General features: G+C 37.7%; 1 protein-coding gene across 2 annotated transcripts; it reads left to right on the forward strand.

Annotated features, from left to right (window-relative positions):
* The first annotated feature begins 21,704 nt into the window (after nucleotides 1-21,704).
* Nucleotides 21,705-46,900, forward strand: LOC127436484 (leucine-rich repeat neuronal protein 3-like). 2 transcript variants are annotated; one of them, XM_051690676.1, is made up of 3 exons: nucleotides 21,705-22,001; nucleotides 23,065-23,186; nucleotides 43,802-46,900. In XM_051690676.1, exon 3 carries the CDS (start codon nucleotides 44,123-44,125, stop codon nucleotides 46,241-46,243), a length of 2,121 nt encoding a protein of 706 aa, XP_051546636.1. In that variant the 5' UTR covers nucleotides 21,705-22,001; nucleotides 23,065-23,186; nucleotides 43,802-44,122; the 3' UTR covers nucleotides 46,244-46,900. The 2 variants fall into 2 exon arrangements, with proteins under 2 accessions (XP_051546636.1, XP_051546635.1); XM_051690675.1 differs by lacking the exon at nucleotides 23,065-23,186.
* The last annotated feature ends 25,189 nt before the right edge of the window (nucleotides 46,901-72,089 follow it).

Genomic DNA, 72,089 nt, shown 5'->3' on the forward strand with positions numbered 1-72,089 from the left:
GATGCTACTCTTTACAACCAAACAGGTTGTCAATCAAAAAACTTAAAGGGGTTTCTTACCAGAAGTGCAACTTTTAGATGGCAGCGTGGAGCCTGTAGTTGAACGATTTCCTGGCAATATCAACATCATGCTAAGTTATGCGTCACGTGATAGCGATGCGCCAGAAGTGTAACCCTTCACACATTTGACGTAGGGTCGTACGAGGTCAATTAGCTAGAAGCAATGATACTACTGTCTTAACTACATTTTCAGTAGTGTTAGTTGCAGTATTTAGCTTTTAATAAAGCAAGCTAATATAAGACCAGTTTTAGTTTTAATGCACAACTAATTTTAATGCAAACATTACATTGTATAATATTTGTCAAATAAAGTGCTTCCATACAGATCCTCACAGCACAATCCAAAACACAGCATTGGTGTTATTTTTCACCATATAAAGTGCTGTACAAAGAGCATGGAAACTTCCCCAACACGGTGAACTCAACAGCCAATGATCGGTTAGATGTGCAGTGTTAGCACAGCAGCAGAGAAGAGTCAGAGCTAAATAAAGAGGGCACAAGCCAATTTCAAGAGGTTCCAATTTAGTGTCAGCGTAGCTGCTCCTTGTATTGACCTGCATTATGGCAGTTTGCACACAGTAAGACCAGGAGACAAACTGACTCTTACAGACTACATCTTCAAAGAAAGATCCGTGCGCTGGCCCCAAGTTAACCCAGTCATAGCCGTTTGGCTCGCAGTTTCCAGTTTCTGGCTGGCTTGTTCTAACTTTCTGGCTGGTTTGTGCCCATGAACACCCCTTACCCATGGTAAAATCATTGTAACCAACCTAAATATCAGGATTTTAAATAAAGCAATAAACTCAACTCAAATGAATAGATTTCAGAGAAAAATCAATTAAGCAGGCAGGAAAAACAGATAGCAACATGTCATTTTAAGAATGGCTTTTTATTGATTAGTTTGATTGGAGAGGATATGGGCTGAATATGTCAATACATAAAAGGGACCCCATACTGCTTCCAATACACTAAAACTGTAACTGCAGCAAAGCTGTGAGCATTTCTTTCTTGTAGCGTCTCAATGGAAGAGCGAGACAGGTTTTTTTCTCCAAAGCCTATCCACAACTGTGATAATTACCCATGTTTCTTTCCTATGCCCCATTTGCATAATCAGCACCAGTCATTCACTGTGATGGCACAAAAGAATATAATGAGACAAAAGTGTAACAAGAGAGATTTCAGATGCCTGCACAATGCTGCCACATCTCTGTATTCATTTGTTCTTACAGTTCCAACATCATAAAGATTTCCACAAATTCACAATGCCATTCATGCAAGACTTTGGGATGTTCAACATTTCTATTATTTTTTATTTTTTATTTTTTTATTGTAAGTTAGAATGGTTTTTCATCATAAATGGCAGTTGGAGTGGCATCTTTCCAGCACAATCCAAACTGAAGTGTTATAAACAAATCGGCTTTCAGAGTTTTCACCCATCAAAAAAAAAATATAGTTACTGTTTCCACCACATCAAATGGAATGGAGAGATCTGTGATCAACAGGCATTCAACATCTGTCCTAAGTGTCATACACAATATATGCCCGCACTCTTATGTGTCTGTTGAGTGAACTGACATACAGGTTTGAAGCAGCAGAGGTGAGAAAATTTTTTTTAATTTTTTTTTTATAAAAGTTCTGCACTGAATGCTACACTCATGGCATCAAAAAGCACCAATGGGCTTAATAACAACACACAGCAACATTCAGTGAAATAAAATCTGTTGCCTATTATCTAGTCAAATTTTTATGTTAAAGGAATAGTTCACCCAAAATTCTTTCATAATTTACTCACCCTCATGCAGTCTCAAACTCCTATGACTTTCTTCTACAGAACACAAACAAAGATATAGCATTAAACTGATGTGTGGTCACAGGTGAGCATATATTGGTTATGGCCTTGAACGCGGCTCATCCAATCAAATTTGCAATGTATTTCTGTTTTAAACTACAGTGTTATGTGAAGCTGCTGTTTTCGCACTTTTGACACTGCCGAACACAACATTCTCATAGACAGACTGGAAAACTGGGTATGGCTCTCTGGGATGGTCCTCAGCTGGTTCAGTTCATATCTAGAAGGGAGGGGTTACTATGTGAACATAGGTAACTATGAATCTGAGTGGACATCCATGACGTGTGGAGTCCCACAAGGCTCCATTCTTTAACTGCTCCTGTTCAACCTGTATATGCTCCCACAAGGCCAAATTATGAAAAAGAACCAAATTGCGTACCATTGCTATGCAGACGACACCCAGATTTACCTAGCCCTATCACCAAATGACTACAACCCCATAGAATCTCTGTATCAGTGCATTGACAAAATAAACAGTTGGATATGCTGAAACTTCCTTCAGTTAAACAAAGACAAGACAGAGGTAATTGTATTTGGCAACAAAGGTGCATTCCAAAGGTGAACACATACCTTGGCTCCAGGGAATGCTGCTGCCAGGATTCTTACCCAAACAAAATAAATCTGAGCATATTACTCCAGTCCTCAGGTCCTCACATTGGCTTCCAATTCCATTTGGAATTTATTTTAAGGTACTATTACTCGTATATAAATCAGCCGATGGCCTAGGACCTAAATACATTGCAGATATGCTGATTGACATTTCTACATGTTGAAACAAATAAGATATAGTATATTGTAAAGGATGTAATTCCCTATATTGACTAAATCTATGAAATAATGACTAGACTGACATTTCTACATGTTGAATATAAACCTAACAGATCTCTCATATCATTAGAATCAAGTCAGTTAGAAATACAGAGGGTTCAATCAAAACAAGGTGAGACAGCATTTAGCTATTATGTCACCTGCAGCTGGAACCAGCTTCCAAAAGAGGTCAGATGTGCTGCAACAGTAGCCATATTCAAGTCCAGATTGAAAACACATCTGTTCAGCTGTGCATGTCTTCACTGAGCACTGTGCTATACTCACTGATTGCACTGCATAATTTTATTTTTTCTGTTTTATTCATTTTGTAATTATTTTTACTTTTATAAATGTATTTTATTTCTTTTTATTCTTATTTCTTGTTCTTAACTGTTTAAATTTTTTTTTATACATCTTGTATTTTCTTTATCCTTTTTATGTAAAGCACTTTGAATTGCCATTGTGTATGAAATGTGCTAAAGCCTATAAATAAATTTGCCTTGCCTTGATGCCAGACTTATCTTTCATCAATTTTAAAACAAAACAGAATAAGAAACAAATAAGATATAGTATATTGTAAAGGATGTAATTCCCTATATTGACTAAATCTATCAAATAATGACTAGATTGACATTTCTACATGGTTATTTAATATATACAACATTCTTGGGTTAAATTCCCAAAAGCAAAAATAACTACATTTGGATATACAGTATAATATTGGGATATCACATTCTTCATAAAGTGATCATACCACACACTCCTAGTTAACACTAATCAATTATTCAATGTATTACAAATTGGTTAGATAATTGTCCCAGATTCGTTTTGGTGTTGGATATCAAAAAATTCCAAAACTCTTTGTTTCTAGCCATCCCACACATACAAAAAAGTTTTCAACAGTGGAAGCCTAAAGTCTATTGCTGAGCTATTGGAGTTTGTGTATAAAATGAGATCTGAGACCAAGGCAGAGCAAACTAGAGCTCTAATACTCTGGATCAGTCCCCAAACTCTTCAATTTCCACTAACCCAGGATGCCACCACTTTCAGTGCAGTGGCTTCTCACTTTCTTTCATTCTCTTAGGTATATCAGTTTCTTTTCAAAATATAAGTCACATTTCACTGCCACGAAAACTCCAGAGCGGGCTGCCCCTTTTTCCTGGAGTGTGGCCCCATGATGGGCTTAGAAGAGAGAGGGTAGCCCCAGCACTTTTACTAAGAACTCAGTCAAGACAACCAGCGGGAACTGAGACGACAACAGAACTCCTCTGAGAGGCCCTTTAACATCCTCTGTATAAAATCCGCAGTATTGCTCCTCTTTTTTGCACAGAACAAAAAAGAAATCTATCCTTTTATCCAGTCAACTTTTGTAGCACTTAGAGCAAAGCTTGAGGAGATGTTGTTACACAGGTGCTAAGAAGCATACTAGTAATATTTGTATTAAGCACTGGAAAGCTGGATGTATGTAAGGGGTGCCTTTCAGGACGCTTGCACTTTTAACAAGGACTTTTAAAGAGCATTGAATGTCCGACTGGAGATGCATAAACTGCAGGGCTAGCCAGTGTGCTGACACAAGCTTTCGCTGTTTTTTTTTTCATTGCATTTTAATAACCGTCTAATAAATGTCCCCTTTCTAACTCTTTTACAAATTATGCAGTCTTTAATAGGTGAAATAAGCACAATGCACCTGAGCACATGACTAGCTTTTAAGATGGATGGATGGATGGAGGGAGGGATGGATGGACAAACGTCATAGTTATTTTCGTAACCTCCGTTCCCTGATGGAGGGAATGAGACGTTGTGTCGATGTAGTGACACTAGGGGTCACTCATGGGAGCCCCAAACACCTCTGATCTTTTGAAAAAAGGCCAGTGGGAATTGGCGAGTGGAATTTGCATGCCACTCCCCCGGACATACGGGTATAAAAGGAGCTGGTATGTAACCATTCATTCAGATTTTGTGCTGAGGAGCCGAGACCAGGTCCCGGCCATTTGAGTGGGTAGTTCAACATTGTGGCAAGAGGGACATAATGTCTCGTTCCCTCCATCAGGGAACAGAGGTTACGAAAGTAAACATGATGCTCCCTATCTGTCACTCACTCGACGTTGTGTTGATGTAATGACACTAGGGGTCCCTATACAAAACGCCACAACTACCTGAACTGTGTTACGTGGACTGGCAGTGCAAGACGGGCAGACCGCTGTGTGCCTCATAGCCAGTGCACCAGGCTGTCACGTAACCTCCCCCATTTTGAGTGGACATACGTCACATGGTCTCACCGAGTCTTGTCAGAAGTACAGTATGTCATGTGGAGAGGTCCCATGGTAGGTCCTACCTGAAGGAGGAGGAGTTTCTACAAAGCATGGTGACCAAGGGCGGAGGGGCCTCTGCCCAAGGAAGATGCAGTTTACCTAGAGGGAAAAAAACAATTTTGCGGAAGATATCACATGGGGTTGCCTTCGGGGAACCAGCACATGTGGAGCAAACTCAACTGCCACAGGGCTAAGGAGGAAAGTCATCCAGTGATCACAGTCTGTGTACACGACTGGGAGTCAAGAGTGTACGTCTTCACCTCAAAGGAGGGGAAAGGCGCTATGCGCAAGCAGTACACCTGGCCAGCTGTCCCGGAACTTACCTGCGCATGCCTGCCAATACACGGGATGAAGACCGGCTCAACCCAGAGATTGTAGAACCTCGCAAAGGTGTTGGGTGCTGTCCAGCCCGCTGCTCTGCAGATGTCTGCCAAAGAGGCGCCACTGACCAGGGCCCAGGAGGCCGCCACACTCCTGGTAGAGTAGGTTCGAAACCCTGCAGGGGGTGGCACGTCCTGAGCCTGATATGCCATTGCGATGGCGTCAATGACCCAGTGGGTGATCCTCTGTTTGGAGACAGCGCTTCCTTTCCGCTGTCCACCAAAGCAGACAAAGAGCTGCTCGGAGCTTCTAAAGCTCTGCGTGTGATCCAAATAAATGCATAAAGCTCGCACCGGACACGGCAACGCCAAGGCTGGGTCTGCCTCCTCCTGGGGCAATGCTTGCAGGTTCACCACCTGATCCCTAAAAGGGGTTGTGGGAACCTTGGGCACATAGCCAGGTCGGGGTCTCAGGATCACATGAGAGTAACCTGGACCGAACTCCAGGCACGATTCGCTGACAGAGAATGCCTGCAGGACCCTACCCTCTTGATGGAAGTGAGCGCAGTCTTCAAAGAGAGTGCCTTACTCCAAGGGCTCAAAGGGTGCTCCCCATAGACCTCGAAGGACTACAGAGAGGTCCCACGAGGGGACAAGGCGCGGTCTGGAGTGGTTCAACCTCCTAGCACCTCTCAGGAAGCTGATGATCAAGTCGTGCTTCCCCAAGTACTTACCATCTACTGCATCGCGATGAGCTGAAATAGCGGCTACATACACCTTCAAGGTGGAGGGGGACAGCCGCCCCTCCAGCCTCTCCTGCAGGAAGGAAAGCACCAATCCGACTGCGCATCTCTGGGGGTCTTTGCATCGGGCCACTTAGGTCTTCCACATCCCGTCCAAGGGCCAGACGTGGAGATTCCAGAGGCCTGGTCGTGGGTGCCAGATGGTGCCCCGTCCCTGAGAAAGAAGGTCCTTCCTCAAGGGAATTCACTGGGGGGGGGGCTGTCGCGAGGAGCATGAGATCCGAGAACCATGTCTGGGTGGGCCAGTAGGGTGCTACTAGGACGACCTGCTCCTCGTCCTCCCTGACCTTGCACTACTGTGCAAGTAGGCTCACTGGGGGAAATGCATACTTGCGTAGTCCAGGGGGCCAGCTGTGTGCCAGCGCATCTATACCGAGGGGTGCCTTGGTCAGGCATACCAAAGCAGGCAGTGGGAGGATTCCCGGGAAGCAAATAGGTCTACCTTTGCTCGACCGAATCGACTCCAAATCAGCTGGACCACCTGGGGGTGGAGTCTCCACTCTCCTCTGAGCGTAACCTGTCATGACAGTAAATCTGCCGCGGTGTTGAGGTCACCTGGGATGTGAGTGGCTCGCAGTGACTTGAGGCACTGCTGACTCCAGAGGAGGAGATGGCGGGCGAGTTGTGACATGCAACGGGAGCGCAGACCGCTTTGATGGTTGATGTACGCTACCGTCACTTTGTTGTCCGTCCGGACCAACACGTGCTTGCCCTGGATCAACGGCCGGAACCTCCACAGCGAGCAGTACTGCAAACAACTCTAGGCAGTTGATGTGCCAATGCAGCCGCGGGCCAGTCCAGGAGCCGGCGGCTGTGTGCCCGTTGCATACGGTGCCCCAGCCCATCTTGGAGGCATCTGTTGTAACCACGACATGCCTGGAGACCTGCTCTAGGGGAACCCCTGCCTGTAGAAATGCAAGGTCGGTCCAAGGTCTGAAGAGGCGGTGACAGATCGGCGTGATGGCCACGCGATGTGTCCCGTGGCACCATGCCTATCTCGGGACACAAGTCTGAAGCCAGTGCTGAAGTGGTCTCATATGCATCAACCCAAGCGGTGTGATGAAATAATCCAAATGAGACTTTTTTTACATTGTAAAATTTTTAAACACCCCCAAGTGCGCCACGTGCTGTTTTCTAAAGGAACTTACTGACGCTGACTGAGTGACACTGGACGAGTGAATACTGATTTTCAAATAAAGTGGAGGGAGCTCCTAGCAGCATTTCTTTTGAACTGAAACTTTAAATATTTAAAAAATAATGAACTAAACAGCTCATAACAAAATGTTATTAGGGCTGGGTGGTATATTGATATATTTTCAAATGAGATACAGGATGAGACAATACCATTTATATCGTTATAGTTTGATGTTGCCCCCATTCTCCCTCTGTGTCTGCGAGCAAACCCGGCCCCACTCGCTCACAAGTTCTCCTGCAACATGGAGGGAGACACAGCGTCGGTCCACACTGCTGAAGAAGACCTGGTTAGTAAAAAGAAAAACAATGGTTCAATTATTTTGAGATGGTTCGGATTTAAAAGATCAGATGAGCAGCAAAATCATGTCATCTGTAGAGAATGCCATAAACAGGTTGCATCCAAAAGTGGAAGCACTTCAAATCTCTTCCACCATTTACAACAGCGCAATAAACTGCAGTACGAAGGGTGTGTTAAACTTCGTGCTGCTGCTGCAACCCCGGCCCTGAAGCCTTCGCAGCCCGAAAAGTCTTCTGTCCAGAAACAAAGCATGTTGCAAGATACATTTACCCGTGGTGTGCCTTATGAAAAGAAAAGTGCACAATATAACTAAGGCGGTGGCCTACCACATTGCTAAAGATATGGTCCCTGTTGCAACAGAGGAACAAGAAGGCTTTAAAAAGCTGTTAAAAACCATTGACCTTAGATACCAGTTGCTGAGTCGCAGCTACTTTGCAAGAGAAGCACTGCCAGAAATGTACACTGAGGTCAGACAGAACCTTACCGACCAGCTCACAAAAGTGACTCATTTCACGCTGACAACCGATATGTGGTCAAGCAGGACATGCAAGCCATATATGAGTTTGACAGTACATTTCATTGAAGACAGAGAAATGAAAACTGCAAACTATTTTCCCCAAAATCACACCGGAGAGCATATAGCTGAAGCCCTGCAGTATGCCCTTACAAACTGGAAGCTCATCGAAAAGGGACTGGTTGCTATAACAACTGACAATGGGAGCAACGTTGTCAAAGGGGTGGAACTGAAAAAGTGGCCGAGGATGCAGTGCTTTGGTCACCGACTTCATCTGGCCATTGGTGAGTGCAATGTTTAAGGAATTGATTCCGGGGAAAAAAAAATAGATGCCAGGCCTATCATGTAGTGTTGGGTTGGGTTCGAGTCCATCTTAGTCGAGTCCGAGTCCAAAAGGGGCCAAGTCGGACTCAAGACCGAGTCCATAACAGACCGAGTCTGAGTTGAGTCCGAGTCTGAATGAATCTATTCATGAATCTGAATTAAAATTGTAACCGTTAACTAAACATCAATATTTTAAGCTTATTTGAACCTTCACAACTAAGAAAATCAATTTGTCAATATAAATAAATAAAAAAACTAATGATTAGTTATCCTGCTGAACACATTTCAAAGTTGTTTGAGAATGAAAGCATATGGTGTAGGTGTATGAAGACAAAACTGTCCTTCAACACACTTTTTACTGTGTTCTGCTGACTGTTCTGTGATTTGTTGCTTTTCCCCTCCACTCAAACATACACCAAAGAAAGTGAAAGCTGCGTTAGTCATTACAACCAGAGTTATTATTGTTTTGAATTTTTATTTAGTTTTTATTTCTACTTCATTTTCAATTTGTCCATTCAGTTTAGATTAGTTTTATCTAAAGAGTGAAGTACATTTAATGTAATTATTTAAATACATTTAATGTGTTTAATACATTTAATAAACGATAATATTAAAAAGTTTAATAATGCCCATAAAATTAAATACAACAACATAAAATAAAAACAGAAAAGATCAGATACCATTAAAAAAATATTTATATACTATAGTAATACACATCACACTTTTCAGTCCTCCTGCTGTGTCCAGGTATAGCCTACTTCCCTAAAGTCAAGATCAATCTCACCTTGGACTGGACGTTTCATTCTTTTCACATTATATTTAGTATGGATAATAGGTGAATAGAGACTTCTCCAATCACTTGTGTTCTTCGTTGTATTTTCTGACTTTTTTGCCATTGAAACACTAGTGCCAGGTTTAGAGGTAACACACAGAGGTTGCGCTACAAATACATGAAGGACAGAGCTGTACAATTTCCATCATGTTCCTTTCATCCATCATATTAGTTTAAATGTCCCCGATACATAGTAAATTTGATTTTGTCTCGATATAGTCGATATTTTCAGTTAGAAATGACTTTGCGTAGTAAGCGCGAGTCTGGTAAAACGTGTTCCATTTAATAATTTGCAGAGTTGGGGAACATACTTTTTAAAGTGTACTTACGTTATTGATATTTCTGGATGAGAGTGGCAGAGCATGTCTGGCGAATGGCAATCTCTTTCCCGCACACACATACAGCACGGGCGCGTGGGTGAGAGAGTTAAAAAAGTACTTTGAAAGAGTGTGCACTGCTGCTCTAAGCCAGAATAATCACACGTAAGGACAAATACGCGTGAAAACTGATGCACAGTATCAAATACACAGAATGTATGATAGTACTAACTGTAGAGAGCACATCATTATGAAGACAAAGCCAAATCCCGGACATTTAGAGGCAATTCTGATCCTGGCAGGACGCTTTTTTCAGGTCTGAAAAAGAAGACATGTCTGAGAAAAAGAGGATGTATGGTCACCCTATGTTACGTAATTTTTTTTGTTTTGTTTGTTTGTTTGTTTATTTTTTATTCCATCACAAATGCTATGGACTCGGCCGGACTCAGAAAAAAAATCCCAAGTCCAAAAGGCTCGAGTCCGAGTCAAGTCAGAGTAAAAATGCATCCGAGTCCATTAAAATTGGACTCGAGTCCAAACTAGAGTACCCCAACTCTACTATCATGCTCAGCAAAACAATTGTTTGCAGTAAGAACCACTTACAGTATAATACCTAATGACCATAAGAAAATCTATTTGAAATGTTAAGGCTAAATGGAGAAGCATCAGTAATACAGTACAGCTACCGCTACTGAAATTGACAGTATTTCCATAAACTCACAGTGCAAAAATATCATAGAAGATTCCAGGGATGCGTTCAAGTGCAGCAGCATTTGAGAATGCACACATTTAAATATACAGCTGTTTTCACACATTTGACTGGTGATTTTACCAAAATAGTTTAACCGAATAGTATTTTCTGAGTCAACTAGCAGGTGCAGCAATGTTTAAATGTGTAGTCGTTTAATCACACACATCCCTATTAAACACAGGTGATCTGCCTCTTTAAATAAAAAATAAATAAAATGAAAAAGATTTGAAAGATATTTTTCAGTTTTGTATTACAGACAGACAGATAGACAGACTATATTCTCTCACATATCTCTGATGTGCACTACCTCTTGTTAAATCAGATGTGCAATATAAATGTACAATTGTAAATACATATACAACTGCTGTATACTGGTTATAAATTATTCAGCCATAACACTCACACATATGTGACATACCTTGTTGTGCATATATACTTACCTCCAGTATTCTATTTAAAATTCCTATTTATTTCTTTTGTTTTTCTTTTTTGTTGCCTTTCTCTTTTGTTTTTGAGTGAAACACAGTATGTAAGTATTAGAAGCTACTGAGTCAAATTCCTTGTATGCATAAGCACACTTGGCCAAAAAGTTGATTCTGATTTTGATAGGACATGGCATGGATGACAACCGCATCACCCGGACCATTTCTCTGTGTAAGAGAATTGTCAGCAGCTTCTCCTACAGCTAGAGGAAAAGAAGAGAGCTGGCTGAAGTCCAGAGGCAGCCACAAGCTGGGGATCAAGGCAGCAAATGATCGAGAGGTTCCTGGAGCAGGAGGGAGCGCTCACAAAAGTCCTGTCTGCTGACAAAAAGTCCAGGCATCTTGTACCTTACATGGCAGGACAGAGGTCCTGGAGGCAGTCCAGAAGGCTCTGAAACTCCTTCAGGACTTCACCGATGCTCTGTCAGGTGAGGAGTATGTCACCCTCTCATATGTCAGACCTGTGCTACACCTTTTCAAGACAGTCTCCTGGCACATGAAGAGGGCGATAGTGAGCTGTGCAATTCGATCAAGACTTGCACTGTGGATTACCTCAATGCCAAGTATGCTGACAGCCACTAGTGACCTGTTGGACATGGCCTCACCTGTGGATCCACAATTCAGGGCCAAATACATCCCAAGTGAAAAGATCGATGCATTGAAACACAAAGCTGTCTTGGAGGCGGAGTCTCTGCTGGCTGATCAGGGCAGCTGTCAGCCTGACCCAGCTGTGCCCACTGTGCCCGAGCCTGCAGACCAAGAAGCAGCAGTGCCACCAAAAGCTAAGAAGAAGTTGTCACTGGCAAGCTTCTTCAAGCAGAGCACAGCAACCAGCACCGCACTGACACAGAGGGAGGCAACTGAAAATGAACTTTTAAGCTACTTGCAGTCAGTTAATGTAGAGAGTGATACAGATCCTCTCAAATAGTGGAAGGAACATGAAATTACACTGAGCCATCTGGCAAAGAAGTATCTTTTGGTACTAGCCACCAGTTCCCCTTCCGAAAGGGTTTTCAGTTGCAGTGGTAACATGGTAACCTGTCACAGGGCATCCCTGAAGCCTGAGGCTGTAGGCTAGTTTTCTTTGCACAAAACCTTTAAGAGATGTACAGGACTACATAGGAGGAAATACTTTGTCTGGTAAAGACTTTGTCTTCCTCAGTAGAAAACGTAACTACTTGCTGTTCTGTTTACATTTTTATTGTTATTTGCACAGCTGTGTATTCTGTTAAGCAGGAGAGGAAAACTTGTAATCGTCCTCTATTTTAATCAGTCTGTTATTGTTGTTAAAAAACAACTGAAGGAGCATTCTCAGAGATAGGCCTATTTTTATTTAATAGAAGCTATTTTTTTATTTTTATTTTTTTATTTACGTGTTTTGCAGCTGTATATTTTCAAACAGGGGAGGAAACCCTGTATTTGCATTTTATTTTGATCACAGTCTGTTTTATTAGAAGTGCTTGTGACATCTCACATGTGGCTTTGACTTACAACTGAACATTTAGCCCACTTCATAGAAAATACTGAGATGTACTGTATATTGTGTATTGCCATTCAGCCTAAAAATACAGAGATATGATTTTTGGTCCATATCACCCAGCCCTAAATGTTATGTATTAATATGTGATAACAGACGAGAATCAACGTTATTGGAGTTGACACTCTTCATGTAGCCTGATGGCTAGCCCATTTAGTCAAGTGCAAAAAGGGCAACAGGATTTTATTCACAATGGAGGTGAAAGATTTAATGCTATCAAAGTTCACGTTACTAGCTACCACTATCAATGCCATCATCAGCTATAACATGTAAAAACACCAACTCATACGAGTGAGTACTCTGTTAAATCTAGAGATGGGGACTCGAGTTAGAGACTCGGACTCGAGTCGCACTCGAGTTGCATTTTTATAGACTTAAGACCGAAAATGACTTCAGACTTGACTCGACACTAAGAGTCCCATGAAAAATGACGGCACTTGCCATGCTATTTGTGCTCACATTTCGTTGTGCCCTCAGAAGCAGAAACTTTAGGAAGAACACAATCTCAAAGGTTAGTTACATTAACACACAAAGCTAGCTAATATTGTACTGTCGCAAACATTGGGCAGTGTAGCTACATGGCTAATTATGATCGCCAACAAGAGGTTGCGTCAATTTAAACCTAGCGCATCGTTTTATCAATGTTTTCGTAGTATATATGCCACCTCTCCTCTCTCTCTCTCTGTGTGGTGTGTGTGTGTGTGTGTGTGTGTGTGTGTGTGTGTGAGAGAGAGAGAGAGAGAGAGAGAGAGAGAGAGAGAGAGAGAGAGAGAGAGAGAGATTTGTCCCATATTTTAGCGTCTTGCAATCAGTACACGTACAGCTTTTTGTGGACTTAAAGCAGCTGGCAAGTTTTGTCAAAATTATACCTAATGATACCGCATTACATCGCATTGCATATGATATGTCATTTTGCATTGCTTGTGTGTGCATTCTGAGCCTTGCTGAACTGACCGTGAGAAACACTGTGGCACAAAACACGTTATTACAAAAAACAGTATAGGATAAGTTAATTAAGTCTGTGAAATCATAAAATAAAAAGAAATAAATAAAATACATTTTTACAAGTTCAGGTAGAATCCTATTAGTATCCCAGATTTTTCAAAGATCATACATTAATCATTTTTGAGTATTTAAATAAATAAATAAATAAAAAATGTATAAGATTTTATGGCACTTTTCCACTGCACGTTACGGTTCGACTCGACTCGACTCTGCTCGCTTTACTTTTCTGAGCTTGCTTTTCCACTGCAGTTTAGTGCCACCTCAACATGGGTGGGATTATAGGCTGATCGTCATAGTTGCGCTGCCTCTACTAGTGTGACATCATCTTAAATGCGACACAAACATTACTGACCATAAACAATAACACAACCGCTAGCTGTTAGCTACTAGCTCAATGTGCTGCATAAAGTGTAACATTTAAATTGGCCTGGTTGTTTTAGAAGCAAGCTTTCAAGTAGCTGGTCAACTAAATAAAGTGAAGCTTTCAAGCAGAATATAGAGTTAACGTAACAAAACGTACCATCCACCATCGTGGACTCCAACAACGCCGTGGCCAAGTCCAGGGCACTCTCCCTCCCATTGGTCGCTGGTCTTTTGCCATAGATAGCGTCCATTTGGTCGAACCACTTCCACTTTCTTCTGTTTGAACCACTCCGGCTGTTGTGGTCCTTGATGGTTCTGTAGTCACTTTTAAGTTTTTTTAACTTTTCCCTACACTGTTGGTAGGTCCAGTGGTAGCCGTGTGCGGCCAACAGCTAAGACACTTCCTGAAAGTCTTTTTCGTTTCACGTCATTTCGTTCGTCGCTAACGAGAGGAATGTCTGCACCTCGTTTATTGACCACGGCTTGGTTTTGCGCCCAACCATTTCTTTTTACAATTCGAAAGTCACGTGAACAAATGATATTGCTGTCGCTGTTGCTAACTTTAAAACTAGTGGGTTAATGTCCCGTGTCGCAAATCCAGTGACACTTGTAGTGACGATTCTATCTGACCAATAAGTGATCTGCAGGGTTTTGACGTCACATTTAGTATTGGCTCGGCTCACTTGGAACCTCGACCGAGGTGGTACTAAAAAAAGTATCAGGTACCAGGTACTATCCACAGTGGAAAACCCCCAAAAATTGAGCAGAGTCAAGTCGAGTTTAGCTGTACTGTGCAGTGGAAAAGCCCCATTAGTGACTTGAGACTCGACTCCGACTCATGACGAAAGATTCGAGACTTGACTCAGACTTCAGTGTTAAAGACTCCAGACTTGATTCAGCCTCCAGCTTCAAGACTTCAGACTTGACTCGGACTTCAGATGAAAGACTCGTGAACATTTCTGGTTAAATCAGTCCTGATCTCTGCTGCCCATCTATATTGCTCACTTTATTTCTCCACTAAGGTCTACTGTCGTTGAAATAAACACGTCTGCAGCTCTACTATGCGGGCGCCTCCTGTGGCGGGGCCGGGGGAGAGAGGCAACACGTGTGGAGCTCAAAAGGGCATTAATGATGCGTTTTAGGTACTAGAGATGACAGAGGGTGAAAGATGAAAGATCAGTGCAATCTATGCCCTGGAGTGCTTGCTGTGTCCACAGCTCCGTTGTTTTGTCGCGCTGCTAACCTAAAGTGTAGAAACGGTGAGATGGGGCAACCGTTGTCATGATGTCTCGCAGTCCGCTAACTGGTGACTGCTGGCATAGAGTATTGTGATGTTTATTGCAACTTCAGTATATGTATTCTTACCTTTGAAAACAGCTTATCCTCTCATTCATCTTTCTCTCGCTGCTTTGCACTTTCCCCCCTCCCCCACGAATACGGAGTACAGTGTTGATTGGCTATTTACTTGTGACATATAACCAATCCAATAATACTGTGGGGGGGGACATTGAGCCAGACTTCAAGCAATAACCTTTCAGAGAGATGTGGTGGCATCAGAGCCAATGGAGTGCATTTAAAAATTTGTGGGCATAATTAGAAAAATTATGAATATCAGGTCCGACCCCTAATTTTTGGTGGGGATTCCCGAATTTCCTGTAGTGATTATTGGGGAGTCGTGAATGCGTCTGATGTAATTATTTTGTTCAAACGGAAAAGACCATCCCATGCTTGAAAGAAAGAAAGAAAGAAGAAGAAGAAGAAGAAGAAGAAGAAGAAGAAGAAGAAAAGACAGTCCCATCACATGGGGGGAGGGGTGTGGGACTGAGACCCAAGAGGGGCAAAACATCATTGAACTTAGACTCAATTCGAACACTGATTCCAGTTACAAGTTTATTAGCATTTGCAGCATAATGTTTATTATAATAAATGTATTTTACTGCTCGTCCCTCCTTTTCTTAAAATAAAAGAAGCAAAAATCAAGGTTACAGTGAGGCACTTACAATGGAAGTAAAAGGGGGCGGGGTGTTAAGGCAGAAATGCGAGCTTATAAACGTGTGTATAAACTGTGCGGTTTAAACTGCGTTTTTACCGTAATTGTAGGGTTTACAGAGTTACGTCGTCATGGCAACGAAGTTGAAAAATTGGATACAAATTTTTACAGAAAAGCTTAGTTTGCGATTTTATATAACTAAAATCATGTTAGCACTCACATCTTGTTGCTACACATTTGAAACAGTGTGTATTTTAACCTTTACAGATTGGCCCCATTCCATTGTAAATGCCTCACTATAATCTCGATTTTTTCCAAAGAAAATTCAAGAAAGGCCCTGGGAAGTCTAAATTAATTTTGCAGTAATCAACTTTATACCGCAAATGCTGTCAGTTGAGCTTAACTTGTATTGAACCTGGAATATTCCTGAATGAGTGGTCACAGCTTTGTTTATCTTCATTTTACATGGGCTTCGATCATGGCTCATCCAGTCAGAAATTAGGGTCGGAACTATATGCAATTATACATTTTTACTGCTCAAAAATGTGTGACTGCAACTACTGGTCAAACTGTGCCATACTCAGCCCTTTATGATGTCAATATGGTGCTTGAAGTACCAATTAGCAGAGGTGGAAAGTAACGAATTGCAACTACTCTCGTTACAATACTTGAGTACATTTTTTCAATTTTTCGACTTTTTTAAGAATAAATAAATAATAGTACTTTTACTTGAGCTCTAGCTTCTCATGCCCTGTGCTGCTGTTTATCTGTCTGAAAAGCCTCACCCGCTAGAGGCCAAAAGTGCAAAAGGGATGGATGTTATATAAAGAAGGTATAAGAAATCACAAAACATGATGTAAACTAATTTTACAATTTGCTTAATAATAATACCTCAATATTATAAATAACCATAATGTTAATTAAGCCTTTATTATTACAACTGTAATATAATAATTCATATAAAAAACAGCCACTTTTAGTGTTTGAATCAATCATATCTCTCACTAAACACTGTGTGAAATGTTTATTTTTACCTTATTTATTCAGTTGGTATGTAGGAGTTGATAACAGTTTGCTTAATAATCTCATTCCATATCTGAATAATTGCTGCAATATCATAGAGGATACATTTTCTCCTATATGATATTGCATTATATTAGTTTTGTACAGGTTAACTTAATAACCACAATACTTGGACATAGGTGAGACTAAACCTGAAATAGGAATGTGTTTCATTCACAGTGCACATTATGTAGTTTAGAGACGATTTAGAGATATTTTGAATGTTACAAATGGCTATAATTTTCTATTTAAATAAATGTTATATTCTTAAAATACAACTGTTTGTCCAAGAGTCCTCTTGCAGCAATGCAGGTCTTTGGCATTTAGAAGCTGCTAGTTTAGGACCTGTGAGGAGTCTGTTTCTCAAACTAGAAACTGTGATTTATGTGTCTTTTTGTTGCGCATTTGGCCATCCACATCCCTCTCTATCCTGAGATTTATTTATTTATTTATTTATTTTTTTTTTCAAAACAGTAATGCATAGTATAGCCTTCATCTCTCTAAAACAATAGACTTTAGAAGAAAATAGAATGTCAGGAGAAATTTGTTTCTTTTTACCTATTTTTAAAACCAAAAATTGATTTGCAAGTGTAAAGCAGCTTGTAAGATCTCAATACCTCAACAAATGGAGAAATAAACCCACTGTGTTGTGATTTCCGCACGGTAGTGCAATCATTTTCAATTGTTCTAATAATAAGAAAAATGTTCTTGAGTACGAAATTAGCAGTTTAAAATGCTTTTGTAAGGAATAGGTGACACAGTATATGTTTGCCATCACGGGTAATGAAAAATGGAATAAATACCACTTAAAACAATTATTTCAAACCGTAATAATATTTTAATGATTTTGAGAGTATTTCTGATCAATTTAATGCATCCTTGGTGAAAGTAAGCATCAATTCCTTTAAAGAACAAAATTGTCTTTGTGTTTTAAAAATGGAAGCGTATAAAATAAATTTTCATATAGTAACTTGTAACATAATTACTTGAGTAGTTTTTCAGCAAACTACTTATTTACTCTGTCATAATATTTCTCAGTACTTCTACTTGTACTCAAGTGAATTATTTCTTTAGTAGCAATACTTTTACTTAGGAATAAAAAATAAAAAATCAGTACTCTATCCACCACTGCCAATTAGCATGTAGCTTTAAACTCTTTAGAAGCCTTTACAGATTATAAATGTCCTGTCACAGTCTAGAGGAGCATCTTCTTGTGAAAATATTTATAACTGTGGAACTACAGTCAATAAATTGCATTGCCCTCTAAGGCCTTGTCTGTCACAAAACAGATGCCATGAAATGCCACCCTGAAATCAGCCAACAACAAATCAGAATATTCTTCAAAGTTTGTCATAAATGGAGGCATGGCTGATGATAAACCCAGCACCTGCTGACATCAACTAAAACCCAGATTTATGCTTTTATAGTCAATGTGCATTTTTCTTGGTAGCGCAGTCTCCTAATGCCATATGCAATAATGTGGACCAGTGCCCGAACCTGTTGGGAGTTTTATCCTTGTTTTCTCAAGGTGTGTGCAATCCCAGGGGTGAATCTGTGAAGGGCCTGTGCATAGGCTGTAAATGCACAGGCCTGTTTGAGGAAAGCACCATCACAGTGAATTCATCCCTGAAAACAGGGTCAGCTCTCAAAGCCAAGAGGATGAACTTCAGAAAGAGTACCTTTGTGCAAGATCCAATTGGATTAGATGTAGGGGAAATATGGCTTTTGCTACCTGATTATTGACTCCCTAATACACACTAGGTTGTGTGACTTGGGTTGAGTAGTTCTTGTACGTAAGTATACTATACCTCATCTGAACTGTTACAAAAAAATTAACCCTTACAAAATCTAACCATGGTAACATTAGTTTCCACCAACTTTTCAACAGCTATTGTAAGTACTGTACTGTAAAGTACTGTAAATTCATAATTTATTAATATGGGATATATTTTGAAGGCTGATACCAAGTTACCACAGTTTTGTTGTGGAAACAGTAACTGTATTATCCATTGTATTATGAGGGAACATTTTTATTATATATATGTTTATTATATATTATATATTGTAAAAAAAAAAAAAAAAAATGTAGATGTAAAAAGTATGATTTTCCCCTATAATTAACGGTAAAATGTTATATTATGTTTAACAAGAGAGTACATATACTTTTTACTGTATAATATTGTTAAAAGTACAGTAAAAACCAATAATCTAATTTCCATTGTGACCCATAACATTTCATTATATTTTATGGGAATAGTTATGTTTCTTCTTATTTTTAATATCAGTTATGTACTTTGGGGTGTTCTGTGTTATATTTGTTAATGTTTATTGCATTATTTAAATTTCACATGTGTTACCCTGATGGTGTTCATTGTTCATTTTGTTTGTGTGAGTGACACTGAACACTGTCTCTACATGTTTATTGGTCATTGCTCCTGGAAGGGCCACTATTGATGAACTTCATGTCATCATGTGGCCTTCTGTTATTACTACAGTGATTAACAATACATTATTATTTTTACAGTTTCAGAAGGTTAATATATCAAGTTTATCATTTAATAATTTAAACAACGGTAATGCACTGTAAAATATACAGGCATCAAAATTACATCCAGTAAAGCCTGAAACGTGGTTACTGTATTTTTTATGGTGAATTTCTGGCAACCACTGTATTCCACTACAGTTACAATTTAAATAATTGGTAATTAGAATACAGTTACATTCAGAAAGTATTTAGATTACTGAACAGATTACTTTGCATTTTATTTTCATTTGTTTCATTTAATATTTAGTCCTTTCAGATGGAAAACATTTATACATATAAATGATGTGATCCAAAGTGCATTTGAACAGCAGTGAAACACTTTCTTATGATGTGTTACATTCATACGAGCAGACAGAGAAGTAAGTTTGAAGTAAGTTTGGCAGCTTTATGTTTAGCTAAAATGCTATTTCTAGCCATTTTACATGCACATTACCACGCACAATCATATTTTTTTATCAAGAAAATTCACGTTGAATCATAATTTCTTTTTTTCTAGTAAGACCTTTGATATTAGGGCAAAAATCATATTCTTGATAATAATTTATGTATTGTTTTCCAGTAAAAATATCTAAAAAAAATCCTTCAAACAAGATCAATTTGATTGATCTTGTTTTAGAAACAACACTGCATAAGATATTTAGGTTTTTCAGAGAATGTAATTTTAACATGTGTATTTTGTCTTACTGTACTGGCAGAGTTTTTATAGTCAAAACAAGTGAAAAAATCTACCAGTGCTGAAGAATTAATCCAAAGTATTTAGAATACGTTACTGACCTTGAGTAATCTAATGGAATATGTTACAAATTACATTTTACAGCATGTATTCTGTAATCTGTAGTGGAATACATTTCAAAAGTATCCCTCAAAATTACAGATTTTGCTGTTTCGGAAGGAAATTGGTACTTTAATTCACCAAAGTGGCATTCAACTGATCACAAAGTATGGTCAGGACATTACTGATGTAAAAAACAGCACCATCACTATTTGAAAAAAGTCATTTTTGATCAAATTTAGACAGGCCCCATTTCCAGCAGCCCCAACACCTTTCGTTGAGTAATCATGCTAAATTGATAATTTGGTACTAGCAAATCACTTGCCATTATATAAAACACAGTTGAAAGCTATTTGGTTCATTAAGTGAAGCTTAACATTGTCTTTGTGTTTGTTTTTGAGTTGCCACAGTATGCAATAGACTGGCATGTCTTAAGGTCAATATTAGGTCAAAAATGGCAAAAAACAAACAGCTTTCTCTAGAAACTTGTCAGTCAATCATTGTTTTGAGGAATGAAGGCTATGCAATGCTTGAAATTGCCAAAAAACTGAAGATTTCATACAAATGTGTACACTACAGTCTTCAAACACAAAGGACAACTGGCTCTAACAAGGACAGAAAGAGATGTGGAAGGCCAGATGTACAACTAAACAAGAGGGTAAGTACATCAGAGTCTCTAGTTTGAGAAATAGACGCCTCACATGTCCTCAGCTGACAGCTTCATTGAATTCTACCTGCTCAACACCAGTTTCATGTACAACAGTAAAGAGAAGACTCAGGGGTGCAGGCCTTATGGGAAGAATTGCAAAGAAAAAGTCACTTTTGACACAGAAACAAAAAAAAAAAAGGTTAGAGTGGGCAAAGAAACACAGACATTGGACAATAGATCATTGGAAAAGAGTGTTATGGATCTTAACCCCATTGAGCTTTTGTGGGATCAGCTAGACTGTAAGGTGCATGTGAAGTGCCCGACAAGACAGTCACTTCTATGGCAAGTGCTTCAGGAAGTGTGGGGTGAAATGTCATCTGAGTATCTGGACAAACTGACAGCTAGAATGCCAAGGATCTGCAAAGCTGTCATTGCTGCACATGGAGGATTTTTTGATGAGAACTCTTTGAAGTGGTTTAAGAAGTTCCGAATTTTATTTTATTTTATTTATTTTTTTCAAATTGTAATAGTAATTTTCCACGGTATTAATGTCCTGACTATACATTGTGATCAGTTGAATGCCACTTTGGGGAATAAAAGTACCAATTTCTTTCCATAAGAGCAAAATCTGTACATTATTCCAAACTTTTGGCCACCAGTATATATTCATTTAACATTATATTATTTTATATTACATGTGTATATATATTATATTTTATAATTAATATAAACAAGACATTCACATTTTGCCTCCCCTAGCTATTTTTCTAACGGTTCTTTTATGACAGACGCTGTTGTTTAGCCAATAAGGTGCAAGAGTGTCTTCCCGCTCCGCCGCCATTGGCTGTTCTCTGGAGACTCGGGGGTTGTTCCTATATTAATAAGCGCTGGGCAGACAGCAGCATGTCAATGTGACAGCCGACCGAGCGAGCAGTTGCATATGCGCCTCTGAACGCGGAGGAAAGAGGAGGTAGTCAGCGCGGGGGACTCTTAGAAAGCTTTCCTAATGCTCTCACCTTGTGAATGTTGCCTCATTCAAATGGCAAACTCTTGACGTAACGCGCGGGGTCCGGTGTTATTTCTTCATCTGCGCGATAAGAGGAACACGCGCGGGTTATTTTCACTTGCGCGTCGCGCGCTTCCCGCTCTCTGGAGCACTGCGCTATAGATGAATGGAATACATGTCGCGTTGTACATCGGAATGACTTGCGTTAAAACGGTAAGTTGAAGCTTTCTTTAAATCTTACTTACATAGTTTAGTCATGAATGTTTATTTCAGACGGTTAACTGAACGTTGAGGTAATAATGTATTATTGAATTTAGCTAGTTAAAATAAGCATTCAAAGCTAGAACAGAAATGTCCTGTTACTGATGCTGCGGTCGGAGGATGTACACATGTTAACAACGGCAACAGGAAATCTGTGCTCCAGCTTGGCATAAGTAAAAAAAATAAATAAAAAATTTGGACACAAGGCACGTCCTGGACGGATAGCCACAGGCAGTCTTGCAACGGGCTGTTCTCAATCACCCTTAAATCACCCTGTTGCCGTCCAAGATGTCCTACAGCACCCCTATAGCACATGCATTACAAATGCAGTCGCCTTGAGCTTCAACTGTAAGTATTGTTAAATGAATATAGCCTTGAATAGAGGCATTGTGATTCTGATCTAGTCGTCTGATCTGCTTCCATTGCTGCAGCCTAATTAATACCATCCACAGCACAACATCTCCTATGCAGAGGGTGACATTTTTACCCCAGTTGTTAATCACACAACCAGTGAGTTTGTCCTCCCACATCTCTTTTTAGACAAGAGAATCCACGGCAGACTGCATCTTACTTTCAGCAACACAAGTGTTCGAATTTGCATGCATCATTGCTGTAGCATTTGTAATGTTATGCATTAAATCAAGATATATTTTATTCCTGGATATCAATGTGTATTCACTTTTCATTCCATATGGATCAGTAAGAAGATAGCACTGACTCATTACAAAGCAAAAATGTTGAGGACCGCTCCTGTCAATTGGTGTCCTCGGAGTCCCTTTCATGACAAACTCTCCAAATTCAGACCTGAGTGGGCAATTCTTAATCACAGATGTAATCACATGGGCCATTTGACAGCTCTGCTAATTAACAGACAATAAGTAAAACCCTCCATATTAAGGAGCTCTCAGACGCCACTTCTGTGAGCACACTGGAGTGTTTAACTGATTTCAATTCGTCTTTGTATGACGAGGTGCCAGGAAATCACTTTCTCACATTGTTTCCTCATACCAAACAGCTTGTAGCACAAATCAATGGTGGATGTGTGGCTTAAAAGGCAGATTTATGGAGGCCTGTACTGCCAGTGCAAAACTGCGTGGGCTTCACAACAAAATATCAGGACGTGGGTGTCATAGGAAGGTCAGCATTTCATGAACTTGATTAAATGAATGTGTTGTCATTATTTACCAACCATTATGTTGTTCCAAACCCATATGACTTTCTTTCTTCCATGGAACACAAAAGGAGATTTTTTTATTTTTTGGCAGAATGCTAGCCTGAGTTACCATTCACTTTCATTACATCTTTTCTTCCATACAATGAAAGTGCATGGCAACCGAGGCTGTCAGTCCCTAACATTCTGCCTTATATCTCATATTGTCTTAAAGGCGGTCACACTATACTTCACGCGCCATTCACTCCCATTCAAACACATCCGAATGCAGCACAGCAGAAACGCAAGCTCATATGAAAAAATTCGTACTATGCTGCGTACCAAAGTTCAAGCTTGGTGAACTCTGAACTGTGAATTCGTATGACAAGAGGACGCGCGACCAATAGGAGACCGAAACATCACACGCTGACCTCTTGACTCAATTCAAAGGATACTTATTTCAAAGCTACGAGATTTATTGTTGCAGGAAAGTGAGTAGACAATATTAATGAACATTTTAACATTTTTAATAAAATATTATTTGTTATTTGTGATTCATTGTTTACTTACTACACCAGAGGCCCTCCCGCGTGACATCCTGGTTTGTAGCGTTGTCTGAAAAAAAAATTCATGTTCTCAAAGCCTAGTGTGACTGCCTTAATACAGAGACGAAAGAAGGTCATGCGGGTTTGGAACTATCCCTTTAACACTTAAATATATGCAAGATCATAATATGGTTTCATCATGATATCTTAAAGACATGCACAAATATTTATAAAAAAGAGGTGTATGGATGCACTTTTAAAGTTCTTTTTTGCATAGTTGCGCTTACTATGTAAGTAATACGCAATAAATTGCTAATTACCACTCTAAAATTGTAACCAGATTACTGACTTTACTCAGTACTTCATAGGAAAAATAATTACATTACTAATACTTTTAAGTTAATTCCTAAAACTCTTTTCAAAGAAAAGCTTTTGTTTTTCCGCTCAACAAATTCAAAATAATGTCTATTTCCTCTCATAAGGGGGAGCACACACTTTAGCTGTCTAAAATGGTAAAAAAGTGTTGTCAAAAGTACCAGCACTTCGGTACCAAGTCAATACTAAAATAAAAAAAGATGTCACAATACCAGTGTTTCTGCAGTACCAGTAGTACCAAGACCCGATTTGATTCAATTCGAAACCCGCTCGCTGTCTGACTGACACACGACTGCTTTCAAATTCTCATGAAACATGCATTTCTTTTAATTTAATATTTACTTTAAAATTTAACTTTGAATAGGCTAAATGAGTGTGTTCAATACCACATTACCTTATTAGCATATTGTTGTGGTGGTATCGAAATTGGTAATGAGAACCGTGAAATTTCACTGGTATCATTATGATTACTGAAATTTTGGTATCGTGGCAACACTAATATTAGAATAATTCATGTTTTAAATGTATCTACATTACTTACTGTAGAAATATGTGTAACCCATGTAAATATTTAAAAATAATGAACTTAACTGAAAGTCAGTACCTATAATCCAATTACAAGTATTTGCATGTAGTGCAATGTAAGGCACTACACTACATTTTACATCTACATTTCACTACATTACATTGTAATGAGATTACACCCAACACTGACTGTGTCTAATATTCAAATACCTACAAGAAAAAGAGGTAAGGTAGGCTAAACCAGCTTCAATGACTTCTCCCTATTCGCAGTCTAATGAAAAGCCTTGAATTGTTCTGTTTCAAAATATAGACTTAATAAGAGAATAGGATAGCAGCATATGCTATCTGTGCTTTCAGGAGTAAACAGAGCAGAACCATCTGAGGAGCACTGCTGTGCAGCCTATCTGTTCTTCGATTAGACTGATACCTAGTAGAGGCATCCAGTCCTGTGTATAGCTACTGGAAGAACTGGGAACACATTATGTAAAAACAGTCAAGGTAGAGATGTTTAGAATGCAATAAATCATGTACTGTTAGACCGATAGATTGACTGACATTTACCCCAGGGAACAAGACTTCAATCAATCAGTCCCAATTACCGCGAAATGCTGTACGCATCCCCTGGGGGGATGTTATTGGTTTTCATAATTAGGTTCTTCATATAAAGTGTAGTAGTAACTTTGGCTTGTTAGGAGTGGTCGACCGATATGGGTTTTTTAATGGCTGATGCCGATATCCAGAGAGCAGGGTGGCCGATAGGCCGATACAATGCAGATATATCACACAATTTAATATAGTAAATAACAAACATAAAATTGCTAATATATATATATATATATATATATATATATATATATATATATATATATATATATATACATATATATATATATATATAAAAATTCTTATTTAACACTATATTTACTCACAAAACAAAAAAATAATATTGTAATTTAAATGGTAGATAGTGGTTTCTTCATATTTCAGTTTAGTCATCAAATTGTAGTAATTTATTTGCACATGAAGAAATTGTTAATATATTGGAATTAGGAAATAACAGTACACACAGTAGTCCAGCAACTATGGATGGCATGTCCACTTTAGCAATCGCTACTCAAAAAAAAACAAAAAACAGAATCAAACCAATTGTACATACAGTGCATAGTGAATAAGACATTTACTTATGGCACATGTGAAGCACTTTTACCTTTGGCTGCATCCGAAAACGTAGGCAGCTGACTTGCTACCTTGCTGCCTAATCAGTTAATGGCTTAACTGACAGCTGTTTTTAATGAATGGAACTCTTAAGGAAACTGGTCTCCGAACAGTTTGAAAAGCAACTTATTTTCATCGTACCTCAGTATACAGCCTCCAGAGGCAGCATTTTCCTGGTTTCGGACACAGCTTTGAAGTTGCACTCATGTGCTTGTGCGCATCCAGCTCGAGCAACAATCCTCTGACAGTTTAAACAGTCTGGATCGCCAACTTGGATTGACATGGACTGACCGTCATGATCTGTGAATCAGAGGAACTTTTGATACTGAGCCATACGGGAAAATGTATCGGCCAATGCGATAATTAAAAAAGTGAGAATATAGGCCTATTTAACGGCCTCTGTGATATATCGGTCGACCACTATTTGTTAGTGATGCACTTTAATCATCTTGCCCATAGTACATAGTATTCTTCCCTCAGGCCAAGTTATGCATGTTGGAGCAAACAGCAACTCTGCATGCATGCCTTTGGATGAGCAATTTATGTTGTTGTATCGATGTACAGTAACTGTGTGGATCAGTTTTATGAGTCACAATGTTCTTGTAGTATTCACGCTTGCATATGTGGTGGAAAATGCTTGAAAACTAAATTCTGATTACTAAAAGTACAATTAGATTTATAAAACAATTATAAAAATGTCTAGCTGGTGTTGAAAGCATTATAGTGACATCAAAATATTCTGTCTCAAAGAAACTGTATTCTTATTTATTTGGCCTCTAAAAATTCTGTCTGCAAAGCAAGTGAATTCCTTGCTGGCTACTGGCCTGTTCACCACTGGCACTTTAAATTCATGTTGATAGCGGTGTGTGAAGGACACAGCTCCATTCCACATTTGCACCTGGAGATTCAATTTAGTCCAGACTCTAAGCAGCTGTGCTTTTTACTTTTTTTTTTTCTTCCTTAAGGAGGGCTCAATAATAGAAATAAGAGAGAGAGATAAGAAATACTTTATTGATCCTTGGAGGAAAATTTTAGTAGCTAAATAGTTGGGTTCACAATGAGTTGTCCGAATTTAGCAATAACGAGGAAAAAAAAAGTTAGATATTTTTATACTATTCTTTTAAGGAGCAAATCAGCATCAACTAGGGCTGAGCGGTAGTACGTTGTATGTGACGTTAGAAATGTGTCGAACTGTAGGGAGGTTTACACTGTGGTCGATTTAGCCTATTTATGCTATCAGTGCACATGACTGCTTTAATGTTGAAGAAACGTGGAGTAATGCAAAAATACAGAGCGGGACGTGTCTCAAACAAGTTACAAAGAAGAATGTGTTATTAATGGAAGATGCTAAGCTCCACTTCACATTGTCTTGTATGAAGTTGCGAAGCAGGGTTGCAACTTGTCTTGAGGGTTGCATATTTTGACTGAAATGTCCCACACAAGTTGCCTATTGTCTCGTATTTAAGTGTCGTATGAGAAGCCTATTTTTCCAACCCCACCTCAGTTAGATGGCAAAACATCCCGTATTGAAGTGATAAAATGTTCAAGCGTCCTGTATTTACGTGGTAAAAAGTTGGCAATACGACTTGTATTAATCTAAAAAATTCTACTGATGTGCAGTCACACGTGTTCATAAATTGACTATTTTACAATGGTGAATACCTATCCGTTTCATAATATTAGTTTTACTGTTTTGAGTCTTTAATTTTGGTGTTGCATGCATAATTGTTAAATACATAAAGTAAACTGCTTTTGCACAGATTCATTGAATTTTGAGCAAAATTAACTATCATAATATATATAATCTACATTAAATAGAACTACAAATACTGTAATAATTGAGTTTTGTAATATACCACCCACCCCTATTATTAACCAGTGAGTTACTGCATTTTAAAAAACTGTGTGTACAGTTGCATGATTTGATGGAAGCACAGGACGATGGCCGGAAAGTTTCAACTTGTAGGGTCCGTTGGTTAATTTGGAACATTGATTCTGCATTAACCATTGACTCACTACTGATTTGCAAGCATACAGGAGCAGGTGCAATGGGAAACGTTCCTCGAATGCTGCACAGGAAGCTTCATTATGCACACACATTGCATAGCAAAGCCTGTTTAATGGACTCTTCCCTTACCTTGGAAATAGTGTAATGGCAAATCAATAAAGTAAAGGGCAGGGGGAGGAGAAGTGTAGAATTGGACTACGCCACCCACAGAGAGGCTAATGCAAACGGACTTACAGCTAGACCCTGAGCGTCTTTTCCAGGCCTGATAGAACAGCTTATACTGAGCACATGAGAGAGAATGAAAACGAAAGAGAGCTGCAGTGAAATACAAAGAGAGGGAGAAAGAGCATGGGTGTATGAACAGGGGTGTTTCTCTGTAAAAGTTGTGGGTGAATGAGAGCGAGAAAGATTCTCGAGTCTTCACAACCGTTTGAACATAATTTCCTCTGAACCATCACTATACACAAAGGACTTGAGGTACAGGAAGCAATTCCACCTCTGCCTTGCTTTCTAGTTACATGTGATCTGTATGGAAAAAGTTTAACTAGAGATGAAAGCCTACAGCTACAACTGGAAATATCTATATACAATATATATTTTTTCAGTCATCCATATAAGCTTATAATTTATATTGGACTTTAAGGTTCTTGGCAGATTCTTTTTTACCAGAAAGGAAGTATTTTCTGCTTGTGATATTTAGCCAGTAAATACCTGGAAGTGGTGTAGTGTAGTGGCCAAAACAGGGCTAGAAAATTGAAGGTTGTTGTTTCGAGCCCTGTAAGGAACATGCCATGCCCAGTCATCAATTATGCCAATCATTGTGCCCAAGTCAACTAACCACAGGTCACTGGAGGATGGTTGTCCTTGTAATAAGTGGGCTGTAAATTGCTCTGGATTAAAATTAGGGATGCGCAAGAGTACTAGGAGTGACATCAATTATCAATCATGAAAACGATGATTATGAGCATGCGTGACATGACTTAACAAAATGCAAAATTTTGGTTGCCAACTGTCCTATATTAGCTGTGGCATCCCAGATTTTGGCTAAAATGAAGACATCATGTATTTTAGCAGTGAGATGTCGAGGGGGACCCTGTTCCATATTGAAGCGCTCAAAATGCTCAAGCGTCCCGTATTTGCATTGTAAAAGATGGCAACCCTATTCAACGTCCAGTAACAAACACACAAAAGTGTCAAAGACGGGCCTTATTTTTAATTTGAGATTGGTTATGTCATGAATTTCTGCAGTACCTTGTGGTCTGAAGCATCACAGCAACTAGTTCCAACACAGTGCAGCGTGACTTTCTGTCCAGGCAGGGACAATGCTCAACACTCTGGAGAGGCGCACTCACACCAGTCAAGTTCTTCCTTATAAACAGGTAGACAAAGTGCAAAAGAAGGGAACAGAACGCAGGGTCTTTCAAACTATTTTCAACTTGACACGCTGTATTAAAAATGTGATGGTTATGGTGACTCCTTTGAAGCCAAACACAGTTTGAAAATACACATTTCATTCAGTGGCGACGAAAACAGTGGTGCATGCGTATTGAGACAATTGCAGAAACCTGCAGAAGTGCAGAGAGATGCGCTTTGATTAATTAATTGATTTGGCCAGGGAGTCTTCACATAATGACAATATATGATGCATTATATTAGGATTATGCCGTTATTTGTACTTTTTGTAACAGACTACGTTATAACAGCCTTAATAATGAATATGCGAGACACTGGAACAACAACGAGATGCAATGCAGCGGCCAAAGACTTCAGTCTGACATGTATGTACATAGACCAGTAATATAGAGCCACCCCCAAGTATTCGACGAGTACTCGAGTAGACAAAATGGCTAAATTACCATCTCTAATAAAACTTCTGCTAAATAGCTACTTGCTTACTGAGCAGATCGCAAAGGATACACCTGAAGTCCAAAGACTATTGGTGCACCAATATCATTCTTGATAGAATGAAGTGGATCACACACCAGACGTGCCAGGCGGACGACATGGAGTGTCCTAAAATTTGAAACCATTGTTTTCTCTGAATGTACGCCAGTGTTTCCTACAATTTCCTGCAATCGACTGTAAGCCACACATACTGTATTGTAATAGAAAGACGTGGATTTTACATTATTTTGCAGCACATACAATTTTTTTATCTCATCAAACTCAAATAATCTGTGACGTGATATGGTGTGATTTCATTTAATCTATTTAATTGATGCTTATCGTCTGGTATGAGACCGGCTTATGTCTTGTTAAATGCATTTAACATGATTACTGCAAGTAAAAAAACAAGCAAACAAAAATGTTATTTGGCCCAATGAACAGTTTGCACCGAGTTGCTACAGCTTTGCTTTAATTCCCCAGAGGCTCCCGCTTTGGCTTTAGGAGAAACTGAAGTAATCAGTCCCGGCCTGGGATTTACAGCCCATCTCAAGTGGCTTGACCCAAAGCAAACACAGGAGCCGGGCTGCCACCGTTCAGCCTGAGTTACTTCCCAGGGTCGGCAGGCCTTCTACCCTCAGAACACATTTATTCAAACATGCCCCCATATTTTACAGGCCCAATCAAGACAACGCTAGCTCTGTGATATCAGGTCTGGCAAATAACGAAGGGGGCTGATTCTCCGACTCCCCTTTCCTCCAATTTCATTGAATGACTCTGCAGTACATCAGAACGGTGATTAGAGGAATCCATCTTGAAATTCCATTTTCTCTAGTATTAGTTGCATTTTTCTCTGTCTCTGAAAGCACGCTGCACTATGCAAGTTATTGCCACTTAAGCTCGATGAGCTGCAGTGTTGTTCCAAGGCCTTATGTTTGTACGTTCTCACCTACACTTAAGTGGGTTAAGCCTAATTTCCTTCATTTGTCTTTGACTGGAGTTTTTAATGGGTGCACCATACCTTTATTGAGTCAGTGGAGGTACAGGATTAGTTGTATTAGTGTGTCTGCTCTCCTGGGAGTGTTTTTTTTTTTTTTTTCTTTTGTATGGATTCTCTAATAGAAACAGTCTCCAGAGCAAGAACACATAAGCCAGCCATTACATGCAAAAAGGCATTAGTTACCATTATAGAATCAATGGATCTAACAGGATTATTTTCCAGGGACACTGTATGTCGATTGTAATCTTACAATGACTAGAAAGTTCTCAGATTTCTTCTCACTTCACAAAATAAGAAAATAAGTTCTGCATCTGGGTTAAGTTGTTATGTGTATCTTTTTACTAGGGCTGTGAATAATAAAAAAAAAATGTTACTAATTAATCGCAGAGTTTTCTGTGAATAATCGCGATTAAATGATGACACATTACAACAAATCATCATAAAATATATTTACTTTATACTTTGTCTCAAGTAACTTGCAAGAAATTGGGTTAGTCATCATTTATTTTATTTAAAAATATGTATAATATATATTTATATATATATATATATATATATATATATATTTTTTTTTTATTTATTTTTTTTTTCTGGATAGAGTTAATTAGACACATTTTTAAAGGTTTAAATCTTTGATACAAGTAAATGTTTATATGCCATAAAATCACTGAACATGCTGTAATTAAAATTAAAAAGTTGGGCAAAATCTTTTGCCATTTTCCATTGGACTGTTTTTAATTATAGGATCAAATCACTGGACCCTTTCTAGATTCCCTTCAATTTGCTTATCGAGCAATCAGGTATGTGGATGATGCAGTCAACATGGGAACCGTCAGGTATAGGAACAGTTTTTTCCCTCAGGCTGTCCATCTCTTGAACAGTTAAAACTGCCCCATTGAGCAGTAATTATGTGCAATGCACAGCTTAGTCAATTTATATTTATCCAACATACCAAACCTCTTCTGCCATACATTCACTTGCATCTGTATATAACAGATTGTATTTGTGTGTATATATATATATATATATATATATATATATATATATATATATATATATATATATAGTCTTATTGTGTATTTCTCTATATACTTATAGTTTCTATTCACTTTTTATTTGTATTCTATTGATAAATATTTTATTATTATCTCTGTCTTGTTGCTGTATTGTTTGTGCACTGGAAGCCTCTGTCACCAAAACAAATTCCTTGTATGTAAAAGCATACTTGGCAATAAATCTAATTCTGATTCTGAAATAGGCAGATTAAATTCATATCAAACTTTATTGGCATGAGAAACTTACGTGTATATTGCCAATGCATTATTAAACACTATAAATACAGATATAAAACATGGTGAATGCTGAAGTTTAGTTTGATGAAGTCTAAAATCTCAAAACTATTATATTCTCTGGCTGCCGTTCAGTCACTACAAGTATTCCTGACTGCAGCTTGCTGAACGGTCAGGTCCTTCTCAGTCTCAGTTGCACAAATGCTGGGTCTCACTCGGGTGGTTTCGCTTTTGACACTGGTTCAGATGAAAGTGAGGTAGCGTTTTCGGGTGATGCAAGAGATATTGCAGCTTGCCAAATCTCTCGCACGCTTGGTTCACCGATTGCGGGTGAAGTCTCCATTCTCCGTACAGTATATACGCTCCCATATTAATTATGCCTGGACATGTGTTGCACGTAATGAATAAGCGTGCACTGCTCCACACAATCAGTTTCTGTGCGAGGATGTGCAGTTGAGTCGAGCGTGTACCTCCTGGGTATGTATACAGGTGCATCTCAATAAATTAGAATGTCGTGGAAAAGTTAATTTATTTCAGTAATTCAACTCAAATTGTGAAACTCGTGTATTAAATAAATTCAATGCACACAGACTGAAGTAGTTTAAGTCTTTGGTTCTTTTAATTGTGATGATTTTGGCTCACATTTAACAAAAACCCACCAATTCACTATCTCAAAAAATTAGAATATGGTGACATGCCAATCAGCTAATCAACTCAAAACACCTGCAAAGGTTTCCTGAGCCTTCAAAATGGTCTCTCAGTTTGGTTCACTAGGGTACACAATCATTGGGAAGACTGCTGATCTGACAGTTGTCCAGAAGACAATCATTGACACCCTTCACAAGGAGGGTAAGCCACAAACATTCATTGCCAAAGAAGCTGGCTGTTCACAGAGTGCTGTATCCAAGCATGTTAACAGAAAGTTGAGTGGAAGGAAAAAGTGTGGAAGAAAAAGATGCACAACCAACCGAGAGAACCGCAGCCTTACGATTGTCAAGCAAAATCGATTCAAGAATTTGGGTGAACTTCACAAGGAATGGACTGAGGCTGGGGTCAAGGCATTAAGAGCCACCACACACAGACGTGTCAAGGAATTTGGCTACAGTTGTCGTATTCCTCTTGTTAAGCCACTCCTGAACCACAGACAACGTCAGAGGCATCTTACCTGGGCTAAGGAGAAGAAGAACTGGACTGTTGCCCAGTGTTCCAAAGTCCTCTTTTCAGATGAGAGCAAGTTTTGTATTTCATTTGGAAACCAAGGTCCTAGAGTCTGGAGGAAGGGTGGAGAAGCTCATAGCCCAAGTTGCTTTAAGTCCAGTGTTAAGTTTCCACAGTCTGTGATGATTTGGGGTGCAGTGTCATCTGCTGGTGTTGGTCCATTGTGTTTTTTGAAAACCAAAGTCACTGCACCCGTTTACCAAGAAATTTTGGAGCACTTCATGCTTCCTTCTGCTGACCAGCTTTTTAAAGATGCTGATTTCATTTTCCAGCAGGATTTGGCACCTGCCCACACTGCCAAAAGCACCAAAAGTTGGTTAAATGACCATGGTGTTGGTGTGCTTGACTGGCCAGCAAACTCACCAGACCTGAACCCCATAGAGAATCTATGGGGTATTGTCAAGAGGAAAATGAGAAACAAGAGACCAAAAAATGCAGATGAGCTGAAGGCCACTGTCAAAGAAACCTGGGCTTCCATACCACCTCAGCAGTGCCACAAACTGATCACCTCCATGCCACACCGAATTGAGGCAGTAATTAAAGCAAAAGGAGCCCCTACCAAGTATTGAGTACATATACAGTAAATGAACATACTTTCCAGAAGGCCAACAATTCACTAAAAATGTTTTTTTTTTATTGGTTTTATGATGTATTATAATTTTTTGAGATAGTGAATTGGTGGGTTTTTGTTAAATGTGAGCCAAAATCATCACAATTAAAAGAACCAAAGACTTAAACTACTTCAGTCTGTGTGCATTGAATTTATTTAATACACGAGTTTCACAATTTGAGTTGAATTACTGAAATAAATGAACTTTTCCATGACATTCTAATTTATTGAGATGCACCTGTATATGCCCATTTTAGCCACAGAAAATGGGGGAAAACATTAGTGAAGTTTCACCCATTGTGCAAAGGTACCTGGGTTTGTTCCTTGGGACTTCTTTTAAAATGGACATTTATTGACAAATTGATTACGTGGATCTCGCCTTTGGACTTACATTTCACGGAATGAGTCAAATTAAACTTTTCTTAACACGGAGTGAAAGGATGCTGAACTTCTTTACGAATATACTACTCAATTACTGGTGAGTGAAATCCGAACATTTACCAGCCAGTAGCTAATCACACACATTTTTGGTCGCATAGAGTGAAATTTGGTCTCGTAGGTGAGTGATTTACTTGCATTGTAGAGAGTTGTGCATTTAGCTAAAGATCGATCTTGAGATTTAAGAATCGTTATTGAGATGATTGCAATGCATCTGAAAATCAATATTTTTTCCCAGTCCTAGTTGTAGTCTTTTCTTTTTTAGTTTGAGTTGAATGTGAATCTAAATAATTGACTCAAAGTATGTTTTAGCAGGCCAAGATTCCTTGAAATATGTGGACAAACCGTAGCAATTGTTGTAGACTGTGGAACCCTGATGTAACAATGACAGCAGTGCCAAATTATTCATGTCCTATTGAGCTATGCCTTTACTGTGCATTGGTAAATTGTCCAATTTATTCACTATGTGAAATCACTAAACAGTGCAACTCTGGCCATGCATTAAACAACATAGCCTTGTCTTAAAGGGCAAGATGACAAAAAAACATTGCTGCACAACAGATGTCACAATGACACTAATGGTTAGGGCTGTCACGATTAAGAAATTTGTCTGACGGTTAATTGTGACAAATAATTGCGATTATGATGATTAATTGTCTGTTTTAGGGCTATGATGATTAATTGTCATATAAATTGTCATATTTTTTAAGGTGTGCTTTTTTTTCTGCATGTGTGCTTCATACACCTTAAGAAGTCATTTTTATTTAACTTGAAATAAATAAATAAAGTAATACATTTGGGATATATGATTTCCTTTTAAGACTTTAGAAACTTATGAATGACATGAAAAATAAATCAAAATATTTCTAAAGTCTCTCTTTTTGGTCAACTTTAGTTTTGATCAATTTTACATTGACACTTTTTGAAGTCATACAGTATTTTAAATATATTTTATTATATTATGCAATTGTAAAGATATTTCTGTGCTAATTTCTTAATTTTCACACGTTATTTTAATGCTCTGATTAAACCCACAAGCTCTTATGTGTCATGAAGCAAAACCTTTGAGAATTTGTTTCATCATTTCACCACTTCACAGAAATAGAGCAAGCGTACATCTCCTCTGTCACTTGGTGTCAAACACTGTGTGTATGAACCAGGAAGCGCTTTGAAGTGAAACCGGAGTGCTTTGCATTCACTATCACAGTTTATGCTTGCTTGTTTATATTTTCGCGGGAGTTTGGCACGTGCATCAGAGCACTTGAGAAGCGATTCACGCTGTTCTCCAGACAGGAGCTGGTTGACGTCCGCGGTGCGGCTCAGTGACACTCGGACTCGGAGTTCAACTGATTGACCAGCTGTTCATGGCATTTATACAGATTCACTTAACATTCCCCTTTTTGGGTATTAAAATGTGATTGGAATTAGAATACCCTATAATCACGGTTCTCTCAAATAACCACGGTTAGATCAAATAACCACGATCAGGCGGTTATTTAATAATTGCGACAGGCTTACTAATGGTACTGTACTGCAAAGAAAGCTGAAAATATATTGAACATGGGCTGCGATCATCCCTGCTTTAGTGGATCTCTTTTGTGTTCATTTTATTTGTGATAGGATATCACATCACTGGGTAATTTAATATGAATAATACAAATGTTAATAATAATGATAATAAACTTACATTTTACAATAATAAAATTTAAGCTGTAATTTCTCAACTTTAAAACCCTCTGGCTTATATTTTGGTGGAACATTCCAGGAAGAACTTTGAGCAGTGCTAAAAACAGTAGTGCTTCATGAGCCGTGTGTGCATGTTGCTATGAGTGTGTCAACTGCACGTGCAGATGATAGATTTACTTATTAAATGCATCCTTTGTGATTCACAAAACTATTGTATGGCTTCCAGAGACTTTGAATATAATGCATGAGTTATATAGACTTCTTTAATGGTGCATTTATGCTTTTTTATTGTCATATTGGAGCCTGACAACAAACAATAACACACATTATCAGAACACTGGAAAACGCTCTTCATTAATGCGCTAAGAACCTGCTATGGACAAGTTGGAGAAAGAATCGGCATTGGCTAGCATTTTTTTTTTACTCGGCAGACTTTTGACGACATGTACGTGTAATGCAACTGAAAAACTGAAAAATATATTAAGCAAACCAAGAAGGGGGCATCTTCACATTTACTGTGTGAAGTATTCATATATATGACTCCACGCGATATAGTATGCAAGATTGTACGTTTTATTTCATATTTAGCTTTTCAATCACATTTTGAATCATTTCAATCACATTTTAGCTTTTTTCAAAAGTACAAATTTCACATTCTATCAATTTATATGATGTCATGAAATTTAATTTATAGTGATAATGATACAAGCTGTCACAGTTTAAAAATGTCATACACAATTTTAGCAAACAATGCACAAGGTTGGAACCTAATCATGAAAACAGAATTCCACATATAACAATAATGTTACAGTTGTATTATAAAAATACTAATTTAAGTGCTACTATATCAAAAGTACCATGTAAAAACATTAGGCTTTGTAAAAACTCCTGCATAAATGCTGCAAGAGCCTGGGCCTGTACCATGAAGCCGGTTTCGGTGGCTAGCCAGGTAAGTTTCAGTCTAGTTTCCATCAACCCTGGGTTTTAGGTGACATGAGGGTGGGTCTGCTTTTACTGGTGTTCATTGCCATAATAACTCACACTGCACAGCTAACTTGCTTCGTGGTAGGTTTTGTTCTGGGTAACAGATCGCTTACAGATACTGAACCAATCAGGTGTGAGTAAAGTGACATCTCTGACAAAATTAAGTCACTCCCCTGTGTCTTAGAGTGTAAGATATAAAAATCATAGAAATCCACTGCATCAACTCTATTTCATAAATTATTCATCTGAGAGTCTTAATATAGATTTACGGCGTTTTTTTATTTAAATAGACAATAATTGTTTTTCATTTACCTACTCATCATAAAAAAATTTACAAATACAATATTAGGCTTTCTTTAAAAGAGCTAGAAAGATGGATTAATGTAATGCCTACAAATAATAATCGATTTGAATGTATTGAAAGCTTAATCACTCTACAAGATGGCTTTAAAAAGGGATGAATGCCTTCCAAACTCCTTTGTTTCATGAACTAGATATGAACATACAGTATTTCCTATGAAATTCAATATATGTAGTAAACAAAATGCATCTTTAAAAAAAGAACACATATGTCTTAGTAGCCTATTGCAGACTAATTATTGCTTACAGTATTCCAAGTGCTCACTTTTTAACTATTCAAAAGACTATATTAATTTGTATATAGCAAACGTATTAAATTATATTGACCCTTCAGTTTAAATTTATATTAAAGCCTTGACATTTAAATAAATGTTTTAAACTTTTTAAATTAATCACTAAAGCCTGTGTGTTTGCTGTTGTTGTGGGCCTGTATGAATTCACATGTGCATTGATATATCAGCTGTTTTATATTTTTTTCACATTCAGAATTTGTTTCCAGCAGTCCTCTTGAGCTCTCGCAGCAGCTGCGTTGTTTCTTCTTTGCTGTGTAAATGTCTTTAATTTAATCATAATTGGACAGTGATCCCATGTGGTGCGTAAATCATGTGGTTTAATTCTTCATGATTTCATGGTGATCTCTTGTGCAGTGTAAGTGAGTTTTCATTTTTCATATTTTTATAACAATCTCTTGTGCTGTTTATATGTATTTATATTCTTCATATTTTCACAATGATCAGCCTTCAGCAAAGAAGTTAATCCCGATGACTCTCCGTGTTTCATGCAATTGGCTGTTCGCTGCAAATGTCACTCATTCATGTGCCCAAGCATATAAACTAATCTTAAACTCAGGATCAAAGCCTGAGTTGACAGAAAGTTGATGGGCAGCATCATGGTACCAATTAAGACTGACTGGACAGTTTGCCCCTCTAAATATTTATATTTACACATTTAGTACACTTGCTACATTTTGTTAGATGTTTGTTTAAAACACGATTTACATTGAGTTTACCTTGACTTGTATAACAGGCGCTAAAATGGTATTGTCTCTTTAAGAGACCAGGCAGTTCCACACACAAATATTTACGGTTGAATGAGCGCAGCGCACAACATTAATGAGAGAGAAGTTGCACTGTGGTTTTTCCCTCATCCGTGCAATGTATTAGAATTTATGTTTATTTTTACTTTATCACAATCTGACTGTAAATACAGTTGTGCTCAAAAGTTTACATTACAGAAATTATGAAATTTTGGCATTAATTTTGAAAATATGACTGATCATGTCTTTTATTTAAGGATAGTAATCATATGAAGCCATTTATTATCACATAGTTGTTTGGCTCCTTTTTAAATCATAATGGCAACAGAAATCACCCAAATGGCCCTGATCAAAAGTTTACATACCCTTGAATGTTTGGCCTTGTTACAGACACACAAGGTGACACACACAGGTTTAAATGGCAATTAAAGGTTAATTTCCCACACCTGTGGCTTTTTAAATTGCAATTAGTGTCTGTGTATAAATAGTCAATGAGTTTGTTAGCTCTCACGTGGATGCATTGAGCAGGCTAGATATTGAGCCATGGGGAGCAGAAAAGAACTGTCAAAAGACCTGTGTAACAAGGTAATGGAACTTTATAAAGATGGAAAAGGATATAAAAAGATATCCAAAACCTTGAAAATGCCAGTCAGTACTGTTCAATCACTTATTAAGAAGTGGAAAATTTGGGGATCTCTTGATACCAAGCCAAGGTCAGGTAGACCAAGAAAGATTTCAGCCACAACTGCCAGAAGTTGTTCGGGATACAAACAAAAACCCACAGGTAACCTCAGGAGAAATACAGGCTGCTCTGGAAAAAAGACGATGTGGTTGTTTCAAGGAGCACAATACGACGATACTTGAACAAAAATGAGCTGAATGGTCGATTTGCCTGAAAGAAGCCTTTACTGTGACAATGCCACTAAAAAGCCCGGTTACAATATGCCCGACAACACCTTGACACGCCTCACAGCTTCTGGCACACTGTAATTTGGAGTGACGAGACCAAAATAGAGCTTTATGGTCACAACCATAAACGCTATGTTTGGAGAGGGGTCAACAAGTCCTATAGTGAAAAGAATACCATCTCCACTGTGAAGCATGGTGGTGGTTCACTGATGTTTTTGGTGGTGTGTGAGCTCTAAAGGCACGGGGAATCTTGTGAAAACTGATGGCAAGATGAATGCAGCTTGTTATCAGAAAATACTGGCAGACAATTTGCATTCTTCTGCACGAAAACTGCACATGGGACGCTCTTGGACTTTCCAGCACGACAATGACCCTAAGCACAAGGCCAAGTTGACCCTCCAGTGGTTATAGCAGAAAAAGGTGAAGGTTCTGGAGTGGCCAAAACAGTCTCCTGACCTTAATATCATCAAGCCACTCTGGGGAGATCTCAAACATGGGGTTCATGCAAGACGACCAAAGACTTTGAGTGACCTGGAGGCATTTTGCCAAGATGAATGGGCAGCTATATCACCTGCAAGAATTTGGGGCCTCATAGACAACTAATACAAAAGTCTACACGCTGTCATTGATGCTAAAGGGGGCAATACACAGTATTAAGAACTAAGGGTATGCAGACTTTTGAACAGGGGTCATTTCATTTTGTTCTTTGTTGCCATGTTTTGTTTTATGATTGTGCCATTCTGTTATAACATACAGTTGAATATGAATCCCATAAGAAATAAAAAAAAAGTGTTTTGCCTGCTCACTCATGTTTTCTTTAAAAACGGTACATATATTACCAATTCTCCAAGGGTATGCAAACTTTTGAGCACAACTGTAACATAAAGGATATTAAAAGAGACATGAAATGAAAAGTGCGTGTGTGGTTCTCGTCTTTGGACACAAAATACGCGGAATGAGCCAAAAGGAAACTTTTACTTGCATAATGTGTATTGACCTATGTGTACAAATATTTATTGTACAAGTTATCAAATTCAAATCTAAGCACTCAAGTTTTACAACACTTTTAACTTCTAACAGACGTCCAACAGGCGTGTTACCCTGGTCTGTAGCCATGCTGTAAAACGGAGAATGTTATAAAAACAGTCTGTGGAAAAGTTTAAGCAAAATCAGTTGATGTTGTTAAATGCAAATGTAAATGTAATTATGGCATATCACGGCTCAACTAAAGCGATGGTGACACCGCGATCCACGACACCTCAGGACCCACTGCAGCCTAATAAGGTAAATTTCCTTCAGAGTGTGTGCCTGCGAGACACAACATGCAGTAAAGATGAGGCTGAATCCAGCTTCTTAATCGTCAGTGTCTTATTCAGTAAAAGGATCGATGTGCATAAGTTCTTCACCACTGCACAACTCAATCACTGGCAAGTGACATTTGAACATTTAGAGCCAGTGGCTAATAATAGACATACTTTAGTTGCATAGTGTGAAATTTGGTCGCATATGCAAGTGATTTACTAGCAATGTAGAGCTGGCTAATGACAAAGAGATCACTTCACTTCTGGGAATGTGGACTTTAATGTGTAACATAAACAATGCTTTTTCTCCATGTGAGTGTTTCAGTTACCGGTTTCTGCCTTTTTTACTATTTTGGCTGAACATTTTCAGTAGCCGAAATTTCTGTGAATCCCTAATAGCATCTCTTTAAATTTCAGTAGAGACAATGGCGTTCAGTTCATTTTCGTAAATCAGTTTAAACTGTCTGATTCAACGTTTCTCTTGTGTTATAATTAAAAAATGACAACAGAAGTCTGTGCGGATTTTCTTCCTACATATTGTTACATTGGAGAGTACAAATTAAGTGATAAAATATCCTTGCCATTTTAGAGCAAATACATAAATATCTGAATTAGGCATTGTATTGATGCCTTTGTCACGCATCGATAATCCAAAATATTTCCCATTGACTGTCGATCTATATTGACATTATTTTTTCAGATATAAATAGATCTGCTAACATTAGTAAAGTGCAAATGGCAGGCTCTGTTTAATTTTCTCAAACATGTTTTGGAAAAAGGAATTATCTGCTATGTTAAGTGCCTGAATATCGCCGACTATAAACTTAGCTACACAATTTGCTTAGCTACTTGGCCTGTGGTGAATCAATTGATAAGTTTCCATAGGGTTCAAAGCTTCTGCAATTGTAGATTGTACCTATTTGTTGCCTTTCACTGTAGGGCTGCACAATTAATAAAAAAACTAACTGCGATTTACGATTAAGGCTGCCGCAATTATGTAATCGTGAAAACTGATGAATACAGTGTTCAATTTAAGTCTGCTCCTGTTGCGTCAGTGGTTTCTATTTACAACTTGTCATTGCAGCTGTTGAGTATTCTAACCAACCACAGACATGTCCGTTGAGCAATAAAATGGCAATGGCTAATCAGAGATGCTTAAATTATTCCTCCGTTCTATCAGTAATGACAACTGATCCTACTGCGCAAGTTTTAAACAGTCTGATGCCCAGATGCTTACTTTATGTTTCATCTCTGTTCTCGGTGTCACACGAAAATTAATACTGAAGAAACATCACTTGATACTCAAAAAGAAGCTGTAGAACAAAAGCGGAAAGCACTTTGGAATGATTTTCGATTCACTGCATGTTGCGCCGCTCGCAACGTAGATGGTAGCCTAAATACACTGCTAATGAGCAATGCGACAAAACTAAAATGCTCACGTTCTAATCAGGGCATAGACACAGTGTAAATAATTGATTATGCTGATTAGACAGCTTTGTTTTTAATGAGAGCATTCATAAGAGTGCAGAATTCTGTGCAGAGCGTCATTGATCTCGTGCTGAACTCCAGGGCTCAAACAGTACAAAACCTGCAGTGAGTGACAGCATTCATTGTTTTGGGAGAGTTTGTCTCATTGCTCGATTTCTGTGGACAATTTATTAAAAATGTAATAACAGTTTAGTTTTGTTATGTTAATAAGGAGTCATTTCATATTTTAATCGACACTAATAATCATGATTACAATATCAAGGGCATTAATTGATAAATATGATTTTTGTCACAATCGTGCAGCCCTATTTCGCTGCACATATCTGCCATTTGCCATGATATCTGTTCATATATGGGATATTGGCCAGTTCCATCAACCCAGAATCCGAAATGATTTCAAACTTTGCTTCCAGTTAGTTTATCCGCCATAACTTAACATCATCCACAAAGAAACACTATACAAAACACCAGCTGCACAAATCTAGGGGCGACAGAGGTGACAATAACTTAGTATTAAGTACAGTAAATGTTATATCACCCCATGTGGTCTCCCAAAGCTATTACACCAGACTATAAATGTAAGGCCAACTCATAGTGAATGGGAAAGCACAAAAATTAGGCTTCAAATTTAATGTTGCTAATGTAAATATATCGATGCCTCGAAAACGTATCGAGAAAATAACGTGCCGATCAGTAATTGATGTAACAATATTTTATGACATTCTTTATCTCAGATATCATGAAAAGGCTGAAAAATTCTGGTATAGACTGGGGTATTTAGCCTTATTGCCTAGCCCATGTATAAACAGTTTCACCTTTCTCAAATATTTGCTACCATGAAGGTCTCTGTAATGATGGCAGAAGAGAAAGGGAAGTCTTGTTGCTTTGGAAAATCGCACATCTTGCCCTCTCCATTACTCAAAAAACACCCCCTTTCCTCAACAGAGCAATGAGTGATGAGCTTCTCTATTTCTTTAAAGCTTACTGCAAGCTTTCTGTGGTATCATGACTTCCTCATCGTCTTCCCTGGGCATTGAAATTGAAAGGAGGGTTGAAGAAACACTTTCCTTACTTCTGTGTCACTCACTTTTTGTCAACTGCTACTTACCTGGGAACCCTCTGGTGATCAGGAGAGCTGTCCCACGGAATTGTTATTGTTCGTGCATTATTCAATATAACACAAAGACAAAAGAAATACAGGCATACAATTATAAAAAATCTTTTGAAACTGAGCCAACGTGACTTCAGTCAAAGCAATTTGCAGTTAAAATATCTAATGTTCAAGGACATGATAGATGTTTATAGTACAATTCCAAGTATTTTCATCAGTATAAACTGCTTTGTACAGTACATAAAGTGAGAATGTGCTGTGTACACAGTTAAAACATTTCATCATGGTGAATTGCACCTGGGGAATCTACCCTTTTCAGAAGTAAGCAGCAATATTAATGCCCACCACAAATCAAACACACTAAGCCTTGTAATTCCTAGATTTTAGGGAACTACCGCTTCAGAATCCCAAAAATAATATCTCGGGAGAAGCACATCCAGATCCATATGTCAAAGGCTTTGCGTGCAGGGTACTGCAAAATAAAATGTCAGCAGACATCAGTGCTTTAATGTAGCTTTTGTAAATATCAGCATGCCTCTGTCTTGCCTTAGTGATGCCCTTGTATTTTCCCGGTCATTACATGCTAATATTTTTCATGTCTTTCTATTTATTTTCCACAGGTCGAAGTGGATTATGATGCTCAGAGAGTGTGCTCATCTGTTGTATTACAGGAAATGAATGGCCTTGCTTATCTCTAATCGACCTTCGACCTTTGTCTGTCTAACCTGTAGAATTTCATACACCACCTTCAATCTAAATAAAGGGAGACTTGGCAATGGGACATTGCATCCGTCGACAGCACATCAGTTAGAGCCTAGGGGAGGTTTACTGGATTCAAAAGTGATCACTACAGCCACAAATGGTTAATTATTTTTGAAGTGAAGTGCTTTTGCCACACAATCTTTAAGAAGCAACAACTTACTGGTGAGAATTGTGCCAACATGAAGGACATATCATTTGCGGATTATTTGCTAGTGGGCCTTACAGTGACTACTTTTGTTCTTGCTGCAGAAGAGAGAGTCGACTGTCCTAAGCTTTGTGTATGTGAGGTTAGACCCTGGTTTTCTCCTAGCTCTGTCTATATGGAGGCTCCTACTGTTGACTGTAATGACCTGGGACTTTTTAACCTACCCATGAGATTGCCAGTGGATACACAAGTCGCTTTACTGCAGACCAACAACATTGCTAAAATTGAAAAACCTTTGGATTACATGCCCAACATCACAGAGATTGATCTCTCACAAAACAACATATCCTTAATAAGTGACGTCAACTTGGGATACCTCCCCCAACTTTTGTCCCTACACATGGAGGAAAACTGGATATGCGCACTACCAGACAACAGTCTTTCTCAACTGACCAACCTTCAGGAGCTCTACCTGAACCACAATCACATCTCCTTCATTTCTCCAGAGGCTTTCCGTGGTCTTCAGAGCTTGCTGAGATTGCATCTCAACTCCAATCGGCTTCAGAGTATCAGCAGTGAATGGTTTGAGCCCTTACCAAATTTGGAGATCTTAATGATTGGGGAAAATCCTGTCCTCTCTTTTCAGGATATGAACTTCAAGCCTCTGAGAAACCTGCGGAGCCTGGTCCTTACAAGGATGAACTTGTCACATATACCAGACGATGCACTTCTGGGCCTTGACAGTCTGGAGAGTATCTCATTCTATGACAATACATTCCCCAAGGTACCCCATGGTGCTCTCAGGCATCTTAAGAGCCTCAAGTTTTTAGACCTTAATAAGAATCCCATCGGGCGAATTCAAAGGGGCGACTTTGTGGACATGCTCCATCTTAAAGAGCTGGGCATTAACAGCATGCCTGAGTTGGTGTCTATTGATAGTTTTGCCCTAAACAACCTCCCAGAGCTGACTAAAATTGAAGCCACCAACAACCATAAACTTTCCTACATCCATCCAAATGCTTTCTATAGGCTGCCAAGGCTGGAAACTCTAATGTTGAATGGTAATGCTTTAAGTGCCCTGCACAGGATCACAGTGGAGTCCCTTCCAAACCTCAGGGAGGTTAGCATGCACTCTAACCCTATCCGCTGTGACTGCGTCATGCGATGGATGAATATGAACAAGACAAACATCCGCTTCATGGAGCCCGACTCCCTGTTCTGTGTGGAACCCCCGGAGTATGAAGGTCAGCATGTGCGACAGGTTCACTTCAGAGAGATGATGGAGATCTGTCTCCCTCTCATCTCTTCAGAGAGCTTCCCCACACAAATCAGCATTGACAGTGGCAGATCTGTGTCTCTGCACTGCCGCGCCTTCGCTGAACCCGAGCCAGACATATACTGGGTGACTCCATCTGTGAGAAGGGTCCTTCCAAATGCTGTGTCTGATAAATTCTACATGCACCCTGAAGGCACACTTGATATTTATGACATCACTGAGAATGAGGCTGGATTGTACACATGTGTGGCACACAATCTTGTTGGGGCAGACCTTAAATCTGTCTCGGTTGAGGTGAATGGCTACTTCCCACTGCCTGTCAATGACTCCCTCACTGTCAACATCCAATCTGTGCAGACCAACTCTGTATTGATATCCTGGAAAGCCACTCATGGTAGCTTGGCACCAAACATTAAATGGTATACAATGCCCAGTGGAAACCATCCAACTGTGGCATTCACTGCTAGGGTGCCATCCGACATTACAGTGTATAATCTCACACATCTCAGCCCTGCTACACAGTACAAAGTGTGCGTGGACATTCATAGCATCCACCATAAACATGACACCAAGTGTGTCAGTGTTATAACTAAAGGATTAGAACAAGCCATAAAAGACTATGAAAGGTGGGATGTGGCGTTGATTGCTGCTTTTGGTGTGCTTTTAATTGTGATGTCAGTGTCTTGCTTTCTAATTTATGTCTTCATGAGGAACCACTGCTTTTATGAAGATTTGAGGAGATACCCATCCAAAATGGCTCTGATGTCTGAGACCAGCCAGCAATCTCCCTTTACAAGGCTCTGGATTTCTGGGAAAGGGATACCAGATGCTGTTGAGGTGAAAGCCACGGTCATAAATGTGTTGGAAAACGACTTTTAAGCTGCCCATGCGGAGGACCACAAATGCGAGAGTGGAAAACTTACTGTTCCAACTTGCTGTTTATCTTTTTGCCTGGACATAGACATCAGATTAAATTGGAAAGGATGTCTGCACATTTAACTAGCTCTATAGCCCCTCATCATGAGTTGTCAGACATGGCAAGTGTCAATGAAATGGTGGCAACTACCCAGAGGTAGCAGGAGAGAGTTGCTGCTAAAATATGCAGTGTGATATTTCCAGGTCATTCACTAAGAACAGATGCTATTAAGACATGGGAAGGTGTTGTTTCTCGTACCTGACTGTTAAATGTGTAAAGAATAGTGGAACAGTCCATGTGGTCCAAGCAATACCGCCTGTGCTGTACAACAACCATAGGCGAGTAAGGAGACCGACTGTTTGTTAAGAAGGAAATCTCATAGAATAGAAGATTGCGGTGATTATGATGTGAACTTTTGAGGAAATGTGTCATTTTTCTATTTAAGAGCAGATCTGTCTTTTCATGGCTAAAATTGTTATATATTCTATCCAGAAATGTAACAGGTATGTTCTGTGCAGTAGCCAGGCTGTAAACAAGTGTGAATTACTTACAGTATGAAAGATACAACTTAAGAAACAAGTCCACACATTTGCTGAATAAAACAAAAAATATGTATATTATATTTGGTTATATTACTATTAGGACTGGATGTTGTTGAATGCAGACACTTTAAAAGCATCTCTCAGACATAAATTGCGCAAGTTTGACCATGACAGGGTAAGTGCCTACTCCTGAATCTTATACCAGAAAACTTTTCAGTGTTACTTGTAATGGTTTTTGAGAGATCCCTGGAGAATAGAGCCATGATTCCAGTCTCACATGCAAATTTATGGAAATACTATCTCAGTACTTTGATCATTAACATAATTTAAAAGCATTGCGTCCATGCTTTGGGTGTGAAAAGTTAAAAGCCATTTTTATACTGATTGTGCTGTTCTACCCTAATCACATTTGTCAATGAGACCAATGTGCTTAAGGTAATGTAAAAATTTAATAAATGTCAGCGTCCTTTTGGAATCAGGATGCTTACTGCTCCAGTTTGTTTCTGGTGAATTAAAAAACTTGATATGATTTTTGCAGAAATTCATATCGAAGAAAATCGACCATCATGAACAGAAGCTACATAGTGTCTTGACAACATGGATTCATAATTGACATTATTTACATTTTTACTACACATTCCTTGTCTACTTATGCAACGATTCATCTCGATTTATATTCATTGTCTGACATCCCTCTTATTTTTTAACCTCTCCCCACCAATCACCTGTCTCCATTCTTTTATGGAACACCTCTTCTTCACGATCCACTCAATTGGAACTTGATAAAAATCAATATGTCACATTACGGAAATAAAATGGGTCGCAAAAGACATTTCATGTTGACTTTAAATGTATTAGGAGGGGATTGTGTGGTTCCAGTCTAAGACAACCGAAGCAGCTGCACAGAATCACATTATTTGCTCTATTCAAGATCCAGCACAGACTCGCAACCCCAAAAATTACAAACATGATGAATGCTTGTCAGCCACTGAGTGACATGGAGGATTTGTCAGATGGACATGCTCATACATCAGTGAGGCTTTCAGCAGTTCAGACAGGCCTTTTAGAGGCCGGCTATCAGTCAAACACAAGGAGAGCTAAATTATAACTCAAACTCTATGCCAGCACTGTTCGGGCAGGCAGGAGTCCACCTGCTTTTGCCTTCACTTTACAGTCACATATCAGGTTGAGGTGTGTCTAAAGCACACAGACAAGGTCACTGTGTATCTGCACTGCATCAAAATAAACAGCATACTAGCAGGAGTGCTATTCAACCAAAATGGATTTTGAAGACCAGATAAATATCAAGATTGCGAAGAATAGTAAGAGCTGAAAAATACAAATTGGTGTTTAGTTTGTAGTCAGATTACATTGTTCCCGTGTGCTTCAGTGTTCGGTGGTAGCCATTTTACAAATGTAAATATTAAACCTAATAAATACATCCTGCTGTAAAAGATTTCTGTTCAGTCGGGAAAGAAGGAAGCTGGGACCCGGCTAAGCAGGCAACATAAAGTTGTAATGATACAAATTAACTTCAACATAACATAAAAGACACACACAAACATAACTCCATGTGTTTTACTCTCCCTCACTGGCGTCTCTGGCTCCCCTTTATCTCTCTCTCTCTCCCGCTGATTAGGTGACTTAGCACTGGCTTGGCACACGCCCTCCTCCTTGTCACACTCCACCACCCGATTCAGGCCGGGGAAACCTCCGGCTTGATGTACTCCCCTCCCTTCCTGGAGGGGAGGTGTTGCCTTTACAGCTGTCCTTTTGCAGGCAGGTCTTCCCTGCCTCTTTGGACCCTGAGAGAGACGAGGGGAGGGAGATGGAAAGAGCGAGGGGGAGAGAGAGAAAAACTGGCTCGCTGGTCCCGAACACGCCGTCCACTGGTCCTCAGCCACTCTGCCGCCTGGCGGACGGCAGCAGTTCCTCCGCGATCCAGCAGACGGCAATGGGTCCTCCGTTCCCTGGCAGTCGGCAATGGCTCCTCTGCTTCTTGGCGGACGGCAGCAACCCCTCCGTCCCCTGGTGGATGACAACGGCGAGTTCTCCCAGACAGCATACTCTTCCTCCTTCCCGGGTTTCGGCACCAAATGTAAAAGACCTTTGTTCGGTCGGGAAAGGAGGAAGCTGGGACCCGGCTGAGCAGTCAACATAAAGTTTTAACGATACAAATGAACTTCAACATAACATAAAATACACACAAACATAACTCAGTGCGTGTCTCTCTCTCTCTCTCACTGGTGTCTCCGGCTCCCCTTTATTTCTCTCTCCCACTGTTTAGGTGATTCGGCGCCAGAAGTGCACCCTCACGGCCCGGCCACACCCTCCTTCTCGTCACACCTGCATAAAAGATGCATCCTGCAAGATGTCAGTTTAATGCTTAAAGAGGACAGAAATAAATAAAATGACAAGATATGTGATGAACCTTCAAACATATTTTAGAGCATATTAAGCTACTTCTTAACTTTTATTAAGAAATGAGCGAGAAAAGCATTACTATTGTAATTCATTGATACTGCAAAAGCTTTAGGTATTTGTAATTACCAACAAATTGTAATTCCAATATGCCTGAAAACATGGTTAATATCACAAAAACATTCCAAGCAGTACTGCTGCTGTGTTTTCATGAAGGAAGCCTCACTAAATATAAATGAAATCTCCTGTTCTCCTGTTTGTTTATGAGTTGAACCCAGCTGGACACCTGATTTATTGCCCTATTAAAAACGACATATTTGCACTTAGGACTTCATGCTACAGGCCACCATTGCAATAAAAAGCAAAATGCCAATCATTTATAATTCTTTCACAAGCACGCCGGGGTTTGGATAATTATAGCACTTATAGGCTCTGTTAGCTCACTCTGCTGCAATTTGGACTGCCAAATATGGATGCACCTCAACCTCAATTAAAATACCAAATAATTAAAAAACATTCGGTATATCTTTGCTAACTAGTTTCCTGTTATCGTACAGGGGTGAATAATCTGAAATAAAAACAACAAATACTACACAATGTAGATTTTATTTATTTATTTATTATTATTATCTTTTTGTATTTTTTTACAAAATACAGTTTCTGTCCATAAAAGTTTTCGTCTTATGACATTCCTACATTAAACCATTATATCTGAGTTGTGACCACACTGAATGCATTTCCCGAAAAGGAGAGACAAAATGTAAGAATAAATAGGTTTCCCCCCATCAGAGAGCTACAGCCTCCAGATGCATTTCTATATCACTGTTCAGTCAGCTTCTTCAAAATCTGGATATCCTTGTTAATAAACATCACTGACTCCTTGCTTTTCATCTGTCTCTGGCAGTAAGGCTAGGCTCCGTTAAATGACAGAGAATGTAAGTATTATTAATCATTTTCATCTACTGACTCGCAAATCATGGCTATAGAATTAACAGTGATTGTATCGGCACGCAATTCACTTCTACCGGTCGATTTTGATTTTGAAAAATTTAATACATTTATTGAAACATGAAAAAATTAAACCAAAAATACTTCTAAATTGAAATTATAGTTCAAACGAAATGAAAATATAATCAAAATAATTAAGTCAACAACCAGTTCCAAACATTTTACTCTCTCCAACTTCTTCCACCAGCCCATTTGCAGTGACTTAAAAACAGGTGGAAAAATACCTTTAGGCCTACAAATTAGTTTAACACAAATCTCATAAATTTTGATTTCATATAAAACAGCTACAGCTCTGATCCTAAGGGACATAATTTGATGTTCCACTATAATTTCAGAGTTTGGACATGAACTTTATTATCACCTGCTGGTGGAATCTCCACATTGCAAATGCAGGAACTGGGTTTAAACTTTGCGCTGAGGTAAGACGTGGTTTTCAAACGTCTTAGCGCAAGGACCTAGTTCTCAGGAAAATAGCAAAATAGCACTTTGCACCACTTCGTTACCATACAGTACACACACAGTTTGCGCTCATACACCCACAATAGCGCAAACACTCCCAATCACGCTCACTTGCACTTTGCGCTGGCACAAAAATTGCGATTAGATTTAGCACTCTCACAGAAATTGGATAAAACGTTGCTCACAGTGCCCACAAATTTAAAGCCCTAGCTGCTTACATCACCACACAACAACTGTCTAACAGTGGCAACTAGATGGGACAACATTTTGGGGAATATTGTTGGACTAACATGTGTTTTTATGTACATACCAATAAATTCACATTTCAAAGTATCTTAGACTCAAAACAAAAAAAAAACAATTTAATATTTGGATTTTAATTTTTTTTTGGATCGGTTTTTGATTATATTGACACCCAGTGGTTAGGGGCGTAACATGCATCACAATTTAATCAACACCCCTTGTATCGTAACGATCATTTGTGCACAAGTTTTATATACCACTTATAGAGAGAATATAAACAAAATATGACCCTGCTTGATTTAAACATAGGCCTTATATTTGCCTGCAAATTACATATTTCATTTGTTTTTCAGTTTTTAGTCCAACAAATGTTAACGTTACACGACCATATGTTCTCTCGCTCTCTCTCTCTCTATGTGCGTGCTCTGTTCAGTAGACTGTACACACCATGACCCAAGAAAAATTTTCTCTGTGTATATTTCAGAGAAAAATAATCAGAGCTAGTGATGCCCGATTCATGATTGAATCACTCATTTGAATCGGTTATTTTCAGTGAAACAAAGTGGTCTGAATCGATTTCTGATTTAGTCCGATTCATTCGAGCTGCTCATTCACTGAAACATTTGGAGTGGTTTCTCACTCCAAAAACAGTATCGGGATAATTAATAATACAGAAAACAGAGCGATGGATGAACTGAGGTGTTTGCATGTTGTTGACTACTGTGCAGCATTCACTGTGTCTTTAGCACAAAAGAACTTCAGTGTTTAAAACGTGTCTCAAGACACCTGTGTTCTGCTCAGGTATAGCGGTCGGCTATGTCTTGCTTGTTTGGCACAAGGACACGTTTAGTCTGAAGTCTAGTAGAAATACTTTAGCCAATAGTTACATGAATGCTATACACATACTCAAGAAAATAAAAAAATAAAATAAAAAATGCTTCTCTCAATGTCACCAGAATTTAAAGTTTTGGTGTTGTTTTTGCAAAAATAAGGGAAGGCCAACACTTCTTTACTTCGGCAGGTTGCTGTGCATAACCTCAGATAAAAACCTGCAGGCACCCCTGGATGTAAATCACCTAAAAGGTGTATTCTAAGAAATATAATAAATAAACTTCTTTAACATAAAAATCTTTAACATATTTTACATAAATGATCTACTTCATAAAACAATACCAACAACCATGAATATTTTATTTAAACAGTAGATCAACCCTCTGTGATGCTAATAAAGAGTGTAACATCAGAAGCTGTTTGTGCATTCGTTTGTAATCAATTTGTCAATGTCTAAGATCTCAATAGCTCATTTTAAAGAGTTGATTTCATATAAAAGTGCAATAAACTGCACATCTTTTAAAGACTTCTGGTGAGAGGAATGTATTACTTAAGGGCATGATCCCTGTCATTTCCTTCTGCAATTTTTGAAAAAGTCCTGGAAAAGTCATGGAAAATGCTTGCAGATAAGTAGTCATCAAAAACACAATAGTTCTTTGGGTGCACTGTACAATGCTAAAGAGCACAGCCCCAATATTTACTAATGCTATTTATGCACTATTTATTTTCATACTTTGTAAAGATCTAACATTTAATTTCAATAAAAATATTCAGAATGCTAAAAACAACTACTATCTACAAAGTCAAACTTATTCCTCCTCATTAATACTCTCATCGCTATCTAAGAGACGACCTCTAAATTGAAAATGAGGACAGCATCTGATTCCTAAGGGAACCTTTTAGTCACTTGGCAGTCTGATTGCTACATGGATCATTGCTTTCATGATCATTGATCGATTGCTTTGTCTTTCAGCTCATGTCTTTACAAAAAAGAATTTCACAAAGGCAGCTGAGAAAGCCCAATCAATTGATGGACTAATGAGCTATTCACACCCGTGCGTATGCACACAAAGAGACGGGCAATAAAAGAGATCCCTTGCATGTCCAGCTGGCATGTGTGCACCAGAACAGATCCTACATAAAGAGGGTAATGGCCCTTTTCCAAGTTATGCCAGCTTCCTTTTTTGTATGTTCCTTTATAAAGAGCCAACCTCCAAACATTTGGAGCGATCATAACTAAATGGAGAGGGCACAATTTAACACAATACTGTCTAGGATTGCATAAAGGTAACTGGACAGTAAGAGAGTGTAAATGGTGTCCCTGTGATTTGATCATTTGTTCACAGCAAATATCCACAATAATCCCTTTTTATAAACTGACGATGCACAGGGCAGATTTTAAGGCATTGTTGCCAGGCAACACCAATGAAAATGGCCAACAGAGTATAACAGCGGCAACAATTTCAAGAGCCTTTTACCATTATTGGCTGATACTGAACTTGTTGCTAGTTTGTTGCATGGGGCCCCACATCATTTCCAAAGTACTTTTGTTTTTTTAAGTAAAATTGTGGTTACAGTAAGGCACTTACAATGGAAGGGAATTGGGCTAGTCAATAAATGTTAAATTACACATCTTTTCAAAAGTATAGCCACAAGATATAAACATTATACATGTTAACATTTTTCTTTTTTTCTTTTTTTTATATAGAGTCAAATCTGAAATATTTTGTGTGGTAATCCACATTATACAACAAATGCTATCAATTGAGCATAACCCGAAACATTCCTTTAAAACGCTCTTTCCTAATGTTGGGATCCTTCACATATTAGGATATTCACAGTGGCAGATGCTACACACAGCGGGGAACATCACAATGTTTGACAGAATTTCTCGCATTTTACTTTTAAATTGTTAGCTCCTCTGGTGTGATGGAATAATAGTATCTATTTGGCTCTCTCCTTATAACCTTACAGTGACTGGACAGGCCAAATTTCTGATCACTCAATAGGCATCATTAACGTTTAGGTGTTCACCATTGTCTAACGTCAAAGGATTGCAGGTTATTTTCTTTTTTGACAGGAAGTCATGAGTTCTGAAAATTACAGTATGTTTTCGTAGTACATCATGCTCCTTTATGTGAAAAGATAAAGGAAAATTTGATTCCTCATGATATGACCACTTTAGGTATGACAAAATCAGAGCAGCCTTTAATTTTAATCTCTGATCGTATAAAACTCATGCATTGAGACCGTATGCTTTCCATACAGTCCTACTCCTTGTGACACACCAAGAAGATTAGAAATGCCATATTCCCTCAGTTCATTACATGCTTCCTTGAGAACCACAATAACAATTGCCTGTGCTCTGAAAAAAAATTAAAAAAAAAAAAAAAAAAAAATGATGTTCATTATCCTTTCTGTTGATTTCTCCATTTCTCTTCTCTCTCCCTGTCTCTCACTGGCTTTCAAGCTGCTTCCATTCATCCCAGATAAAATTAATCTTCCAAATTACAGCAGATCACTTCAAAAATGTATTGCAATTTCATATTGACGATAATTGCATTTCACATTAATTATCTGTTTAGATTATTTTGCAATTCCTATGAGACTTGTTGGTAGTTAGCAGAGCTATCTGGTGACAAGGCACAGCAATCTGAGGTATGTGCTCATATACGATTGCAAAACAGTGTTTTCCGTAAGTTGTTCTAAGTTCATCTGAAAGACGCAGAGGAAATTATGTGTGACCAATTTTGATATGAAAAGTTGAATACTGAATACTCTTAGAACACTCCTTCACAATCAAATAACTATTAGATGGGCTATTAGACGAAATAACCAATCACGAGCAAGCTGGTACTTCTCATGAAACCTGTCAAGGAAATGCCCTGGTCCTATTTACCCCAAAATCAGAAGAAACAAATAAGTACTTACAGTTATATTGTGCATATAGATTCTATATTATAGAAAATGAAACCTAATTTTAAGGTCATTAAAATTTGTACATCATAACCGTGACATTATTTTCATGACAGTTATGCAAAAAAAAATAAAAATAATAAAATAAAATAATTACAGTTATGCAATGCATATAAGTATTTATACATCATTGTAGTACTCCTTTGGTTCTGCCTTTCATTTTTGCTGATTTTAATATAAATTATAATATGAATTATTGTACAGTAATACAATAAAAAAAGGACTGTGTTACGGCACTGAGAATCATCATTAAAAACAATGGTAATAGTAATAGTAAAACATCTGGACATGTTACGTTAATGTTACATTAATGAGAATTGGGGGGTAAAATGTGCTGTGAAAATGTTTCCTGAAAATAATGTCACAATGCAAAAAATCTTAATGGTACTAAATTTAGGTTTCATTTTTTAATGCAAAATACAATTTCATATTTGGTTTGTATTGACTGATTTGGGGTTTCTTACCAAATTTGTTTCATGAAAAATGTCTAAATTATCATTTTTTTTTTGTTTTTGTTTTTGTTTACAATCATAACACTGGCTTTATTCCGAGAATGGGTATTCGCTGCCATTTGCCAGTCTCAATTACACTGAAAGAGAAGCCTGTTGTCTCCTTTCACTTTTCCTTTGGAAGAACATTGGTGATAACGAGATCTGTCCAGATCTCTCTGAATTCTTTCAGGCCATTAGTGAGATACAGAGCAGACCCAGTTCATGAGACATGAATCCTTGTGCTTTACCCAGCACCATCATTAATATCAGACCTGAGCTGACTGCAATCTGTAGCCTTCTAGCCTTGGCAGAAGCGTTTTAATATATGCCATCTCACAGTTAGCCACAGAGATAGAAGACGTGTCTCCACACAACCTTCAGCGTGGGTTAACAGGATAAAAGTGAGACATGCTGGGCAACTGGAGTGCGTGAAAGAGTTTCAATGCAGCTACTGAGGGAAATCAATCAGGAATATGGCCGTCTCTGAAACCGAAGCCTTTCGCTCTAGGGAGACATTGACTCTCACAGTCACAAAAACCAAAGTTATCACCACAGGGTTCATTTTTGCAAATGAGTACAAACCACATTACATCTCTCACCAACTGAAATACATCATATCTATGCACTTCTCTGAAAACAAATACCAGTGTTCGTAAGTAACTAACTAAAAGTTAGTTTAATACTGTTACCCTAATTAAGTTCTTTCACTCAGAAAACTCATTGTTTTTGTGCCAGATAAATCCTGGTTGGATGAAATTATATATTATATAATATGTTGTATGACTGTAGTTTTGAACCCTGCAAGTTAGTTTCAAAGTAGCTTCCCCAACACTAACAAGCTGATACAAGTCACAGCTCCAAATTTGACAAAACCCCACATTTTAAAAGTACATGCCCTACTTTTTCTACTTTTCTACCCAGAAACATTCTATGCTACTGATGCAATGACTAGCATTAGATGTATGACTTAGAGTCACTAGAGTTCAAGTCACAAAGACGCACAGGCTTTGAAACACGACGCTGAAGCAAGCCGCAAGCCAGTGGAGCACTGAGGGACTTCAAAACCAATCCCAGCATTCGGGAGTGAAGTCACTAGACACACTGCTTTCTCAGCGGAACAAAGCCAGCGCTTTATTTTTGTGGGCCTTTATGTGAGCCATGCAGAAATATTGATGACCGTGAGGGAAAATTAGCTTGGTTGTCGCTCCAACAACGTCAACAGCAAGTTCACAAACACATATGAAGTTGCATAAGCAGAAATAAAAAATAAGCAATAATGGAATGACAAATTGTTTGAAGTCAGATTTGGAACAAATCAGTCCTGCATCTGAGGGTTGATAATTCCCCAAAAACACCCTTGCGAAAACATACAGTGATGGTAATTATATATCATGGAACTAAAAAATGACCATATTTGTGTATGGTATTTACCAACATAGTCTCATGACAACTTGTAATAATTTGTAGGAGATGGCGAAATAGTAAGATATTGTATGAATTGGCTCTTACGAGAAGGTCTGACTTTTATTCCCATAGACACTAACCAAACAAAAAACAGAAATTAAAATCGACACAATACAAAATTTCTATCCAACCCTTTATTTTAAGAAAGGAAACTAGGATTGTGAATCTATTAAAACATTTAATCGAATTAATTACATGGTATGCCAATTAATCAAAATTAATCGCTGTATAAATATTTGCTGAGAAAGCCCCTCAAATAACAATAATTCAATATATAATGATTAAATTATTATAGTTATATTTAAATAATTATAATTATATATAGAGTATATATATATATATATATATATATATATATATATATATATATATATATATATATATATATATAATAAAAATTAATAATTCAGATAATTATAATGCATTACATTAATGTGGCAGACGAGTAAAGCATTGATAAGACAATACAAAAACTGGCATTAGAATCCAATATATTGTTTAATTTCATATTACTGAACATAAGCCAATCACTGGCCTACAGGCCACAGCAATCCATTTTATAATTGAATTTGTCAATCTGTCCAAGATAGATTTATTACAAGGGCTTGTCTAAGGACATGCCAATGTACACATGCATCAGTCAGACGCTTTTGGAGCATCTCACTTTGGTTGCGTCGCTTCATAAAAATATAATTTAGGTCGCTGTGTTAAGTTTAATGTAGTTTGAAATTTAGAAAAAAAAAGACTTGAGATCCCTGCATTCAAGTATGCGCTCCAGCAAGCGGTGTTTGAACGGCAAAAACGTATTAACATCTTGTGCTGTCTGCTGTGGGTAAGTGTGGTTTGTTATCTGTGCCTAAATGTGCGTGTTGCCTTAACAGCTTGAGTTTCACTTACTGCCCCCTGGAGAAAACAGGTAGTACTTCAAGCCTGAATTGCTCCAAAGGTAGAAATATTCCTTATTACTTTCCGGGGACTTGATTTAATGCGTAAATTTTTTTAACACGTTATTTTTTATATAATTAATCGCTCTGAATTAACACTTCAAAAGCCTTAAAAAAAAAAAGTCAGTGAACAAATTTGGTTACTCAGTCCATATTTTTTTATACAATACAAATGACTGAATTATGTCAGTGACCTATAATACGATTCGCTCATCTTGTACCAAACCCTGATGTTTTCTTTATTCCGTAATAAACAAACATTATTTTCCTATTAAAGTCATGGTTAGATTTAGGGGTTGGGTAAGTGGTTGGATTTTATGTTTAGGTTTAGGTTCGGGTTAGCGGTTAAACTTAGGAAAAATTGTCATATCATTGTTCGTTGATTTGTTTATTTTTCCCTATAGCAACTGAAGTAGTACCATAATGTGCAGTACGAGCCAACACATCCTCTTACAATTTCGCCATCTTGTACTATTATTTTAACTTGTCATGAGCACGGGTTTGTATTTACATAGTACCCAAAGGAACTTTAAAGAATACTACGGTACTATCATGGAACATTTTCAAATGAAACTATGCCCAAAACACCATGGTAATTTTCTTTAGTGTGTGCCAGGGGTCAGCAACATTTTTTGACATGAAATGCAATTTTTAACTTTTCAAAATATTGTTTATCTATGCTACATTGCTCAGCTGGAGCACTTGGCTTCCATACAGATTATAACTATAGTAAATAAAATGGGCTGTGTGACAATGAGCATGGATAACTGTAGGAGGTACAGTAGAATGGCATGCAAATGCAAGAGAATTCAACATTCCTAAAATAAACCACATAATGAAATAAATACATTTAATATTAATGCTCTTAAGGCCCGCTAGCCAACAATCACATGCCTAAGCTTGCTGATCCCTGTGTATGCCGTGAATACCACAGATTACAATGGAAAATACTGTACATGCATGCACATGTCTACACAGAGTTACAGTTCATTCAGATTCAAGAATTACACAGTAGCCTCTTCTGCTGTAGAGATTTAGACAGGCTGGCAGGACATTTTGCATTATCAAATTAGAACCCATTACTATGCATGTGCGTGGAAACAGCAAAGGCAACATTTGAACTAGCAATAGATGCTAAAACAGTAAAAAAAAAATAAAAAAAATAATAATAATAAAAAATAGTGTTTTATCAGACAGTACGTGTGGGCACTCTGATTGCCCATCAGATTCAATCATTTTCAACTTTTGAAGACATTTTCATTTGCACACTTCAGTTGAAGGTGTAAAATACTGTAGCTTTTCATGTTTTCCTGCACCATGCAGCTCATAATACTGTCTTCACCATCGCAATCTTATGGCAAACACAGACATGATTGACTATGAGACATAAAGAGGGGCTTCTCTGTTGGCAGCACTTTGTGTAGGCATACACTCAAACTAAATTTTCCTCTCTCTTTTCCTCATAATCTTTTCCTCACTGTCGTTTTCTGTTTCCACCAAAATACCCTTCTGGCAAATGCTGTAACTGCACCATTATGCTGGGAAAATAAGCATAAAAATAAGCAACTTTTTTCAACTTTAAGGCAAGGCTTTGTCAAGCCAACATCTAGTTCTCAATTTATGGCCATTTAAAGGTAGTCATGTATTTTAAATAAAAAATAAATAAATAAATAAATAAAAATAAGACTAAGCATTTTGAAAGCCACATATAACTGGGAAATATTTAATTACATTATAACAGATGTTTTACCAGTGACCAAATCACATCCAGGCAGGTTTTTCTGGTAAAGCTGGTTGACCAAGGAAATTTCACTGGTTAAGCTAGTTAAGAACCCTGGTACACCAGCCAGCATCCAATACACAATATACACCAGCAATGCTGGTCTGTTCAACAGAAGAAGAGAGGCAAGAGAGTGACAAATTACAAAAATTAAACATCCAGAGGATGATGAAGACTCTGACGTACTGCAGCACTCTGCACCCCTGTGTCCTTGCTTACTTAATGATGCTTCCCAGAAGCCAAACGAACTTGAGCGTAAACCTATTAGAGCGCTACCCTATGACGCTGTGATAATCTTCCCAGTGCAGAACACAATGATTTTCAAAGAATATCAACCCTCTTCTGCAGCAATGTCAGTTAATCAATCTAAATCTTATTTTGAACAAGCAGTATGTTATTTTTCTTCTCTAAGGGAATTATTCATGCAGGCTAGCCTTTATCAAAACAGCCCTGTGCAACTACATACTTAAATAGAATTGAACAAGTTAGTGAGGGTATTCACAATTGAATTGAGCCATATTTCATGTACCATGTCATGGTAAATTAGCCCTGTATTCAATAACCATATTGGATAATTATACATCCCAGCATGGACCATGTAAGTAATTTAGTGATCCATTACTTAATCCTGCGCAAAAACGACTCAGTATCTAAATACTGGTGAAACTGTGCATGCCCCTTGTACTGAATAACCATATATTTTGCTCTAACCATAAAAGCTTTTTATGGGTGGTATCTGCACTAATCTAGGTACTCTAGTCAGGATTGACACCATCTGTAATATGACATGAAAGAAAGCAAGGCTGTGAAGTATAGAAGTACAGTCCATTCAATAGGTTGTACTGTTGTTTATCTTGGTGTCGATTGTTCAGTCAGTAAAACATTGACAATGTGACTTTCCAAAAAGTCTCCAGTAAATCTACACTAAGAATAAGTTTAAAACCAACTCAAACCACACATACTCAAAATCACAGACTCCTGGTGGCTTCAAAATATGGAATGTGTCAAGATGAAATTTTGTTATATAAATATATATAATAGATATTAGACATTTAATAAATACTAAGTCACCCTACAATAAATGGTTCGGTCACACTTTATATTAAGTGGCCTTAACTACTATATACTGACATTAAATGCATACAAGACTATGTATTTACTTTGTAACTACATGTTGTTCTGCAAAATGCCCACATTTGCTGCTACTGAGGTTGCGGTACGGGTAAGTTTAGGAGTAAGGTTAGGGTTAGGATTATGGGTTAGAGTTAGGTTTTAAGATAAGGATTGGGTTAGGGTTAGGGGTAAAGTTAACAGTGTAACTACAAATTTAATTAAATGCAAGTACTTTAAATGTAATTGCAATGCAACAACATGTATGTACATAATAAGTACATTGTATAAAATGGTTAAGTACACTGTAGTTAAGGCCACCTAATATAAAGTGGGTCCAGTGGTTCTTATTTCAGAGTAATAAAGACGATGTGTATTATTGCTCAATCTGGGATAAGTTTTCCATAAAAATGCAGCCGATCACATTTAGTTGAGGTGTCTATTGTGTTTCAACTTGATTTAAGAGAGTAAAACTTGGCTTAATTGAAGATCTTGCTGTGCATGTTCTGAGGCACATCTTTAGAAAGTATCCAAATACAATTCCAGAGAGTGACAATCTGTAGTGAATGAGACCCCTTAATGGAATATTACGGGTTTAATAACAGTTAAGCTCAATCGACAGCATTTGAGGCATAATGTTGACTACCACAAAAAAATAAAAAAAAATAAGGTTGCACTTTATTATACAGTATGTGTACTTTCAGTATACTTACAGTGTACTTACCCAAGAAAGTACTGAGTAATATTAGGTAACTACATTTACTTAAAGGGTTAGTTCACCCAAAAATGAATATTCTATTATGATTTACTCACCTTTAAGCTATCCCAAATGTATTAGACTTTCCTTCTTCAGCAGAACCAAAATGAAGAATTTTATAAGCCCATTTCAGCTGTTTGTCCATGCAGTGCAAGGTTTAAACGGCATATTTAGGCAGCATACAAGTAATCCAGATGACTCCAGTCGATCATTTAGTCTTCTGAAGCAAATCAATAGGTTTGTATAAGAAATACATTTATAATTAAAAAGCTTTTAACTTTAAATCGTTGCTTCTGGCCAGCGCTGGATTGCTGTTTGAAATGACTCTGTTGCAAACAAAGCACGCGCTTCCGACCTCTCGCATGAACACACCATTGTGCTTATGTCACGTGATGGTAATGTGATGCATCGACTGCTGGCAGGAAGCGATTTTTAAAAGTTAATAAAGTTTTAATTATCAATTAATTTTTTACAAAAACATATCGATTCAGTTCAGAACACATTATTTGATTGACTGGAGTCGTGTGGATTACTTTTATGCTGCCTAAATATGCCTTTTGGACCATTAAACAGCCAGCAGCCTGATAGCACCTGTTTACTTGCATCGTATGGACAAAAAGAGTTGAAATGTGGTTATAAAAATCTTCACTTCAGTTCTGCTGAAGAAGGAAAGTCATAAACAACTGGGATGGCTTATAGGTAAATAAATCATGACAGAATTCTTTTTATTTTTGGGTGAACTAACCCTTAAACGTGTTAAGATTAGGGCTGGGGTTAGGTTTAGGGTTAGTACCAAGTAATTCCTTGGTACAATTCCTAAGTTGTTGTAATTATATAGCACTTAAATGTAGAACAGTACTGTAAAATATAGTGCCACCAAAAATAATTTTGACTAGTCACAAACAATTCTGGGTTACAGTAAGGCACTCAATAGAAGAGAATGGGGCCAATCCGTAAACGTTAAAATATTCAGTTTCAAAGGATATATTCACAATGTGTGATTTTAGTGTGATAAAATCACTTACTAATCTTTTCTGTGTAAAGTTATATCCAATTTTACAACTTCGTTGTCATGACAACGTAATGCTGTAAACCCTAAAAATCTAAAACGACAGTTTAAACGTCTTTAATGCTCACATAATACAAAAGCTGGCAGGGGATGTAAGTGCGTTTATAAAATTATACATTTCACATTTCTGCCTTTAAAACCTCAAAAAGCTGGCCCCATTTACTTCTGGTGTAAGTGCTTCACTGTAACCTCGATTTAGTTCTTTTTTTTAAAAAAAAAGAAAGGACGAGTCAAAATTAGTTTTTGCAGTAATCAACATTATTACACAAATGCTGTCGATTAAGCTTAACTTGTATCGAACATGGAATATTCCTTTAAGACAATAAGGTCATTGAACAGGCTGTCCTTCTATCCCTCACAGCCTAATTTTCATTCTTAACAAATTAAATATGGTGTCTACCCTAACCAAGGTTTGCATATCGGCACAGATATACTATTAGATGCAAGCTGACCTACCATCGGCATATCATAATATGAAACAAGTCAAGCGACAATGTTATATTTCACTGTTGCACTGCTTATTGGCTGCTATGAATCAGACGTTGCAAGAACGAGGCCAGTCCAGCCCTGGCAGATGGAAAAATGAGTGGTCAGGTGCATTCAGTAGCTCTGTGAGCGATGATGATGATGATGAGTCTGTGTTTGGCAGGTCACCCGCACAGATGGTGAGAGCCTTGCCTTCCTGCAGCTTCCCAGTCGGCTTTACTTTTTCATTCGACGCCTGACATCAGTATCATGTCTAGGCGAATCGCCTACTCATGCGGAAGAAGTCGTCGGAGTAAATTAGAGAAACAAGGATTGTACACACCTGCTCCCAACAGCAAGAGACAAGGAAGTTTAGGCGGGAACTGTCATGTAATCAAACTTTCTCAGCTAACACAACACAACAAACTGCTATGTTCCATAAAAGCAATGGTTTTCAAGTAGGGGGCATGGAAGACTAGTTTTCATGGAAGACTGGTCTAGTTCTCAAATCTTGTTTATGTTGGGACATTTAAATTGGTCACATTGATGATACACGCAACAGCCAATGAAGTTTGTGTGCACTTTATTCTCCTTGTCCTTCTATAGTGTTGAGTCTTGCATGTAAAATAAACGTGCAATTTAATGGTGAAGGAAAAGATTTTCAGTTAATTATGAGCCATTTGTTTTCCGCACACATAGCAGTGATAACAGAAATAAAACAGTTGATTTCCTTGTCTTTTCAATACAATTTTGTTTTTTCATTGTTTTTAATTTTTTCATTAGAAAAAAAGCTGAAAGCTGAAAGACAATGCAGTTTGATGTATTTCACAGAAGTTTTCCAATAAAAATGGTGGTAATACTTCGCAATAAAGTTGTAAACCCCAAAATTTCAATGGGGTTCGTGACAAAAATGCCGTGGAAAAATAGTCGAAACGCCCACTGATTGGGAAATGCCCATTTTGCTCTGCATTGACACATCTCCTGGAAACAGCAATGGCATTATCTTATACACACATAAACAGTGTGTTTATTCCCTGCTTCTTAAACTGGAGTTCAAGTCGACAGATGATTAAATGACATTATCCTCTGCTGAATAAATGCTCCATCTCACTCACATAATGACAGAGGAGAGCGGTCATTGTGTGCATCTTTGGTATGCATCAAATACAGTTCAGTGGGAATGAAGCTGGCAATGACTGGAATACCAAATGACCTTTGTGGTATTGATTCTGGCGTGGGCTCCACATGGCTGTCAGGCCATCTTAGAAGCACTGGGGCCCTTCAGGAGACCAAATGGGCCACAAACTGAACACTCTGGACCATACAGATTTGTTTGGAACAGATTTTACAGGTGCAATAACAACTTTTATACACATTTTTATTGCATCAATTAAACCTATGGTCACTCTGCAATTATTTAGTATTATTGACCTACGGTATATTGGCATATTGCCTCCATTATGCACATTTTGAACCTTTGGCATTTGTTTAAGTCACCATAACATACTTTAAAACCTTGGGGAAAGTTGTGAAAACAAACTAGAAAAACAAACTAGAAAACTGGGTTCTAAATATTTAAAATTGTTTTCTGGAGTTTTATTTTATTTTTTTTACATTAGGGTTAGGGTTAGAGTAAGGATAAGGTTAGTCTCTTGTAGCCAGACATTTGACTAAAACATCATTCACAGTGCATCATGGAAGTGGGCGGTCGCTGTGGAGCATTTTTTTGCTGCCTTTGTTTGCCGAGATTCTCTGATTGGTGAATTTTTACTCTTTGATCTTCACCAGGAATTCTGCTTTTAAACACGTGCAAAAAAAAAAAAAAAAAAAAAGTTAAAATAACATGGACTGATTGCTTCAGTATAAGCATATACCATCGGTTAACAACCTTGGAGCTCACAGTAGTTCTGTATTTAAAGTTTTCTAAGTTACAATGTTAAGAATCAATTCGGCTATGGAGAAAATTTATGGGATTTTTACATTGGGAACCTGAATGTTCTGCTTTATTGAGATAAAGCGAGTAATGTTTGAATGGCCATGGCTTTCATGCATTTGCATCCACATATAGAAAGTAAAGCAGTTTTTTTCTCTTAGACTGATATGACTAGAGTTTTCTATTTTAATTTTGTTTAATTTTTAATTTTAAACATAAAAATAAATAAATACTACTTTACTATACTAGTACTGAGTGCAACTTTAAATCTACCTGAACAATAATGTGAAAATCTGAGATTTAGAGTCAAAAGAGAACTCTCCAAATCACTGCTTCCCTTGATGTCACGTTGTAACCCCTTGGCTTCCACACACAGCTTAATTTATTCAACCGGGGAAACAAGTAGAGGCCCTAATTAAAACTGATGTGGTGGCTGTGCTTGAAGGACACAGCTTGTTTTTGTAAATCCCAATTGCTCTTATAGACCACAGGCAGAGAAGAAACTACACAAACAGGCCTCCAACAACATGGAAACATCAGACAAAGTGGCTAATTACGCTGCTTGTACCAAACTTTGAAACTAAAACAAACCAAACAAAAATATTCAGCCTTGAAAGCATCTTGGGAAGCATTCTGAAAGCAGCAAATTAAATCTCCATCTAAACAAAGACGTCTTCGTCCGTGTACATAATATTGATCTTTTGACTGACAGGGCAAAATACTAGCTTGAAGCCTTAAACACCCCCTCCATTTTCATTTCCAAGATTTGAGATTTCACCACCAACAAATCCAATAAGTTTCAACCAATTCCTACAAGAGCAGTCTTAAAAATCAATGGGGTTTGGGATACAGCATGAACGTGGTGAAACCCTAGAAGGATCAATACCACAATAACCCACCTGGAAAGAGCCCAGAGTGACACAAAAGAAACATCTGAACTCAAACCTATTTATGCTGTCCAAAGAGCCTGTACGTTCATTACAAAAGAAAACTGCTTAAAAGAATGGGGAACAACTGCCAAAACACCAGTCTTTTACTTGAAGAGACAAAAAGACACATGCCAGTCCATCAGGGTTTTGAGGTTTATTTACACAGAATCCTACAAACAAGAAACAGAATAATTCAAGATGGACTCTTCAGAGCTTTCAAAGCATCACAGATGGCATATATTAATTATTTGCAATTCATAAATTAAAGATTTGTGTCTTTGTCGCTCCTCGTCTTGGCCAAGACCTAGAGTCTAATTCAATAGAGAGGTGTTGTAGAAACTGTGGGCATAGGTCAACATTGTTTAGGGATGAACACATGTCGGGAAGCAGGTACATGCAGATAAAACCCTTTAGCGAAACATAAATATGCATCTCTAACATGAACTCTACATTTCAAATGGAAATGATCCTTTGTACGTGGGAAGAAACCCATTTTAAAATTATTTTTCTTCTACTCTCTGGGCTAAAAAACTTTAAGGAAAAAACTTCTGTATCCAAATTAATGCACTGCAATAATCAAAATAATAATATTTTTTTTTTAGTAAGAATATATAAACATTGTTAAAACAAGATACATTTACTTGGGAAACAAAATTACGTAAGATAATAAGACTTGTTTTCTGAGAGTGTCTTAAACTATATTTATTTTTCTTAACTTATTGGCTTTTTTTTTTTGATTTCTTTTTTTAAGTATAAACCTAACAAAAACTTTTGTGAGTTTTAAGCTTAAAACAAGAATATATATATATATATTATTTGTCAACCGGGTAAGAAAAAATTACTTTAAATCCCGTATATACACACTAGAAACAATTAATATTTTTTCCAAATTTGCGTTTAAAGTAAATGATCTTGTTTTAATATATTGTTTATTCTTTGGGCTAGAATGTTTTAAAAGAAATAAATATCCCTCATTTTTATGCACTGTCTGAAAAAAAAAAAAATCTGTATTTTTGTCTTATTTTCCATATCTAAACATCTTTAAAACAGAATACATTTACTTGGGAAACAAATATGTGTAAGATAACAAGACTTGTTTTCAGAGAATATATCTTGAATTATATTTTTCTTACCCCATTGGCATTTTTATTTTTGAGTTTTACACTTAAAAGAAGAACAAAATATATAACTTGCTAGCCAATAGAATAAGAAAATTTTTACTTTAAATTCAGTATATACTGAACAAAAATATAAACGCAACATGCAACAATTTCAAAGATTTTACTAAGTTACAGTTAATTTAAGGAAATCAGTCAATTGAAATAAATTCATTAGGCCCTAATCTAATCTAATCTAATCTAATCTAATCAATGCGTATGGAAAATTTATTTCAGCTCATGAAACATGGGACCAACACTTTACATGTTGCATTTATATTTTTGCACAATTTTGCTTCCCAAGTAAATTACCTTGTTTTAATAATGTTCGGATATATATATATATATTTTTTTTGGTGGTGGTGGTGGTGCTAAACCCTGTGTTAGACCTGCATTCTGCCTGTGTTAGTTCATAATCTTCTCTGGTTCTGTACAAACAAGCCGCCACTATGCAGTGTATTGTATTGATCTTTTTTCTTACAATCCCATAAGCCTTCAAAAGAGTGGACGTTGTTTCATGTGGTGCTAATGAATGGGGCAACACCTGCATGTTCCTGAATCCTGTCTCTCTCCCTGCCCAGTGTTTCTACAAGGTGAGAACGTCTTGTGTCTTACACTTATCTTCCCCAGGCGCTCACCGTCATGTAGGGATGAACCTTTCATCTATCTTCTCTCCCAACTCTGCTTCCCTGGCAACACATCCTTGTGTGCCAACAACCAAGACCTTGGGTCTCTAGCGGCTTGTGGCACTGCATCTGACAATTTTCTCTATTATAATCATCTTGTTATCGTTTATTGTTACTTACAGGCTATACAAATAGCCAAGTTTGGACTTCAAAGATACCAAACTCAAGAGAGAAAAAAAAAGTTGCACCACTTTTGCGTGCAGCGCTTCAAAGCAAAAATCTGCGTCTTATTCACTAAATGCAACCTGGTCTCTTACCACATTACTATGCCTACATTTTTACAAAATTATTTTTATGTTGCTTGTTGTACATATCCTGGTAGTTTTGTGGTGAAAAGAACACTAGAGGCGTTAAAACAACATTGACTTTTATTTCCTTTGACGCAAAGCATGATAAAACGGCAGATTACCAGTTTGTTAACACTTTTCTTTTCGCCCAGTTCCTCATGCAATGCTATTTTATGACATCAAAACACTTTTACTATAGCGCATGACTTGTAAGGCAATGCAATTTAACGTTTGAGTTACAGTACATAACCAACTACATTTATAAGCTTGTGCGAGCGATATCAAATTGTGCTGTAACTGATAGAGTGTAGCACTTGGAATGCAAAGGACCAGTGTAGGAGTCCTGAAAAGCATGCAAGTTTACACATGAGCCGAAAGCTTCATAGAAGCACCACAAAATGACATGGTTGCTTCAGCAATTGCTTTTTCCACCTCATATTTGCTTTTTATGACATTATAGGTTAGGTTTAGGTTTAAGGTTTAGGGTAGTGAGGTTGGTTTTGTTGATTTAAAACTCGATAGAGAATTAACTATAAAAACGTCATCTGTAAACTGTTAACTTGCTTTTAGTGCCACAGGTGACATTTCACTTCAGAAATGCCGCCATACGTGTAAGGAACCATGAACGTTTTTTTTTTATGAGATCAAGATTGCTAAATGCACTGAAATAGCATTGTGTAGTGAGCATTTAAAGGAATGTTCCAGGTTCAATACAAGTTAAGCTCAATCGCCAACATTTGTGGCATAATGTTGATTACCACAAAAAAAAAAAAAAAAAAATGTTGACTTGTTCCTCCTTTTCTTTAAAAAGAAGAAGCAAAAATTGAGGTTCCAGTGAGACACTTACAATGGAAGTGAATGGGGTAAATTTTTGAACGTTAAAATACTCACGGTTTCAAAAGTATAGCCAAAGACATAAGCAATATTCCAGTTTTACAACTTTGTTGCTATGACGACCTAACGCCGTAAACCCTAAACCCCAAAAATTACTTTAAAAAATCTCCATTTAACAACTTTACAGCTCTAAAAATACATGAGTTTTAACAGAAGAATAATGTAAGTGGTTTATAAAATTATAAGCTTCACATAAGCTGCCTTTAAACCCTCCAAAAAGTGGCCCCATTCACTTCCAATGTAAATGTCTCAATGTAACCTCAATTTTTGCTTTTTTTATTTATTTTTTATAAGTAAGGACGAGTCAAAATTTTATTTTATTTTGTAATCAACATTATGTCACAAATGCTGTCTATTGAGCCTTAATTTGTATTGAACCTGGAATATTCCTTAACTTGTATTGAAACTGGAACATTCCTTTAATGCATAGCATTGTATTGGCTGCTTCCCATTTGTCAGTGTGTTTCCTGTTATTGGGCTGGGCATCAGTGAACTTTTCAATGACACTAAATTCACAGACTCATACTGACCTGCAGGTGTTCCTCAAGGTCATTTTCTAGGATTTCTTATATTTTCCTTTATTTCAGATTAAGCTCTGGCCTTAAAGCGGTATTCAATGGAAAATCACCATTCACATTATAATTTAATGAGTGCTGTGGATGAGAAATAGCCCTTAAATATTCATTCCATAATAGCAGGAACTAAATGGCTTGTGTTCCTGGAATAATTACAAAATCTCATGATACCTTTAGGAATAGTGTTCACAACAACTTTATATATTGCACTTTTTTTTTCAGGACAAGGCTGTTTGGTAAAACAGTAGGCTACCTGTCAGAAACAAAGGTAAATCCATAAGAGTGCTAGGCCTAAAAACAATGCTTGCATTCCTTTTTTTTTCCGATTTCAAGATGTTTAACTATATTTTTCTGTCCAGTATGTGTAGTCCAAGTATTAATGCAGTCTCACTGAACATTATGTAGGAATGTTTTGGTTTGTTAAACTCTATAAAGTATACAATAAAATCACTTGCAAAACTTTTGACGATGTAATGTCAACAAACTCCAAAACCCTAAAATTGCTGTATAAATTATAATTTAAACAAATTTACAGCTCAAATAATACACAAGTTTTAACAGAATTAATGCAAGTGCTTTTATGAAATTATAAGTTTCACATTTCTGTTTAAACCCTCTAAATATTGGCCACATTCACTTTCATTGTAAGTGCCTCACTGTAACCTCGCTTCTTTTTTTTTTTTTTTAAAGAAAGAGGAACGAGTCAAAATTAAATTTCGTGGTAATCAACATTATGCCACAAATGCTGCTGATTGAGCTTAACTTGTATTGAAACCAGGAACATTCCTTTAAGTTGTTCTTGAAAGCACAAACATGCATCTTTTCTATTTAAATTGGGCTTTTTATAGACATACTTATTGACAAATCTCTGCACTTTTTGCCATCCGCAATTAACATTGTGCAATTTTCACTGAACTGTGACATACAAATGGTGTTCAACACAAAAATGTTGGTGTGTTTGCCACGTTACCTAAAGTGGGTGTTAAAACAACACAGAGACTGTGTGCAATTCATTCTTAGTGAATTCCCCCAGACTGTTGGAATGTAACAGTAGTTGTATCAAACTCAGAGGGGTTTACCTCCCATGAGCAGTCTCCAAATACAACTTTCATTACTTTTCTCTTTTCATCATGTGAAACTAGACATGAATACTTTATATATGGTGATACGAGGCGAACAGAAATGACTAAAGGACTTGATCAAAGGCAAACACTATCAGAACCAATTTATTTCCTTGCACGAGCCATTTTAAAAACTCATGTTAAAAAAAAAACAGGTGCGTACTACAGCCCTAAAGCAAAATGGCTGCCATACAACAGTAAGGCCGTGTGCCCAGTTTCATATCTCAGAATCAATTTGACAGGAACTTCTGAGTAACATTGCTCTAGTCGAAGTAGGCATCATCCAGGTTTGATTTGGCCCTCAGGCCCTCCACATCAGAGAATTATTTTTATTTTTTTCATCTGTATTCATTTGTATGCAGAAACGCATGTGGTCAGTGTAGATGTTTTAAACAGTCACAGTCAAACTAAAAATCAAGCCAATTTCAGTCATATCTCGCCCTTGTATTTAAACGTGCATGGATTTATGTAGATATTCTATTTAAAATAAGTGTCAAAAATCAACATTAGAAGCTCGACTTTGTGCGTTTATTAATATTCTAATTCGCAGTAGTGTTAACCCACTGATGTGGCTCGCAAACACGTCGCAGTAATTACACCAGTCCGACAAGCTGTCATTCAAACTGAATTTACACAAACCCTTATCTGCACAAATATGATGCTACATAACTGAGGTCCTCTCAGATAAGCTTCTCCTGAAAGCATACAAGAACATCACACACAAAACCATCACCAGAGAAATTAAACGAACATGGAAATTGCTATTGATATGCATTCTCGAAAACACTGCCATATTATTTTAGTGATATGTAGCACTCGGTTGTCAATAACTTTAATGCATTCAGGTTGATAACTAATGCGGCTGTTGAAATTCTGTAGTGTATTAAATGTATATATGCATGACAGGCAAATCCAGAAGAGTGGTTCTGCCCCTAAACAAAACTAATGTGAGAAAGAAAGGACACAGTGAAAGAAAGTGCAAAATCTACATTATTATACACTGCCACAAGCCATAGGTGAGCTGTGTCAATGTTATATGCAGGGTTGGGGAGTAACGGAATACATGTAACGGGATTACGTATTTAATATACAAAATATAAGTAACTGTATTGCAACTACAGTTACAATTTAAATCATTGGTAATTAGAATACAGTTACATTCAAAAAGTATTTTGATTACTGAAGAGATTACTTTGCATTTTATTGTCATTTGTTTCATTTAATATTTAGTCCTTTCAGATGGAAAACATTTATACATATAAATGATGCGATCCAAAGTGCATTTGAACAGCGGTGAAACACTTTCTTATGATGTGTTACATTCATACGAGCAGACAGAGAAGTAAGTTTAATGTAAGTTTGGAGCAGAAGAAATAGAAATAAACCTTGTGTAAATTGTCAACTATACGCTAAGCTAAAATGCTATTTCTAGCTATTTTACATGCACATGTTACCAGGCACAATCATGTTTTTTATCAAGAAAATTCATGTTAGATCATAATTTCTTTTTTTCTAGTAAGACCTTTGATATTAGGGCAAAAATCATATTCTTGATAATAATTTTTGAATTGTTTTCCTGTAAAAATGTCTAAAAATCCTTAAAATCAAATCAATTTGATTTATCTTGTTTTAGAAACAACACTGCATAAGATATTTAGGTTTTTCAG

Source organism: Myxocyprinus asiaticus, chromosome 47 (assembly GCF_019703515.2).
Source record: "Myxocyprinus asiaticus isolate MX2 ecotype Aquarium Trade chromosome 47, UBuf_Myxa_2, whole genome shotgun sequence".
Classification (NCBI taxonomy): domain Eukaryota; kingdom Metazoa; phylum Chordata; class Actinopteri; order Cypriniformes; family Catostomidae; genus Myxocyprinus; species Myxocyprinus asiaticus.

Bases quoted from the DNA above. Each gene is read 5' to 3' on its own strand.
- LOC127436484 (XM_051690676.1), top strand. From the start codon at position 44,123: ATGAAGGACATATCATTTGCGGATTATTTGCTAGTGGGCCTTACAGTG.